Below are 72,089 nucleotides of genomic sequence, written 5' to 3' on the forward strand. Positions count from 1 at the left end.
AAACAGACTGTTCTCAAATTTCCTTGGCTGAATTATCATGATGTGACACAGCACATCTAGCTACACCTGTCAAGCTGTGCAACACTGCTTTCTGTAACATGAAAGCATCATGATCTGAACATCACATGGCTGATGTGATAGGAAATTGAACAGGGCAACACAAAGTTTCCAAACAGGAATTTTACTGTGAAAACATTGTCTTTGCTGAAAACCATTTAAGAAAACACATATTTAATCCCTTGTGCAATTTGCTCCATCTTCAGTTCCAAATGCAAAATGGCTGTACTTAGCTGCAGCCATCTGAAGGTGTTTAATAGACTGTGCTTTTCTTTGCAAATAATTGTGTTCTGGCAAAAATTAACTACATTTATAGCAACCGAATTAGCCAGGAAGTTTTCTGTAACAAGTTGGTTTTAGGCCAAATGCATTTCAGACTGAGAGCTCACTAACACAGAGACAGCTTGAAAAGCCAATCTCTCCACACTATTCTATTTTAATAGTTTAGTTTATTCAGCTTCATAAAGGTTATTTCTCATCCTTATGCTCAGGAAAGCATTGTACCTATAAAGAACTGAATTTATACACATCAAAATAAGTAGCAGAGTCTTGAGTACAGCAGAGGCATCATCAGATAGAGGGGGGTTTATATTTTAACAGCAACTCTTCACAACATTTCTGTCATCACTTCCTATTTCATCCACAGAGCTCATGTGGGTACATGGAGATTGAGCCTGTCTTTAAATCAAAATTAAACAAAGAAGATTTTTTTCTGCTTTATGGACAGATGGCAGCTTATTACAGGTATTCTCAAATGGTTTCTCTGTGCTTATGTGGACATATGTCAATGAAAAGTGAGTTGCAGTCAGGCTGGACTCTTGATTGGAAACTATATACCAGTCTCTTTACTGATACATGAGAAGATTAATAAATTACTTTTCTCATAGTATGGGGAGCTTTCCATTATGATAAAACTACTAGATTAAATTAAGTCATTATATGTCATTAGACTAAATATTGTGAGATCAATTCAATAATGATTAATCTTTGACACATGTAATAGAACCCTTTTGAACTATCTTCTAGCTCTAAGGATCCCAGTACAAAAGTTTTGAAAGAGATGAAAATAATTAAACCTAAATCCTTTCTCAGGTGAATAGTGGTATCCTCATCTGAATCGCCAGGAATTTGAAGCAGACTCTTGGTAAGGAAGCATAGGCTGGTATAAGTTGAATAGCAAATGCTCAGAAAAGTGTTTCTGTTCTTCACCAAGACAGCAATTGCAAGCTCTGAGGAAATGCAATGCTCAGTTGCTCAGCTGCAACTTGGTAGTTTAAAGAGAAGCTCAAGTAAATCTCTTCAACCCTCCTCTGAGAGAGAACAGGGAAATGAAGCAGTAGAAAATAAACACTTAGAAACTAATCTGACCAGCTTTCACTGAAGAATTAATTTATGTGGAATTACCCATTACCATTCAGTCCTACTAATTACTGAGCATTCTTTCTTTTTTCCAGCAAAGCACTTAGGCATATACTTAAACACAACCATTCTTTGGGATTTGCTTGACTGAGCCAAACTACTCACTGCTTCACGGTATCAAACATGACAGCATGGTCTATGAATTTAGCTCCTTGCCATTTTCCCTTAAAACCCTTAAAATTACCTGCTCATTAAGTTTACACTCTGTGAAGCTAAAGTGCAAATATTTATTGGACAAAGTAATCTCTTTGCAGCTTGCTGAAGGATGCCAATAAAATGATACAATTTCTTCTAAGCTATTTAATATCTGACCTAATAAAATCATAGACTATGATAAAAAAAGCCAGCAACACCCCAAATTCCTTTATACACTACATTTTTCTGTGCATATTTTATATTTCCTACTCCAATAGAGAGATGTTGAATACCAGTGACTGTTATGAAATTATTCTGCTCCTAGACAAAACAAATGTAAGGAACAGAGTTTGCATTTTTGATGTTGTGTTAAGTATATCTAAATAAGTGAGGAAGATGACATACATATCCATTTCAGATCAGGATAAATAATTGCTTGTACTTATTTGTACTTACGTGTTGAAGATAGTTACATGTATAAGGAAACTCTCATTTTTATTTTCCAAATAATTCTAGAGGAGTGCTAATCCAAGGAAAAGCAATGAGCTTGGCAGCCAAAATTTATTATTCTTTAAATATTAAGCATTTTTTTTAACTTACAGGCAAATATTCATGCTTCACTCAGTACATTTCAAGATCCAATATGGATCCATATTAGGGTATGCAAAAGCAATGGCTTCAGTATTCTTCAGTATTTAAATATCAACAATTCCATTTACATCTTCCTTGTGAATTTTTTTTCATTACATCTCTTCCCAAGTAGAAGAGCACAATAGCAAATCATATTTGGATGTCAGTACAGATGTCCTGAACTTTATCATCTGGTGATACTCACTGAGAAAAATGTATTTCCTTGATGATTCTCTTTTCTTCTCAAGTATGTCTTGGAAATACTAAACCTTGTTGCGGGCACAGGATTATGCTGAACTCCAAAGATCTTCTGCATCCCAGTCGCTTACTTAAAATTCTGAAATGTTTTATCTGAAGTTCAAATGTTTATTGGGAGTTTGATAAAAGTTTTTGGGTTATAGCATAAGCTATTAAAATGTCTGTGACTGAATACCGTGAGAGGTCAGTGGATTTTCAACATTTTGGCTTTTATACAGACAGACAGATAGAATCTGTTGCTCTTACGGAATGTGTCTTCCCTGGGGCTAGTAAGCACACACACCTGGGAGAATGTCATGGAGACCTGTGATAAAAGTGGCAGTAGGACAGAGACGTAGGAAGTGGGGAATCTGTGGCAAAAGTTACTATGAGACTAAGGACTAGGTATGTAGCCACATCTCACACTGAAGATTCTGCCAGGATTCGGAGGTCATTGTGCAGAGCTTGGACTAACATTAAAAAAAAAAAGTTATGAATATTAATGACCAAAAAATTAAAGTCCTGACAAAGTATTTACTGGCAAATAAGCAGTGAGTTTATCCCCTCCTGGAAGAGACAGCATAAGGAAGGCAGACAGAATTCTTTAGAAGACCTCTGACAGTACTTAAGTTTTCATCTTTTCCAATCAATGTTTTTCAAGCACATTTTCCAGATTGGTAATGTAAACATTTGGCAAGTCAAAATTAAGCAGCAACCTCAACCCATCTCTTTCCAAACGCCATTTTATTGAAGTAGTAGCTCCTCTTCCTTCATTGGCCAGGTTTCTTGAATGTTATCCCTCTTTTTCCATTTTCACTCTCCAGTGCTCTGTGGATGAGATGGACCTGCAGTAGAGAGGGCTTGAGAGTCCTCAAATTCTCCTTCTCATGAAACCTCTGAAAACTGGTGCATAAATGTTCGGGCCTTCCTGCTGTGTAAAAGTTCGCTTGTCTGCTTCTGGCATGAGAAAAGAACTACAGTACACAGAATTCACCTAATTTGATTTTAATTTGAAAATGGAAAATTTCTGCAGAAATTACCACAAAAACTGTAAACAGCAATTGATTTAAAATTTCATCTACAACGAGATCCTTCTTAAAATGTTAGTGCTAGATGGGCAAAAAAATGTCATTGTTATTTTAACAAGGAGTTTCTTGAGCATTAGATGGTCTGTATATATCAGTTTATACTGCAGAAGTGCATACATTTCACAGATTTTGTCTAAAAAAGGTAGAGTGAAATAGGTGATATATTGCTGGAATTTTAATATTGGGGTTGGTAAACGAATGTAAACTTCTCTTTGCACTATCTGGCATTTTTGTGCAGTATATTCATCAAAAACAAAGAGCAGATAAAAGCAGAGTAAGAGTCTACAAATGCCCTTCCTTTACTTGCATTTCTGAGAAGCTCAACAACAGAACACAATAGCTGCTTCCCAAGCCAAATGGAAAAAACACTGTAATTTCCAAAGAGTTATTGAACCCTTACACTGCAAGTAAATTTTAGAGCAAAAATGCAAACCACTGCTTTTCGAAAACCTGTTTTGGTCTCAATAGCTGAATAACCTCTCTTTCAGTGATCAGGGAAAAAGGGTCTGACCGTATTGCTTTGGCATTCTTGGGCGTCAAGAACAGGCAGCATTTTAGATAAAATGACCTCTATTTTATAGGACAAATATTACAACATTCTGAGTTGTCTGATTGTCTGACACCAGCAGTGACATGAGAATAGTGAAATAAGCCATATAAATATTCAAGAAGAGACCATTTGCCTTAATACTTAATTTAGCTTTTTTTCCCTACTAAGTCTACGTACAGACCTGCTATCAGAGAAGCAATTTACTTGAAAGCCATGCTTCCTAATGTTCTCATTTTGATTTTGTGTTTGCAGATCAAAAAGGAAATCTACCCGTACGAAACTTTCTCAATTTATCACCTTGGTGGATTTCACATTTATTAAATTCTTATCCATTTGAGCCTATGCAAAACTCAATGTATAATTACCACCACTATGTGTCATGCATAAGCTATGGCTTGACTTTTTTTGATGTCACAGATGGTGCAACAGGTACAACAGGTCTTAAGAACTCTTCTCATCTTAACTTTCTCACTATAGACTATATATATTTTACTTAATTTAACATTATCATTCAGATGTCAAAGCAAATTAATATACCTATTAAATAAAATCAGAATTGATTCTTTCAACTGGTTGGTAACTTCTTCTATGAAATATTGTCAGCTGGATCATGATGATATTTTCCTAGTGGGAAAAAAATAAAAAGAAACCTGGAGGAAAATGGAAAGGCAGAAGGAAGCACAAGAGAAAAGGGAAAAACACTAAAAATTACTGGATTTGGTTGCCTCCATTTCTAAACAGGAGAAGTAAAGGCTTACTTTTAGAAGCATTTAAAATGCTTAATCTTACCTAAAAACATGGCTCATTCACTTATTTATGCTCTTAGTATTTTGAATCTCTGGCTTTCATTCCATACTTTTTTTTTTCTGGATTCCTCCATAAGATGGAAAGGTTTTTTTCTGTAATAAAAAGAATAAAAAAGTTTTAAACCCCAGATTACTGGAATAAAAGAACGTGTTGTGGGAAGATGGCAAATAGCAGCCATAAATCATTTTCTTCACAGGAAAGGAAAGTGCTTTTTCACATTTTTGAAGATACATTATTACCTGGATTGGCCTGACCTAGTAGGACAATTCCGAGTTTAATTTGTTACTTTATCTGACAGAGCAAAAAAGGAACAGCATTTTCCTCATAGTTTGGATTATTATGTAGTTTCATTTCATATGTTTATTTTTTGCAATAGATAGACAGCTGGACAAAACAAATTCTACAGTGAACATAGGCACATCCTAAATGGTCACGAACTGCAAATTTTAAGCTTGATATAAAGTCTTTCAGAAAATACATTGACAGTTTTCCTTAATCACACTGATTAGGATATGGGCAATATTTATTTTGGAAAGGTCACATACACTACATGAAAAAAACAGGGAGAAGACAATTGTTAGGAAATAACACAAAACTTTTATACGTGAACTGACTTTGTCTTTTAAAGAATGACCTCAAAGCAGCAATGGCCTATCTTATTTGGCAAAATACTTTAAATTAATCTGCACCCAACCACAGAATCATCTTGACCTCAATGATAATATTTCCAGTAAAACACTGTTTTCCTTGCTTCCCTGTCCTACTATGAAATTTGCTCCTGCAAGATGCATTGACCACACTGTCTCAGCTAATGGTGATTGTTTTCACTTTAATGTCTGCAGTAGCTGTGCATCCCCTTGCGGCAAGAGGAACATTAGAGGGACAAAAGTAGTGATATTCCATTCCAGTGAAGTGCAATGCAATGAAAATCTCAAAATACATTAATATTTTAAAGTACTGAAATTACCATTCCAGCAATAATGAACTCTTAACCACTGCAAAGGTATTCTAAGAGGAAAAAAGGTCCCATGGTGGTTTCTACTCCCACTGAAACTAAGAAAGAAGTTAATTACTGAAATTCTAATGAATGACAGTTTTCCACTGGCCAGACTAAAGGAAGGTACATTTATCTTTAGCACTTGCTACTCTCAGGGACTCTCACTGTTTGCTTGCTCTCTATCTGATAAAAGAAAGACAGCCATGAAAAATAATAGTGAAATATTTGGAGTTACTATATTAGTAATGCATGCAACTTCCATAATACTGTAGATAAGAGCTAGAAATATCAAAAAAAGACTAAAGAGGAAAGAAAAACAAATGTGGCTTAAGAATTAAATGATGGCTCTTCCTTATCACCTCAGTACATTTCTATGCAAAATGCATACAATGAGGTTCCTCTGAAAAATACAATATTTAAAATACAAATTTTCAAATTGATCTGTCTGAATTACAAACTAAAATAATAATAACAATTATGACAATAATAATTATAATAAAACATTCAAACAGAATATGATAATTGAATCTGAACTCATATGCTTGCAAACAAAAAGCATGTGTATGTAAAAAAAAAATCCAGAGAGGCTGAGACACCAACTGAGTTTCAATTAGAAAGGAACACAAAAGGCAACATGAAATGGTTCTATAAATACACTGTAAATAAGAGGAAAACAAAGAGAAGAATAATTCCATTACCAAGTGTGAGAGAGACCAAATAATAGATGGCACAGAATAAAAGGCTGAAATATTCAGTTTATTTAATCTTTACCAAAACATTAAATTTTTACTAGCTACTTGACTTTATTTAGAAGATAGGAACACAATGCAAATCAGAATGGACTGAAAAACATGCAGCTAGAAAGTCTGAATTGTTAGGGTCATATACTTTTCTGAAGCAATCTCTAACTCTTTATTGTCATCCCCAATGACTGAAGGAAAACAACTTTAGGAACTATCTTTAGTAGAAAAGGAAAACTCAGAAATTCTCTTCTTTTTCATCTCTGGAAAGAGTCAGGGTGAAATTATTAAATAATCAAATAAATACCTGAAAATACTAAAGTAGAAGAAAATAATTAAACCTGGTTTAACAAGAGCAAATAATGTTTAAATTTTTCCAAGTTCTTTCTTTGACAGAATATAGTGAGTAAGGGAAGAATTCTTATTTGGATATTTACAATGTGCAATGTTTTTGGTATTATTCAAATGGCTTGGCTCCTAAAAAAGCTAAAGAAATATTGCTATAGATGTAACTTACATCAGTGGCATTTTTACAACAAATGGACTGGTTCATGTACAACAGATTGGAGCAGAAAGTCCCAAAAAGAATTATCAATATGTCTGTCAAAATGGGAAAGGATCTCTTGCAGATAGGATTTATTGTAGGCCAAGTTCCACTTAACAGTTTCAGCAATTTGGATGTCAGAGTGACATTTTCGCAGGAAACTGCAAAGAACAGGACTTGCAAGCTCTTGGGAGAATATGATCATAAATCAAAATGATCTTGGCTAATTGGAGAGAAAGCAAGAAATTGACAAGAGCAAATTAAATGAAAGCATGAGCAAAGATCCACAGTTCAAAGAGAGTATTTAAATGCACTCATACAAAATGAGACCTGTACAGGCGTACAGAAAAGAATCTAAGGGTTATAATGTCTTTGAAATTAAATATGAGTCAGCTACATGTTTCCATTATGAAAACATTAAATAGGCAATGCAGGTCAGAGTTTCAGCAACAGCAGTATCCTGTGTAGGACATGGAAAATAAGTATTGCCTCCTATTAGTCCTGATGAAACTGGAGATAACTTGATGTACACTCATTTAGGAAAAAATAGAAAATGTTTTTTAATTGTTTGGATGATGAAACACTGGAGCAGCCTAAATTACACTGTTGTGAAATCTCCCTCATTTTTGCTATTTATTGCATTTGAATTGAAGAAAGAAGAAAATAATGGTTTTATTCTAATGTTTATTTGACCCAGCATGCTGGATCTATTTCTTTCAAACAAGCAGTTGCTCAGTGAACTTGAGGCATAAGCTTTCAGTGGATACAAAAATGTATGGAAAATATAATCTATTTTTTTCCAGTGTAAGATTAACTAGAATGCTTTTCAGTCTTGCATTTTCTTTACGCTACTCAGGCCTTGCATATAAGTACATAGCCTTCATTTTCCACAATGGTTTTCTTAACATCCTTATGCCCCTTTTGATCGTTTTGATTGTAGTAGAATCATACTTGCTTAAGAAATAAATATTAAAATCAAATGCATATCCTTATATAAACCAAAATAACAGTCTCTATGCAGATCTTTGTTTTCATAACTTCACAAAAGCCAAAATTTTATTAACATTTGCAATTAAGTTTAATGATTAAATGAAGAAACCCAAACAGAATAAAAAAATATTTTATTTTTCCCATACAGTAGCTATGTAAAACTTTGAATGGTGTTGTATAATAAAGGTTTGAATCCTCCTAGATGTACACCTTTGACCCAATTCATCAGGGTTAGGTATAACAAAATTAAAGAAGATGAAATGCTGTACAAATGTAATCTTGCATGACAGAAGTATCTTCCTCTTCCAAAGATTTCATCAGTAATTCAGCTATATGGATAATGAGTGGCAGTAAAAAGAGGTTTGGCTTTATTTTTTTCTTTTACCTTTTGAATACCTAGTGAATACTTGCAATATTGAAGTGTTCTGCTAGAAGGGATCCTCAACTAGCACTATAATTACAGTGCAAATTGTGGAATAAACAATTGATATTCAAACATTACATTGTTAACTATGTTACTGTGAGCTCATAGGTGCAGTAATGTTTGTATCTCTTCAGTTATGGTCTGCATTTACAGCGATGAACTCTGAAGGCCAGATAACTATTAATTCCCCTATAAAACAAGTAATGTGACTCATACATTTTATTTGGTTTTTTAGAAATTCCAAAAGTATATTTGGCCATATTAATAAGTCTTATTTTTTTTTTTTTAATTAAGAGGTTTTAAACTTTTAAAAAAGCTCAATTTGGACTTTAATCTTTAAGTACTAAGTTTTACTTCATAGTCAAGTAAGGGGTTTAACGATTTTAAATTAAAAGGAAAGTTAGAGAAAGGTATTAAGTGAACAAGATTTTTTAATACAAAGATACATATTTAATTTAAAAATTGTGTCAATAAAGCACTTTCAGACTTTACTTAAGACCAGTTTATTTATTTTTATACTACATTTTCACAAACCAGAGAAAAATATGCCATGAGTATTACATAGTGAATGTCATGGGCAAATGAGAGGCTGAGGTAACTCATCTTCAGGTGATCAAAGGTGGTATCCAGACAATGAAACCCAGCTGATGACATAGACTTTATTCTATACTCCAGAAGCAATCTCTTCTACAGCCTGCATTTGCAGTCAAAGTAATAGGCCTCGCCACATTACTTTGTGTGGTTAATAGTGTGCTATTAGGAAAGATGTTTTTCATAAAAGTTATATGTTATTAATTAATCATGGAAATATACTTCTATTTTCATCTGCAATATTCCAAGTTATTTAATTATTAGCTAGTTGGGAAATGTCGATGCATCCATTTAAATTCAAACTGTTATTTATCTAGCATACAATCATAGCTGTATCCAATCTAAATTAAAAATGCATTGAAATGCACTGAAGACACTTTATTTAAAGTGTTACCAAATATGTTACAGGAAGTAAAGCTGTGTAATTACTTAAGGGATCATATTTATAGCACTGGAGTACCCCAAGCATTAAATGGCTTTTGTAGTTGATTAAATGTTGAAGTGATGCTGAGGTAGAACTGCCAACACTGCCAATGTGCAACCCATACATTTTTCTCCCAGTCTGTGAAATGCTGTGCTGGCATCCTTTAGGGCTGTCCAATACTATCCCTTGAAACAGCAATGAATGATGGAAATTAGGGTTTACTTGCAATGTGTGGAGGATTCAGAAAGTAGTATGAGAGATTAAAGAGTATATAATGAAAAATTAGAAATCAGGAGGAAATAGCATTATGGAGGTGGAGGAGTGATGTACAATGCTAGAAAGAAATAGCTAAGGATAAAAGAAGGTAGAGGTGAAAAGCACAGGGAGCGGAAAAACAAAGTGGACTTTATTTTATCTTGAAAATATTGTCTAGATACCTGACAAGAGGGTAGGAAAACATAAGAAAAGACATTTAAAAGGAAACTTTATGCGCTCTGTAAAGACTGTAAATCAGCAGAGGTGGTTACATCTTTAAATAGTCATGAGCTAAATAAGGTTTTTTACATGATCACAATGCAGTCTGGGTATCATCCTCAGCAAAAACAGGATTCTGTCTCCCACAGAGTGCAGCTGAATGAAATGCTCTTGGGTAACAGCAATAGGTCTATGTATGGTCAAGAAAAAGACTTATCGGAGAACATATGAAATCTTCAAATAAATTATTATTGGTCAGTAGTGAACACTGATTGGACAACACTACCAGGTTTTCTGTGTTATGTTCCTTGCCTTCCTTACACAACTGTTGTGAGTGAATGGTGTTTTTCTTATTCTTATGCATTAGTTCAATTAGTCCATACACAGTCTGTTTATTCAGATTTTGCACACAGAAAAAAAGGAAAGGAAAGGAATGATGGCTTGAGACAAAATAAAAAAGTGTGGTTTTTTAACCTCTGCTTCATATCCAGAACTCCCTTCTGAGTCTTCTAATACTGTATTTGGAAACAACTGTTCTATGTATAGAATTATGATATTTTCAAATATCCTTTGGGGGAAAAGGCAAATAGACTGCATGAAAATGAAGAATATAAGAATACTATAAAAAAAATTAGAAAGTGGTTCAAAGGTGCTCATTTACAATGGAGGAAATGAAATATGCAAATACATTATTATCACAGAGGTAGTTAACAAAAAATTTAGTAGGAAAAAAACATTGTGCCTTCTAATTCATCATTGTTTAGAAGATACCTGTGAGTTCTATCTGAAAAACAACAATGTGGAGAAATGCAGATGGTTGAATTTTGCCTTCTCTCAGTTACTTCTCTTACACATTAATTACAAGGGGGGAGGAGGCAAGAATGTTGCCTGTAAGAAGACAATATTATTTAAATACATAAAATAAAGATTGCATATAATTTAAATATTTATGTTAAATGGCTAAATAAAAGAATGAAAGACATTTTTGCCTCTCACTCTTCAACATGTTTTGTCTGCTCCTCAAAGCCATAGGAACTGCTAGAAACCCCATCTAAAAGGTTTTCATGGAAAATTTGAGCAGTTATACACTTCTGTTGCACTGCTTCTTTAATACTTCTTGACATGGTGGCTCCTGAGAATCATGACATGTACTCAGAAAAAAATTATTATGTATACATAAATGATTTTCAAAAGAACACTATTTGCTTTTACTTTTTAAGCCAACTGCTGCTGATATAATTTCACAGTTCAGAAAAAATAGTTTCATTGTCCTCTAAGATCTCAACTCAGAGATTAACTTTTTCACACAGCCAACTCTGGGTTAAGAAGAAAATTCCTTGTGTTTTAACTAGTGGACTGAAGTTGTCCATGAAGGGTCTATAAGTATGTTAAGACAGCCAAGATCTACCCACTCTCCCTTAAAACTTAATTTGAAAGTATGATGTTGTTACTACCTGTCTTGTTCTTCGAGAAAATCTTTTAATAAAAAAATGGGTTGCATCTATTGGCCTTTTAACTTCAAGGACCCATTCAAAACTGGAAAGAAAATGGCAGAAAAAAAAACTCTATTAATATTTAAAGACCATTTCATGAACATTTAGCAATAGATAAACATTGGCAATGTAAGGATAGTGTTTTAATCTAAGAATACAAATGACATAAGCAGAAGAAAACATTCTACAAGTACTTGCAGCAAGTACCTATTGTCACTGGTTTTTTGTCAATGTCTTTTAGGGGAAGCTTTCTGCATGAGTACATTAGGTTGGTTTAGCATTTGGCTGTTAAAAATGGACAGAAATTGGGATATTAGTAAAGACAAACTACATGAGAATACTTTAAACAGGAAGGCCATAAACTTTTGAGGACTGAGTGTCTTTTGAGCTCACTGAAGCAAATGGTTACAGGAATGAGGACAGTGTCAAGATAATTATGACTTCAGAAAAAAATTCACCATAGCCAAGTTAAATAGTAAACAGAGGGGTTTCACAACCACAGGTAGGCATGGCAGAGCTTGACATGTTAAACTGGAAGGTACAAAGGAAAAGCTATCTACAACAATGTCTGTATTCTTCAAAAAGGTATAGCTAGACACTTCTCACACTTGTCAGTTCTTTAGATTTTTTCTAACTTCAGAAGACAAGTGCAAAATTCTTTCCAAATATTTGTGAATAACACAAACACATTGGTCTGAGAAGAGTTACCATATACCTTACTATGTCAGAGCTAGGTGATATTTTGTTATTGTAGACATTTTACTCCCTCCATATTTTAAATCAATAAAAAAGACCAAAGACTAAAATTAGAACTGGGCCTCTATGTATTTACATGAGAAAATCTCAATTTTATTTTATATTTAATAAATGTGTCTTTTATATACATCCTTATATTGTCATTAAGCATCATTTGAATATAGGCCTTTGCTGTGATAAAGATACTAATGAGGATGCTGGCAATTCATTTTAAGAGAAGCCATAAGAAGGAATTGACAGACTAGACATTGGGTAAGCAGAGTCCTGGAAAGCCTATATATCTTTCAGAAGCAAATTTTAATGGGATTGGCCAGGTGTGAAGTGATGGATCAGGAAACAAGCAGTGAAACAGGACTGGACCAGAATATTTGAGACAAATTTAAAGAATTTAAATTTCATCACTGTGATTTTCATGAATATGAAGAAGATACGGGAAAGCAAGCTAGGAGGTTTAGCAACTTCTGGAAATATTAACTTCTGATAAAATCTCACAAAGCAAAATGGGTTTGATAGTCTATTTCTTGCTTTGTACTTCAAAAAAATATTGAAGGCCTTGCTTGGGTAGGCAGGATGGAGGGGAGTATCTGCTGAGAACCATAGGTACTAAACTCATCTCAGTGTGATATTTGTAATTTGTGTTCACACGTATTCAATACATCCACAGGTTTAGGGGTTTTGTTTGGTATGTTTTTTGTTTTGGTTTGGGTTGGGTTTTTTTAAGGAAAAGAAAGGAAAGAAAGAGAAACATTTGCAAGAAAAACAGTACCCTATTTCAGAAATAATGTTTGCTGGCAAACAAGTACAGTATGTGCTCTAAAACAGTTTAATCTAATACAATATAAAGTGAATTACTTCTTGAATTGCCACCTTCCAAAAGAAACAAGTAATAGTTCAGAGGATGAAAATTACTGATCGATTCTGCTGATTATATATATTTATTGTAGGCTGTGCTATAAATGTACCAGACATGGAATAAGCCAACTCTTTCATTCTACAAAAAAACCCGAAAACCCTCAACAAAACCAACACGCAACACATCAGTTTTTTCTAGTACACTGGAAACATATTTTTCATAGAAATAAACACATTTGGCAACCTTTTCTTTTTCTCTTTTATTTTGATAAAATAAAAGGTACATAGCAGGGTGTCTTGTAACAAACTGTCTCTTGAAATTGCAACAGGACACTCTATTTGCCTAGTGGCCATTTAATTTAATGGGATTTTTATTAGGGTACACGTACAGGGTTACTTAAACCACAGGGGTCTTTGCAAGTAAAAGCACAATCTGAACATTGAAAAAACCATTCACACTTATTTTATTTTTAAAATAAAATATATTTCATTTTGATTCAACATTTTAAATTGTGTTTTTCCTAACCACTTCTGTTGCTGTATAAAATATAATTCAATTCTTTAATTGTCACTGCATAACAGTACAATTGCTTCGAGAGTACCAAAAGACTTTACAACTAAATAGCATTATCTTTCCACCTGGAGCCTGTAAGTAAAATTTATATCCCAAAAATTCTCTTTATTGTCATACTTGAGGGAACATTTCTATTTACTTCATATTTTCATGTTCTAATATTTACACACATGGAGTCAGGAAAATGGCTGTACATGGATGACCACAAATACCTGAAATATCTATCATGTCTTTAGACTTTTGAATCTCCTTTATTTGACTGTTATTCCATTTAATTAGTTATAGTTACATTTTAGAAAGGCTCTATATTATTAACAAGATTAATTCACATTGTGATGATGTTTTGCATTTAAGTCCATTAATAATTTCATCTCTTTCTTAAACTACTTCATTAAGGTTTTCCAAAGTGAAATATCAAAAACTACAACACAAAATTTTGGGGCTCTCAATAAGGAGATTACAAAGTGAAAAAGCCTCTCACAGGAAAATGAATTTTTTATTGATAAATGCTTCTTATAGCTAGGGATCATTTGAACTTTAAAAAATCTTACCTGAACTGAAGTTTTTGGGCTTTTTACATATTGTAAAGCACAGTTTAAACAAACTGCTCTTTGTAAGAAATAACCAATAAGAAGTAAAAAAAATAGTAATACCAACATGTATACGATGGTTAAAAATATTCCAGCCAAGAACATGGAACAAATGGATGTGGACAGGATGGTAGCAGTACAATTATTTTATTAACTGAAGGGAAAATTGGCTAAGAAGCTACACAGCAACAATGTACATTAAAAAACATTATCAGGGCTTCTAGTCAAGCATTCAAGATTGTTAGAATTTCATGCTTCCATAAATGAAGTGTTACTGTGTTTTGGAAAATCAGTACCAAACACCCAGCCTGCATTAACAAATATGGAAAGCTTCTGGTGCTAATCACTACTCAACCTAGGCCAGTTGTGTTACTTCCACAAACGAATGAACAACAATTCCCTTCATAATGGACTATGAATACATCAAATCCTAGTAGTGACCAAATATGAAAGAAAATTACTATTGAATCACACAGTTCAATGCAAAAAAAAAAAAAAGATGACCATTCTTTTCTGAACTATCTGCATCTATCGATCTGTATATGGTGTTTCTATCATGCATATATATATGTTCTATTCTCTATGATTCTATGATTCTGTATGATTAGTGGATAGATCTGCTTTTCATACTGAACATGTAAATTCAAACACTTGCAAAGGTATTTATGCATAAGCTAAAGTTGCTTTGTCATTTCCCTGTTCCAAAAATAGAAGTAATTTAGCAAAACAAGGACCAGTTGGATCTCTCAGAGGCAGGTTACCACTCCTCATTGCAAACAATGAATAATCAGCTACAAATATTCAAAATGAATGATTTACTAATAATAGATGAATTTCAAACTGTTGGCTGACATTGCAAGAACTCACGAATAGCAATTAATAATTGTATTAAAATTGAACTAGAAATCTTTATTCATTAAAAGATTTATGATGAGAAAAAGGGCTAAATTGACAAAGAGTAGTGGGCATGCCTCTGAGCTCACTTTTTTAGGATTAATTGTACTGATTTTGATTAAGTCAGTAGGCTTGTTTGTTTGTTGTTTCTAATTCACAGCAGTCTAACTGAATAAAGAAGAACAGTAATTTTTATAGGCAAGACAGTAAATTTCTGTTTAAAATATCAAGAAGAATCTATATGTAAAGGCCACATGTCACAGAAAAGAAGCTAAGTAATGAGCACAAGTAAGAATCAAACATTATATTACTAGTTAATGAGATTACTTTAAAATGAAGATATGTCATTCCAAGGTAAATTACATGATTCAAACAGTCTTGTTTCAAGTTCTGTGACTTAGTCTACGGAAGTGAAGAGCTGGTGCACAGCCTTATTTGATTTTAGAAGGTGTGACACTAGAGACTAAATACAATGTTGCTATTAAACCATGAGGGGGAAGACAATGTCCTGCTTCACAATTTGTCTTTTTTATATTGCTTAAAACAAAGAAGACAGGATGTATTCTGCACAGTTTATTCTGTACTGTAAAAACAAAGCGTTTAGAACTTGTTATATGATTGTTACAGCATAGTTTCCTTTTGAAGATATGGGTACAAGAATTATGTGACTCTTTTCTGTTTTGAGAAAAAGCCAGTTCCTTGGCTGATTCCAGAATGTGAAAACTAACAAGGTCACTCAGAGCCACACTGTCCTTTCTTGCTGATCTATGCTTCATTCACTGAAAATGTAATCCAGTATTATGTCATGATGTTCAAATTTCAATTTCTCAAACCAGTGTAAATAACAGGAAGTTATGAATAGGAAACTAAAAACTATAGAGCACACTGAAAAAGGAATCTATAAGAGTGATTGAACATCACAAGACACTGGGAGAAGAGAGGATATGTTATAGTCAGTAAATCTGGGAGGCTTATAATTTGTGTTTAAGTTTATAATTGGGCATTGTAACGAATTTAAAGGGAAAAAAATTGTAATTATATATCTTAATGCAAACAACAGGTATCAAACCACTGGATATTATGGGTAGAGATAGCAGATACTACAGATGAAATTATCTTCTTTTCTACAAGTTACCACTTTTAATATATCAAAAGCCAGTTCTCTGATGCTGCCAATTTTACACAATCAAAAGTCATAGCTTTTCCCTCAAAACCATGAGTTTGATTTTAAAATTGGGAGATTTTATTTTGGTGTATGTTCTCTTCCCTGGCGAGATTTTAACATTTGAACACACATGAAGAAATCCTGTCCTCTCCCAGAAGAAGCAGTAAATTACCTCAGTGAAAGCTTTTCATACACAGAGCAGGAGCTGAGAAAAAACTTGGTATGAGTGAAAATATAATTGTCAAAAGAAAATCTGCTTTTAGCCAGCAATATTCTAGTTTTGTACAAGAGCTACAACTTACAAACTGTAAAATCCTCAGTTGCTTAATTTTTATCATCTGATTTAAAAAAAAAAAAAAGAAAAAAAGACTGTTGCAGTGGCAAAGTCCACTTTACACCCCCACATTGCTTTGAAAAGGGTCTCTCCGTAAACCTCTGTACTAGAAAGTTCTCCCTTTACCAAGATTCTGCTGGTCACTGACTCTCTCCCCCTCCCATCCCTTCTCCTATTGGCTCCTGTTATGTCATTCACCCTTGCCTCTGCCCCCTAGCCCTCAGACCATTGGCTTCTGATGCTTTGCTCACCCCTGGGAGCCTTCGGGATAAAACCACGCACACACTTCATTCTTGGTTCTTTGTCCCTGCTTCCTTCAAGTGTGTTGGTTTCATTAAACGCCTCGGAATTGCATGCAGGGAACCCCTCTTACCTCTTTGTCTCGGGTTCATGCTTAGACTGTGTGTGAGTGGGTGTTTGTGACCACCTGCGAAGGTGAGATTGTGTGCCCGCGTAGGCGCTGGCAGAGCGCCGCCTGAGCATCTCCACGAAGGACCCTATGGAAAAAACACAGCATTGGTTCATCGAAGCCCTCCTTTAGTAAAAGACAATATTCAGTTTTCCATCATTCCTCTTCAAAAGACTTGTCAGACAGAATAACATCAGTTCCAAGAAATCTATACATTTATTCCCATTGTACATCTACAGGAAAGGGATGATATTAAAGAAATCATCATACTATAAGAAATCCAGAGTGCTAGCAGGTAAAAGATATCCGAAGCATTGTGTGACCCCCTCTTCAGGACAGAAAATCCTGCCCAGGACTATTGCACTTAGCTATACTTAATTCAGTGTAAAAAAGTCAGTGAGGTTTAAAAGCTTCATACAGAGTTTCTAATTGAATTTAGGTGAAGCAAAACTAATGTACTGTTTGGCATATCTGAATCACCCTTCCTAAAAGAAGCATTTTACTTCTTCCTATGGTTTATGAGCAAGGATTCTGCTCACAGACTGTAACCTGTGCTAAACAAGTGTGTTGATGGGTATACATGTGAGTTAGAAGCACTGTTCTACTCAAAACCTCTCATTCACCTCTGGCACACACCCATGGCTGGCCCTTAAGTTACAGAGCTGTAACTTGAAGTGATGCCATGTAGAAGGCCACATACTCTAAGCCCTGTACTGATCACTGATCACATCTGATCCTTATCTCTCCATGAGCAATCCTGTTATTTTTGAGCTCCAGAGTACAAACATGAAGCATGTAAAGTGAGAGGAACCATGTGCACAGCCTCCTGTATTCTAAGGAATAAGCAAACCAAAAGGCTTTTTTAAAAGATATGCAATACTGAGAAAATAGTCCCTTTCTCAGAATATAATTAAATGTGTGCTCATACTATGCAACATATTCTCTATTTAAAGGCAGAATACTAAATTTTAGGGCAAAATAAGAATTCTTTATATCCAATTAACTGAAGTAATTTTCTATATTTTGCCAGTAACACATGTAGCGCATCAGTGCACTAAATAGATCTGTAGGTAGGTAAGAAGACAGATGGATAGATAGATAGATAGATAGATAGATAGATAGATAGATAGATAGATAGACAGATAGAAAAGCAGATAGATAGACAGGCAGAGACAACTTTCACTAGACCAGGTTGCTCAAAGAGCCATCCAACCTGGCCTTGAACACTTCCAGGGATGGGGCATCCACTGCTTCTCTGGGCAACATGTTCTATTGTATCAGCACACCCATAATAAAGCATTTCTTCTTAATATCTAATCTAAAAATACCCTCATTGTGTTAGAAGCCTTTATTCCTTGTCCTTACATTATGTGCACTTGTAAAAAGACCCTTGCTGGCTTTCTTGTAAGCCTCTTTTAGGTACTGGAAAGCTACTCTGAGGTCTCCTCAGAGCCTTCTCTCCAGGCTGAACAAGGCAAACCCTCATGCTACCTTTATAGAGGTGTTCCAGCCCTCTGACCATCTTCATGGCTCTCCTCTGGATTCACTCCACCAGGTCCACATACTTTTTATGTTGGGGACCCAGAGCTGGATGCAGTTCTCCAGGTGGGGTCTCAGGGGAGTGGCGTAGAGGGTAAGAATCTTCTCCCTTGACATCCTGCCGACACATCTTCTGATGCAGCCCAGGACGCATTTGGCTTTCTGAGCTGCAGGTGCACATTGGTGGGTCATGTTGAGCTTCCTGTTAACCAGCACTCACAAGTCCTTCTCCTCAAGGCTGCTCTCAATCCACTCTCTACTCAGTCCTGATTTGTGCTTGGGATTTCCTCGAACCAGGTGCAAGACCTTGCACTTGATTTTGCTGAATTCTTTGAGGTTTGAACAGACCCACCTCTCAAGCCTATGAAGGTCCTTCTGGATGGTATTCCTTGCCTCCAGCATATCAGTGGCACCACACAGCTTCGTGTCTTCAGCAAAGCTGCTGAGAGTGCACTCAATCCCACCATCTATATGACCCATGAAGATGTTAAACAGCAACACCCCCAATACCGTTCCCAAAGGAATGCCACTTCTCACTGGTCTCTGCTCAGACATCAAGCCACTGACCAGAACTCTCTGAGTACAGCCATCAAATTCCTTTTCCACCAAGTGGTTCACATCAGATCTATGTCTCTCCATTTTAGAGACAAGGATGTCGTGTGGGATAGTGCCAAATGCTTTGCACAAGTCCAGGCAGATGACATCAGTTGCTCTTATCAACCAATGCTGTAAACTTTTTGAACGTCAAACTGATTAGTGCTTTTTTCAATCTTCACTGTTGCCAAGCACAGATCATTGACAGACACTTGGGTAATACTGTTTTTAGTTTTTCTTGTTTTGTTGCTTGAGTCTCTACAAAAGGTTGCTTGTCTGTGCAAGTGCTATTAGTTGCCATGACAGTATTTGTGATATCAATAAAGCAGCAGTTAGTTTGAAATCTCCTGCTCCCAAAAGGTGCCTGGTGCCCCCTATAAAACATGCAAAGACAGAGCCTGTCTTTCACGGTTCAGATCTCCAGAAAAAAATCAGATATAGGGGCACAAATTATTCTTAACAAGCTCAGCTACTGTCTTTAATTCTGTAATGCAAAGCCTTTCTGTAATTCTTTGATTGTGATACTTCACATAAGCAGTGGTGAGAAACCTGATTTCTTGTTGGGGAAGGAGCACAGGGAAAGACAGAAAGATTGAACTCTTGGACCAGAGGGCCTTACCACATAAGGAGCTGAAGGGGTCTGTTTTTAAGGTCAGTTCTGCTTTGAGGTCAGCATAGACAAGCTCCAGATGTCTCCTCTAACTTAAAATATTCTGCAATTCAATGACTCAGTGGATGGATTCCTTCAAAAATTACTCAGAATCTTCTTTTTACTCAGATTTAGAGGGTGTTGTCAGAGGGTAGATGGCAGGTTGGCATGCTCAGTGTGACCAGATTCAGAGGGCAATCTCTGGTTTTATGTAACACCAGTTTATAACAATAAGGAACAGGAAATTTTAGCTCAAAGGAACACTTTGAAAAGTAGGGTCTCTCATTTTCAATATCATTCAAAAACAACCAGACCAGACTGCTGCAAAAGTATCTCATGGAGAGGCTTCACATTAGTATGAACACAGGTAGAGAAAAGCTTTATTCTTAAGAATGCAAGGGGCAATGACAGGAAAAATTGTCACCTGACGACACAGGTTGTGGTGCAGGTCATAAAATTATTTCGCATTAAGCAGATATAATGCCCATTTAAGAATCTGAAACACTCAAAATTCTTTTAGTGCTTATCTCTATCAGCTGAAATTATTGCACAAAGAGCAATAATAATAATAAAAATAATAATAATAAGGAATAATAATAATCTGTAGGCAGAACTGAAAAAAACAACATAAGGTCAAGCAGATACTTCCATTTTCCTAAATCAGTTATAAATATTATGCCATGGAAGGAGGGTAGCTACGTAACTACTAAAATAAGTGATAAGATAAATAAATAGTATATGAACTATGAAGCTATTATTAATGAAATAATTCAGTTGTGAATAGGTTGCAGTGTTTTCTCTTTGTGCTTTGTTCTGTTTTGTTTTGTTTTAATACGGGGAAAAAAGTATAAATGACTGAACTAGCAATATCTATTTCTATAAAAAGTATACATAATTAGAACACAACTAATTTTGATAAAATGCATTTGCAGGTCTCTTTTTAAATATATGTTTTGTGCTTCTTTGTATAAGCTGTGGGGGACATAGAATTCAATATAATTAAAACTATAAATAGTAAGACTTGCTTCTTAAAAGTACTGAGGATTTGAATTCAAGGGCTATTTTCTTCAATTTTCACTCGTTTGTTGACTAGGCAGAAGAACCTTTTACATTTACCTTGCTTTTAGGTCTTATATAATTTATTGCAAAAATGCCTGTGGAAAGAAAGAACCAAGAACTGCTATGACTAATTCCCTAAAGATATCCTAGTGAGCATCAGTTGTCCCTGATTTTTGGCCTTTTTGCCTGTTGACATTTACTGTTCCTTTTTAGAGCCATTAGGAAACTGCAAAACATAGCTTCTGGTACAGTGGAAGTCCCCTGAGACAGGAGACCAGGACAAATCTGAAAATTCTTCGGTGTAAATGAGCAGATCTTGGAATCCACAGACTGATAAAATATAGGCAATGACAAGAAGGACCTTTTTGGATCATCAGCTTTCCACTTATACCAGAGAAATAGCACATTAACACTCTAAAGATGTTTACTTCTACAAATTAGACAAGATGGAGAAAACTGAATTATCAAATAATGCAAATTAATGCAAAACAAAATCTAAATCAAAAGTAGCTGTTTTTTATTTAACACTTACTAAAATTAATTGGAATTAGATCAGTAAAAACTGCTGTGACCTGAATTAAACTACATAGAACCAAAAATCCCTATGTATATAGATCACCAGCTGATAAGAACTGCACTTCTGAGAACCCAGAGACTTCAGCAGAGACCCTATCCTAGAGTTAGTCTCTAAGACAGGAAAGTTACTGTGATTCTGAATCTCAAGCTCCATCCAAGCTCTGCTTCTCTTTCAGCTCCATAGAAGGTGTCTGAAAAATAAACAATAAAATCTTTCAGAATGAAGAATGGTTTTGTAATGAAGAAAGTATGCTGGGACTAGTTCCCAGACCTGCCACAGCCTCTGTTCTGACCTTAATCTCTCTATTATGCAGTTCCTTATCTGTAAAACAAGACAGTAATACTTCTGTTCTCCCATTCTTTGTCTGACTTAGTCCCCTGAAGTGTCGGATCTTCAGAATAGCAACTGATTTCATTTGAGTATATTTTCTGGTCCTTACATATCTACATTTTAATCCCAGCTGAGGTGACAGAGGTTCTTCTAATACAAGCAATTAAAAAAAAATCACTGAATGTTTTTTTTGGGAATAGAATCATATCTGAAACCTCAAAATGTAATACTGAAAAGCTTTCATGATAAAACTTCTGTGTCTAATATCTGCATTGGAACAAAAAGAAGTGTTGGGGGAAGGGGTAAGTAGTGGATAAAATTGTGGCTAAATATTTTGCTGAAACTCTAGGCTAACAACATAATTACTTGAAATAACTTACATGAAAATACCATATTTTATTGAGTATATGGACCTGTGAAGTCCTGGATCCTTTTAGATAGGAAAGTATCCGGTATCCTGGATGTTTTTCTTACATAGCAAGTTAGGCAGATTACCCCACTTCCACTGACAAACTGTCTTAAACTAATTCAAATTAATTGCAACACTAACATGTATGCAAATTAATTGATGCACAAAAAAAGAGTTATTAAATATATAAAAAGTTAGCCAAGTACTTTGATCAAGACTATCTGAAAAGGAGTATGAAGGGAAACTACACTGAGAATCCGCAAGGCAGCATGAAGACCGACTGAAAGAGAAAAAGATTCCTGGATCATTTCCCAAAATGATACCAAAATGATTCCCAAAACCGTACCTGTCATGGGGGACATTAAATACCAATACAGCTGTTGGATAAAAACAAAAGTAATCAAGCATGCATCATCACAGAGGGCAATTTTATGATCCAGAAAGGAGAGGATTTAACTAGCTTGCTCAAGAAGGAACTAGGAGAAATTTTGAGAAATAGTGACATTCGATACTTTTTGACCACAAGCTACTTCAATTTAACAAACTAAGCAATGTTCTCCCTGAACAAACCAATATAAAAATACTGTATTTTCTAATCATAAAGTGACACAATTGAGGTGGTTAGTAGTAACTCTTTCCAATGTTCAAAGGTCGTAGCAGTAGTAGATTGATCAGGACACTCTTTCAGAAGCTTAAATCCCAAAACTATTTGCTGAAATAAATATATTTGGAAACAAGTTATGTAAGAGGTAAGGCAATGAAAAAAAATATTATAACGTAAGGGTTAAGAGATTAAGGAAGATATCTGCAGGTCTGATAACTGAACAAAGAAAAATAAGTGAAATTTAGTTCATCAATAAATAAGGAGTGGGATTAAATAAATTATACGAACATGTCCTCCTAAGGCTCAATTTACAAGAAAGAAGTGTTAGTGCTGTACAAAATTAACAAAACAGCTTTGGACAATTAGTAGGTAATAATGACTTTGACCACAGATTCTAGGGTATTCAGGGACTCTGCTAACAAACCTACTGAACCACTAACAATGCCATGTATTTAACTCCATTGCTTAGGGAAACATATATAATGTAAGGAATATGGAAAATCATATGAAGAAACCTAGAATTTTATAGTGTTGTTTGAAGAGAGACACAGATAATTACATACCCTCTTCAGCCTCCTCACTCAGGCAGCAGATCTGGTAACAAATTACCACGGACAGTCACAGTTTATCTCTTGAGATGAGCATTCAGTATCCCTCCCCTTTTCTTGCAGATCTGCACACTGCCCTCTGTTCATTCACCTATGTTCTCTGCCTATAGAATAACAAAGGAGAGATGTGGGGATCTGTCTTCCCAAAACTTTCCACTTAGCAGTGTGTAGTCACAATGGAGCACCAGTAAATATCCCATCTTTCCCCAGGCTGAGTAGAGTGATAAGGTAAATATCATTTTACAAGCCTTTCATATTCTTGCTCCCCTGTGGAACTAACACATCTATGACAATTTACCCCTAAGCGAACATTTAGAAGATTGCAGTCATGGCACTTGTGTAACAGGAGGGTCATAAAATGAGTGGATGAAAGAAATGCAACATATTGCCTACATACACGTTAGTTTTAGGTAGCATCAACTAAAAAACAATATGAAATAACATTTTATGAGGGAAAAATCTAGAAACAAACACACCTCGAATCCTGTGTCCAGTTCTGAGCCCCTCACTACAAGAAACACATTGAGGTGTTGGAGGGAGCACGAAGAAGGACAGTGGAGCTTGTGAAGGGTCTAGAGAATAAGTCCTATGAGGAGTGGGCTGAGGGAGCTGTAGGTGTTCAGCCTGGAGGAATAGAGACTTGAGGGAGACCTTATTGTTTTCTACAACTACCTGAAATAAGATTGTAGCCATGTGGGGGCTGGTCTCTTGTCCCAGGAAACCAGCAACAGGAAAATAGGAAAAGACCTCAAGCTGGGCCAAGGGAGGTTCACTTTGGGCAACAGGAAGAATTTCTTCATGGAAAAAGTTCTCAAACATTGAAATGGACTGAGCAGGGTAGTGGTGAGGTCGTCATCCCTGTTCAAGAAATGAGTGGTCATGACACTGAGTGCTGTAGCTTACTTAACAAGGTGGTGGTTTCAAAGGTGCAACTTGATCTTTTCCAACCTTAATAATTTTACGGCTCTATGGTTCTATGATTCTATATCATGACAGAGACAAAAAAAGTCACTCTTTGAGGTCTGAATACCAAATTGCACCTAAAATACTGTAGGCAGATTTCTTAGGAGAGTACAGAAAGTTGAAAGGAATTCAGAAAGGAGCACCAAAAGTCATGCTGCTGCAGTAATTCTCATCTTATTAAAGAGCCAAAATGCTTGTATATAAAAGCAATAGCTTTTAAATTATGAAAGAGTATAACCATCAGACAAGACCAGAGACTACCAGGAGGAATGGCTTTATAGATGGGTCAGGAAGATGAATGTCGATATTTGACTTCTGAACATGATATGTATTTGTTTATGTCCAGAAAAGAGACAGAAGCCCACACAACAGACAACTTGAACTAGACCAGGAGAAAAAAAAAAAAACAAAAGAAATGTGCTTCGAAGCACTTTATGATTGGCAAAAGGAAAATAACATGTATTTTATGTGTCAGTATTCCTTTTTCTTATTTATCAGAAGGGTAATATTAAGGATAATATAAAATACATATGCAACATAGTAATAAAGAAGAATGATGAAGAAGTTTCCCTTGTTTATAAAATATTTTTTCATTAAGTCACTACCAAAAAACTAAACTTCTTTTTTTGCTTTAAACAAAGCTCATAAGGAGCAAAGTTCTGTTCTGTTGTCCCTGACAAATACAAGTATTTAAAAAGCAATCATTTTTTTGCTTTTTGGAATTTATAGTGAAGGCAGCACTTTATAAATTTACAGCACTGACTAGTAACAGCAGGAGCCACTGTGTACTTTGGTAAACATATTAAGAAGAAAGTAGAGAAAACAGAATAAATGTTAAGAATAGTGGAAAGTAAATTTACCTAACATTTCTTGGAATTTAAAAATGGGGGGAAAGTGGAAGCAAATACCTAAGGTTTCAAATGATCTTTAAATAAGTTACAACAGAAACATTCACAAAATTAAAAAAAAAATATTAATATAAGGAAGATAGATAAATATCAACAAACAAATTCAGAAGGAGGATGTTAAACAGGCCAAGTAGAATATAATTTAAAAACTGTATTTAGCAGAGATAGTACAAGATAATGTCAAGAGAATAATGTCAATGAATAATGAAAAGGCAGAGATCACTGGCCAGACAGAATGCAGCTGCAATGTTGCTGCATCATCTGAGCCTGCACTGTATAAAGGAAAAGAGTTTTGAAAAGATGGTATACAAAACTGTCAATTTGAAGCTTGAGCAAAATTATTGAGAACTGATTGATAAATGTCCTCTTTATCTCTACTCTTTGCCCTGAGAAAAGCTAGAAGTTATTTATCACATATACAGCATGATAAGTATATGTGATATATGCCTCACAAACTGTTTTATTTGGTAGACAACATTCCCCCTACAATGATGAGCAAGAACACTTTGGCTCCCTATTTTTTAGACCACCGTCCCTTTACCTTCATCTGCACGGGGGTAAATACTGTCTTGTTGTCAGTCTGCAAAGTCATTTCTGAAAGATTTGTTTAGCGTGGTTCATTACCATGAAATTTAGTGTTGTTAGTATTGCAAAGATTATGTGCAAATGAGAGCATCTGTAATTCTAATGCTCACAATTTAGCTCTGTTTTTTGCTGTTAACCAGACTTATTAGCATTTTTGACTTAGAATATTATTTGTTGAATAGAAAGCATTGCAATCGATGATCACTGTTGGGTATAATAAAAAATTCACAATTTGATAGAATTAGCTGAGTAACTGTGCTCAATTTCCTTGTAGTATTGCTTTGGATACAAAATTGCGAGAGAATGGAATAATACTCTGCTCCAACAGTATATATCCAAAGTTATAGTATCTGAGTATATGTCACCATAACATAGGGTCTTCCAAAACAAATAACTTGAGGAAAAATTTAAGTGCTTGGCTACATAATCACTGGCACTGTTTCAGAGTTCCTGTGTGTAAATACTGACATGAAAAAATGCATAGTACATTTTAGATGAACTTGAAGTTCTAGAATTCACTGTGGGCCAATGGGAAAAAGAGACAACTGAGAGAATAAAAATGTTTGGGTGTATAATCTCCTTTCTTAAAAGTCAGCATGATATTTTATCCTTTTTTTTTTTTTTAATGACCGTTGAATTGAACAAATAGGAGAGAGAGGATTGATAAACGCCAATTTAGAAATACAGATTTGTTAAGAAATGCTGTTTTCAGACTGAGGCACTTACGGTTATTTGGAGAAATAACTCAGCAGTATCTGTTTGTGTGTTTAAAACTGATTCGAGAAAGTCTGAAACCACCCAAACAGGTGAGGGAGCTCCACGATATTGATATCCCTGTAGGCTTTTTAGAGTTTCACCCTGAAATACTGGTTATAGATATTCTTTTACATATGTGCACTGAAGCACAGTAATTGAGTCCTTGTGTGTATAGCAATTAGAAAGCCAGTGCTAATTTTGAGTACAATACAGACCCAATTCTCCCTGTACTACTATATATAGTGGAAAAATTTCAATTCTCCATATTGATGTTCAAAACCAAGTCACTACAATAGATAGCTACAGATCATGCAAGAGTAAATTGCAAGCTAATCCTACACCTTGATAATAATTGCTACTTAGCTCTGTTGCTTGATTTTTTAATATACTTTAGGATAAGGATATTGATTTGGATTCAAATCAATTTACAAAGAGTTTACAAATTTAAAATCCACAATTACTTTTGAACGGTTCCTATGATTTTTCTCATACATCAAAATACATGAATTTTTGATAAATTGTGCAAAAAGGAGACCCAAGGATAGAGATTAATCATCTGAGGAATGTTATCTCTTTTCGTGGACTCTGGAGGCAATGCCAATAACTACCCAACACGAGGTATCACACCTCTGGATGGAAACTGTCAGGCAAAATGGATCCTCTTTAAATTAAATCTTTTCCTTGTGAAAAGCCTGATCTTTTTCACTAAACTTCTCACTAGAACAATTTTTTAAGAACATCAAATTTTATACTGAATTTGCATTGCAGGGAAGGGAACAGAAAAAATTATTTCACTGTAGTTCAGTTTGACCTAAAGCCATGTCTTCTTGAACTTCTACTGATGCACTCTTACTTTCTTCCAGCATGAATTCTTCTGTATGGACTTTTTTAATATATTCCTATGAAAACAAACTTCATCATATACAACCTCTGCTATCACCTATTTTCCTCAGTTTAACCAAGACACTGAAAAATTATCTTAAGTGTACAGCTTAATGTAATTTCATTGTACACAAAACTGAATGAGATCCAGACTCTGTTCTTCCTTCTGCGTCCTCTTTTAATTTGTTAGCTACAAACACAGCTCATTCAGTCATTTTCCTAGCACAGGAATTATTTTTCAAAGTTTCCAGATCAAGAGCCAAGATCTCAAAATCAAGCACTTTTTTTTTCCACTTGTGTTTAAGATATCAACTCTGAGAGAAAAGACTCTTGTGTGGGAATTAATCTGGAAATTCTGCTGATGATAGACAAGATAAAGCAGAACACAGCTCGTCCATCTGCAGCTACATTGATCGGCAGTACTGACAAGATAAATGTGTTTCTGTCACTAAGCTAGACAGGGTGTTCAGAAGACACATAAGAAGCAGACCTCTTCAGGACATAAATACAAGTATATAAAGTTGATTTTCTGTCTACATTCACAGGAAAGGTTTCCTCCTCAAGAGTTATGATTAGCAGGTGAGTATATGCTTTTCCTAAAGTAGGTCGGTGTGTATTTTGTATTCACACTTTGGTAACTATTCTATTGGTTCACCAATAGAATTAGTTTCACAACAGTGAAAACAGAATTTTGCTAAATACAAGAAAGTCTTCAGCACAAACTAGATTTATTTTCAGCCAAAGAAAAATTTTTTAAAAAGCTGCCAAAATATCGGTGATAAAAAGTGAGCAAAATCAGATTAAAAATAAATATTAAAATTGTAAGAATTAAGTCCCTCTCTCGAACATAAAAGATCTAGCTTATTATTTCATACAGTAAGTATTTCCTGATAGAAAAGTATATTTTCAGTAAGTGAAGTAAATTTTCAGATGTGTTGAAAAGACCTCCTTTTTTATTGGAAATATTATAGTGATGACTACTGACTACCTGCTTGGAAAACTTGTGAATTTGTATTTTTACCTACGGGAAGACAGAAAAACTGACAAGAGCATTTACACACCTCTAGGAGAACACGGAAGAGGAGGCAAGATACTCTTTGCCTGTTTCAGCATTCCAGTCAACACGATTTTAACTCTGAGAGGTTCACTTAACTTGATCTACTGCCAATTAATATAAACTTTTAATTCCTGATTGTCTTCAAATTCCTCCTTCAATAGTTAAACAAACTCCTAGGGAACATCTTCCCCACTGCCCCTTCTCCAGACTCAGTCCAAAATCTCTGTCTCCTCCTGGCCTCAGCTTTCCCCACTTTGGCACTGCACAATGAAGGATATCTAGGGTGTTGTCTAATGGTCTCCTTTTGCTAGTCCTTGTTGCTTCCTCTTGTACGGAAAATCACGCTATGAACGTGTGTGTCCAAAAAGGAGACAGAGGAATCCTGCAGCTTTATTCGAATAAAGGGAGAAAGCCCATCGGGGCACATACTCACGTGGTTTTCTCCCTCGATGTTTCGAAGAGCGCAGCCACCTTTTATCCTAAACTCCCAGCCCTTCATCTTTTCCCCATTGGCTGAGGTTCTAGAAAGGTACAGCCTTCCCGAACCGCCTACCACATATTCCCCGGCTTGAGCCTGTCATTTTACCCCAAAGTTCAGAAGTTCAGGCTTGTGCAGACCCACTTGTCTTTTTCAGGAGCCAAACTGGGCTCTGTAACAAACCTGCTGCCCAAAGTTGGTAGAGACATTAAAACCCATTCCAAAGACGTTAACACCCATACCTTCACCCATGGAATTGTTTGTAAAGACATTAGCACACACCTTCCCTATGACTCTTTTCCTCCAGGGCTCCTTGTTTCCTACTGCTCCTCTGTTCCAGCAGGAGCTGTTTGTGTGTGACAGACTTGCGGGGTTGCCTGTGTCTGCCCCAGTCTGGGCAACCCATTCACAGGCCACAGTCCTGAGAGACAAATCTCCTCTGGCAGGGAGCACTTCTCCAGCTGCATCTTCAACCACGTCTCTTTCCACATCTCCTCAGCTTTCTCTTCCACTTTCTCTTGAAATATTCCTGTTTGAATACACACCCTTTTATGACCTAAGCAGAATCACAACTTTAATATACTTTAATTGTAAACTCAAGCTTTCCTCTCAGACGACAGGGATAGATTTTATTGTGTGCACACACACAGAGCACACCTCCACCCCTCATCCCTGGAGATGACACTGTTTGGGTTAAGATTACCGCAGTTTGAGTAAGCATGCCTCACAACCTTCCCCTTCAGCCTCTGTAAAACGCCAAGCCCAGAAGTTTGCAAGACTTGTCGGACACTGGTGGCGATCAGCCCTCAGCTCCTGCCCGCGAGGGGCCGGCTGCCCTGCGGCTGCGGGCGGGGTCCGGGGCGGAGCACACGGTGCGCCCCGGGCCCCCACGGCAGCGCCTCCGCCCCCGGCCCCGCGGGGTCTCGAAGCCCCCGGGCTGGTGCTTCCCAGCTTCGCAATGGGTGCTTCCCATGACGGGCACTGCCCACTGATGCTGCCGCGGGCAAACTTCCTCGGGTCCAGAGCTTTCACCACTTTAATTTACTGCCGAGTTAACATAAACTTTTCATTCCCGACTCTGCTACTGAGAAAAATAAACAGTGGGAAACACCCTTCCTCCCCTTTCCTGAGGCTCCACTTCAATCGTCTGCCCACCCTCCCTCCCTGTCTCCCAGCCCCTCGGCGGGGCGAGGGCGGGAGGTGCCGCAGAAGGGTCGGTGCGCGGTGCGCCTGTGCCCCTCGCTCTGTCCCCGCCTCTGCAGTCCCGCATCTCCCCGCTCCTCTGCCCTGGCTCGGCTCCAGCCGTCCCTGCCCGTGCCTAAGGCACCCTTCTCCCAGCTCCTGGCGTGCTCCCCGCTGTGCACCCACTCCCCTGCCTGATGGAGGCAGCCCGCGACGGGGATAGGGAGCTCCCCGCGGGGCTGGAACCAGCGCAGGGCGGCTCAGAATCTCTCTTGTCACCGGACACCGGACACCGGACACCGGACACCGGCTGTCCTCGGTCCAGCCCGCTGACAGGGAGCCGGTGCAGCCCTGGCGAGCCCGGGGCTGGGCTTCCGTCAGAGGTAGCTTCTTTCAGCTGCATTGGTTAGTTCTGCTTCTTGGGGGAATAAAGTGCCGCCAGGCAGAGATGTGGGCAGTGATGGATGAAAATGAATTCTAGGTCAAACATAATTGCACTTTCCCCGCTCAAGCCCCCTCCAAAAAGAAAGGCAAACCTTTCAGTTTGTAATCATGGTACCTGGTCTTAATTCAGGAAAACACCGTGAGGTTTTAAGCCTGGGTATTATGACATCAGTTTAAAAGCCTGTTAAGGTGAGTAAGGGCTGTGCTTGAGCCTTGGCCCAGGGCCAATTTTGAGCAGGGAAGCTTGGCTGAGACTTTGCAAATAGGTTTTGCAGGGGGCTCCCTCGCTAGGGTGGTCCTCGGTCACCTCCCACCCCCGTCAGAAAGCTGGGAAGATTTTGGCAGAGTAAGGAATTCTAGAACCAGGCCATTAATGCAGCAGGGTTTTTACTGCAGGAAAGATTGAGAGGGATGCAAAAAAAACCCACTCCAAAACAAAAATAAAAATGCCAAAAAAACCTGACCGACAAGGATAATTACAGAATTCAGTATGGAGAAAACAGAAGGGTAAATTCTGAATCGTGTACAAGCAAGAAGCTGAAGACAAAGGAGTCAAAGTGGAGAAACCAGAACACATCTTGATGTTCTCTGCCCCATCAGATAAAGGAAAGGCTATTTGTCACCACCTTTGTTAAGTAGCAATGTTAACTGTAGGGGTAGTTACAGCTCGTGCTGGGGTACCAATGACTGCAGTAAAAATGATTTTTACTTTGAACTAGCTGTAGTTTGTTCCCATGAGAAGTGCCCATTAGCAGGTGGAGAATAGTAACAATAAGCTCTGAGAGCTTCTTCTGGTTCAACTTCTCTATCAGGTTTGTGTACTCTGACACTACTTTGCAATATGAAAGAAGCATACGAATACTTCAGAGGATTAGCTTCGAAAGCATGTCCCTGATCTGCCCTGAAACGTTAATGTGGGTCTTCTCTTTCTAGGCCAAAATTGAAGTATAAAATCAGTCTCTTTTTAAAAAAAAATTATTTAACTAAAGAAAATAAATATTAACTTTCTATTGACTTCAGTGTTCTACCATTAGGACCATGGTAAACACATATTAAATAGCATTGAATATGTTAAGATTTTTGCCAACAAGATATGTATCCAGCTGGCCTGGCCAGGATCACTTCTGTGCTACACAGGAAAAGAGATTTGGCAGTGCAGTCCTCACAGCAGCTCTGGGTCCTCTTGACTGGTAATGACAAACTCTATAACCTTTAGTAGTTATCAGATGTTAGGATTGTAATTTGGATCAAAATCCTGCTTACTTCAGCCTCCTTAGATCTTAGGTCACATTTCTTGCCTGCTGTTCAGGTTTTTTGGTTAGGTTTTTTTCCTTTTGTTTTTTTCTTTGTTATTGCATATGTCTGTAGGAACCCAGAGTGCTTGAAATATATGTTTGAAGTTTGTTCTCCTGAACAGCTAACAGGAAAAGAGCTGGTATACGTGATAAAATGCAGTCTTGCTGCCATCTTCCTTGTACTACAACACAGGATCTTTGCTGAAATCAAAGCTGGGCTTTGATTTTTCCAACTTCAAGACTTTTAGTCTTAACATAATACATTTCTTAATTTTACTGCTGGGAATAGTGTTTTAGAAACAATGTCCTATGTTTTCAACGCAGGGGTTTTAACCTTGTCACCCTTTCAACCCTTGTTTTATATTTTGGTTTTAGTGCCTACATGCACATTTCCAGTCATAATAACTCCAATCTTAGCAATTTTGTTGCAAATTTCTTCACTCTCAAATAGCAGTGCCTGTCTTCCTGCTGTGGAAGTGCATCCTTAAGAGCTGCAGATGACATTAAACCTTAGCCAGCTTAAGCAGTGCTCCAGATTGTTGGCATGACACATCAGCGTTACCAGCTCCTGTGCCTCTTTCCTGTAGTGCCTGATGAAATGGAAGAAGATGGGTCAAATGAAGGGAAATAAGAGTTCATGTTCCTGTAATCTTCTGCCATCAGTTGAACAGCAGTGCTCACCCCATTAACTTCAGCCTTACTTATCCTACTTTAAAATGTTACAGAAAAATCAAGTCTGTGTGGTCACTTTTGAATGGCTTTTATTATTTATAAGTCTAATGCTCACCAATTATAGATCAGATGATCAGCTGGTGAATTCAGCGCAAATTTACTGGCCTAAACCAAATTTCTTTGAAACTAATGAAGATCCAGCTCAGACAAATATCATCTTTTGGCTTTAAACTCCTATGTATCAGCATGTATGTGTGAGATGAGTAAAAGATTCAAGTGCCATTTTAAAAAGAAAACAGTGTTTATGTGCTTTAGGAATTTGATGTCTTGGGCTGAGAGAAAAAATAAGGTCCACTGTGCAGCTTACTGTTGTATTTTAAATTTAAAAAGGGAGATGCAGCAAAATACATATTTTAAGATGAACTTTGGAGCAAATAAATGCTCCAAAATATCAAGGCTAGTGCTAGTGCTGGTTTCCAGTAAATATGATTGAAACACCTGAAGAACTTTAAATAATATAATTTCTACTTATTTTGGAGATACAAATTTCTCCTGTAAAGGCAGCATTTACCTGTCTTCTGTGAACTAACTGGGTCTTTTTCTAAGAATGCCTTAGCCAGACTTCCTGGCATAGCCCATCTACACTGTGAAGCTTTGGCAAGATAGTCCTTTCTGTACTTAAGTATCCAGGTAAACCAGTTATGAACTGTTTGCCTCTGTTGGCAGACAGATCATTAGACAGACATGTATGCCAGGGAACATCAACATATCTCAGAATTAGTTTATGATCTTTTTTCTTTGGAAAAAAATTGTAAGCTTGGCTGCCTGATGTGGGTAGGATCATATGTTGGGATCAAGAGCTTGACTACAATTAAGGTAATTCAAAGAATGCCTGTCTATAAAAGGGATGGTCTTCTCAGTCAGAACTTCCTTCATGTATTAGAAAGATATGTATTAATGTATAAATGAAAGGATGCTGTTTTCTTTCTGGATCTTTCCTCCTAATAAAATACTGCATTTGCACTTTGTCTTTTACTCTCTCTACATGTACACCTACTCCCAGTCCGAATTCCTATTGAATTTAATGTGGGAGTAAGGTATCTCTCTACCTAGTTGTTTCTTTTTCGACAGCAGAATTATTTCTGTAATCTTCTGTTCTGATGAACAAAGCAAAAAACATCTCCTTGTACCTTAAAAAATATAGGATTTTAAATTATGGAATGCTCACCCAAGTACTTAGGTTTCCTCAGAATTTATCACTGAAACAGATTACTTGCCTTATTTTAAACCCCACTAACAGCAGTCTATTTTTATTAATGTCCATTGCTTAATCAATCTGATCTTCCCACTGAATTAAATTATCAAACTGTTGCTGATATCAACGGTATCAGGATCAGATTAGACCTACATATAGTACAATCAGTAGTTTTGTCATTATTAAAAGGCTTTGTTTGGTTTAGAAGTGAAAAGCTATTTTTTCAATGGATGTCCAAGAGCAGTGCAAGAAGAAAAGATGTAAATTTAAGACTCCATTTAAGTGTGCCAGTGTGCACTGAAAAGATTCACCTGTGAACCTGATCTTGGTGTTTAACCAGAAGTGGCATCAGTGTGTTGGTGGTTCCGTCAGCCACTGGGATGAGATGGTTGCTCAGAGCCAGGCTGAAATGCCTCATATGGACAGAAAGAGAGGGCAGCATGATTACTTCCTAACTGCCCCTTGCTTAATAACCATCCTTCTCTCTTACTCGTCAGGGTGCTTGGCCTCATCACGACTTAATTTGCTGTTTCCACAGATGTGTTTTCATTGCATAAAATAAAATAAATCAGTGATCTCCTACACCTCATGGATTTATATATCAAAGTGACCCCTTCAAAGTAGATTTTTCTGTTAATAGAAACTAAAAATCTAGACATTTCCTTGTCAAACTTTCTGTGACCTCAAAAAAGGGATGATTGAAACTTATCATAAATTACAAAAGGGATTATAACACATTGAAAATCAACATAGAAAAAGAATTGAAATGACTGAAACGATCTTAATCAGTGTTTTGCATCTTATTTACTGAAGCACATACAGCATCTGCAGCACTTCAGATCATCTCAAAATCACTTCATATAGGTTCCAAACTTCACAAAAATGAAGCTTCTCTTAAAAAATGACAGCTCTAGAACCAACGTTTTTGATAATGTCTTGGTTTTAGGTAAATTTTACAGAAACATTTCTTGTTAAATTCTGTCCTGAATCTGATTTTCTTTCTGTTAAAGTTAATAAGAAGAGAAAACATATTTAAACTACTAAATGTAAGGTTTTTCCCTTTTGAATACTTATGTATGCAGTTGAAAGAAGAGAAAAACAATAGTGTTTAATTCTTCAAAAGAGTAATCATTTCTCCACATAATTTTCAACCATATTTTGTCATCACATTTGTGTTAGGCTGAACAGAAATAGTTTCCTAGATTAGATAATTTGAACATTATGTATATATACCTATATAGCTGTGCCATGGGAAAAAACATCTACTTGTATTTTGTATGTTTTACAAATTCAAAGTGTGGAATTCAGAAATAAGTAAGACATGGACCCTTTCACATTGTCAGGCAAACAGAACTAATTGTTTCATGTACTTAGTCAAAAATAGCAGGTTACATCTGAGACATGCAGAAACCTTTCTTTGCCAGAAGTGATGTGTTATCTTTATTTTTTGCTCAGATTTGCTGCTAAAAACAAATGAAAGGAAGTACCATAGTACAGAATTTGCACTTAGTATCACAAATCTCAGCCATGAGGTTGAGAGACTTACTCTGTAAACCTTTGCCTCTAATGATAAACTGAACTTGGCTACAACTGAGCATAGGAAATCTAAGATTTTCCAATTCTTTATAGAGAGTGGGTATATTCACCTACTTTCAGAAGATTTGTACCCAGTATTTTGAGCGCCTGCACAGAGTATGAGACCCTGCACCATCTGCTCCAGCGTCAGGTCCACTGAATGGCCTGCTTTCTTTCCTTTCCACCCTGCTGCCTACTCCTCACCTTATCTCTATGGAAGAGCTACTACGGCCCAGATTTGGCTTTCTGGGAATCATCTATCCCCAAAGAATTATCTTTTTCACATCAGTTCAATGGTCATCAAAGGACTCACCCATCAAAGGACTCACTACAAGTTTGCAGTCAATATTTGTACCTTTATCATAATATCTAGAGGTATCCTAACCATCAGGGAAGAATCATAAACTCACTTATATTTACTGATTTGTACTAGTTTGAAAGCAAACCAGTGAGAGACTCCAAGTCAGAATTACAATTTAATAGGAGAATTAAAATAAAAGTAATAGCACAGAAACACTGACAGAGTCAGGATACAACCTGACACCCTGTCAGGCAGGGTGCTGGTAGCAGTCTGATTAAGTGGTGGCTGCAGTCCTCCTGAAGTGATAGATGTGGTTCTGTTGAAGCAGTGATCCTGTAGAAGGGTCTGGTCTTCCTCTGAAGGTCCAGTGGTGGTTATGTAGCTCTTATCCTCTGGGAATCCAGTAGGTAATGGCTACCTGTGGTGTTCCAAACCTCAGATTATACCCAGGTAGGAACACTTGGTTCCTCCCCCTGGGCGGAGCATCTCACAATGGGATGATGCAATTTTATGAGTTATGCAGTGAGGCTGGATGGCTCATTAACAAAGATATCCCTCTGGAGGGAGTTATCAGGGATGTGTCATGGAAGAGGCAAAGAATACTGCCCCACCTGGTTTTAACAGATGGTGATAGAATACATACTTTTGGTTACATCTTACATTGTAACCTAAGGCATGATTTAAGCTGTTACTTGTTGACTACTGCATTTATTCCCTGGAGGGTAAAAGAGTGGGGATTTCACAGTATTTTGTCAAAATGTTAGCAACAAATTAACAAAAACAAACAAACAAACAAAAAAAAACCCTATCACTCAAACCACCGAATTGCACACAGCAGACTTTTTCTAGGTTTTTTCTAGGTCCAGCCCGGAAAAGAGAAGCCTTGCAGTCTTTCAATACTTAAAAAGGGCTTATAAGAAAGATGGAAAAAGACTTTATACCAGGGCTTGTAGTGACAGGCCAAGGGGTAATAGTTTTAAACTGAAAGAGGATAGATTTAGATTGGGTATAAGGAAGAAATTCTGTGCAATAAAGGTGAGAAGACCTTGGAAGAGGCTGTCCAGAGCACTTATGGATGTCCCATGTCCCATCCCTGGAAGCATTCAAGGTGGTTGGATGGGTCTTTGATCAACCTGGTCTAGTGAGAGATGTCTCTGCCTGCAACAAGGGGGTTGGACATCATGATCTTTAGAAAGTCCTTTCCAACTCAAATCATTCTTATTATTGGGTGTATACAGAATTGGATTTTTTTTGTCATGAAGAGATAGACTATTTTCATAACAGTATCCCAATTTGAGGTTATGCAATGTTTAGTCTTCTAATATTTTAGTACAAAATAGTGAGAAAACCTTAAAAAGACAAATGAGAGCATCTTCTACTCATATCCCATGTTAAGAAAAGTGATAGACTGATACTGGCTATCTATGAAGAGATTCTCATCTAAGGTTTTGAGCATTTCCAAACAGTAAAAAAATCACATGCCTGATCAGGACTTCCAGGTCCTCCCATTTATTTCACAGAATCACAGAATCACAGAATTGACTAGGTTGGAAAAGAACATTGAGATCATCAAGTCCAACCTATGACGTAAAATCACATTGTCAACTAGAACATGGCACTAAGTCCCATGTCCAGTCTTTTTTTAAACACCTCCAGGGACGGTGACTCCACCACCTTCCTGGGCAGCCCATTCCAATGCCCAATCACTCTTTCTGTGATCAATGTTTTCCTAATGTCCAGCCTAAACTTCCTCTGCTGCAGCTTAAGACCATGTCCTCTTGTCCTGTCACTGGTTGCCTGGGAGAAAAGACCAACCCCCACCTGGCTGCACCCTCCTTTGGGAGAGTTGTAGAGAGTGATAAGGTCTCCACTGAGCCTCCTTTTTTCCAGGCTAAACAAGCCCAGCCCCCAACCACTCTTTATAGGGCTTCTCTCCCAGACCCTTCACCAGCCTTTTTGCATTTCTCTGGACACATTCAAGAATCTCAACGTCCTTCCTAGATTGAGGGGCCCAGAACTGGACACAGTACTGAAGGTGCAGCCTCACCAGTGCTGAGTACAGGGGAAGAATGTCTAATCTGGTTCTGCTGGCCACACTATTCCTGATACAAGCCAGGGTGCCATTGGCCTTCTTGGCCACCTGGGCACACTGCTGGCTCATGTTCAGTCTGTTGTCAATCAATACCCCCAGGTCCCTTTCTGCCTGGACATTGTCCAGCCACTCTGTCCCCAGCCTGTAGTGCTGAAGGGCGTTGTTGTGACCAAAGTGCAAGAGCCGGCACATGGTTTCACTAAACCTCATAAACCGCCCACCTATCCAGCCTGTCCAGGTCCCTCTGTAGAGCTTGACACTCCAGGACTTGGTGTCATCTGCAAATTTACTGACGGAGGACTCAATCTCCTCATCCAGATCATCAATAAAGATATTAACCAGGACAGGGGCCAACACTGATCACTGGGGGACACCATCAGTGACTGGCCCCCAGCTGGATGCAGCACCACTCATCAACACTCTCTGGGCCCAGCTGTCCAGCCAGTTCTTCACCCAGTGAAGAATGAACATGTCCAAGCCATGGGCAGCCAGTTTTCCTAAGAGTATGCTGTGAGAGACAGTGTCAAAGGCTTTGCTGAAGCCCAGCAGACAACGTCCACAGCCTTCCCCTCAACCACCAGGTGGGTCACCTGGTCATAAAAGGAGATATTTGGACAGTTTGGTCAATGACGTTTTAGGAGTCCTCAATCTTCCCTGGGGAAGTAGTAAATAATAAGGTATGTTGGCAACATTTTGACACTAGAAATTCACAGTGTGATTTTACTGTTATGTAATTTCCATCCAACAGTGAATTATGCATCTGTTTCTTCATATGGTTGTCTAATTAGACTCTGCATTTTGAAAGGGAAAGAATTTTGGTTCCTAAATGCCACAAAATATTTGGTTTGTTTGTTTTAATCAGTATTGAGAGAAACTGCACTGTCCTGGCCTCCTTTTTAATCAATGATTATTTCCTTGTCATTTTCCTGTCAACTTGCTGTAACTTCTATATTAGATTATTACAGAAGCTGAGGTCTCAACCTACTGAGGTTTCAGTCTTGGAATGATCTATGCTTTAGGAAGTCATATCTAAGAGGGGTTATACCGTGGTAAGGGTCAGAATGACTGCTTTTTTTTTCACTACTTGAATGATTCAGTGTACTTGGATAGGAAAAGCTTTTTGGCCTATCAGCTGCTCATTAATAACACTATTCCAAGTCAGACATCTCCTTCTTTTTCATTCCTTACACTCAATTTCCAAATAAGTGCCCAGTTTAAATTTCCAATTTGCGGTTAAAGGTTTGAACGCAGTGCTGGAAGTATGTGATATTGTGGACATTCTGGTACTTAAGAAGCAAGGCATGCTTCCAGGTTTGTATCCACTGTAAAAATGTAGAACTGTTGCAACATAATAAACAAAAAGAATGAAGAACAAACAGTCCTGAACATCTGCTGTGGTTATCAGGGCCATAAGTTTCACTTGAGTATATATTTAAAATCAGTTGTACATCAGACCTCTTCCAGGGGAAGAATAATGGCAATAATTAAGCTGATAATGCAGTTTTATATCCTCCCTCTGATGAATCTCCTCAATTGAATGACAGTGAAACTCCCATAAAAATATAAGAACTTATAGATGTGTTGCAGAAGAAACAGACTTGCCTCAGGGAACTTACATTTAGTTTAATTAATTCCCAGTTAATGTAAGTTTCTAATCGCTGATCTGTATTTGAGGAAAAAAACCCGTAAACAGTTAAACACCTTTTTTCCCCCAATCCCTAGGCTCAGCTTAAGCTCAGCACCTCTCCTGACCCCTTTCTTATATCACCTTCTTTGTTTTCACTGTAAGTTAAACTCAGACCATCCCAACTCCTTTGAATGTGCCATGCAGGAAGTTGGAGTCCTGTGTAAGAGTTTCTTACTGCTGCTACTAGCTCTGTACCGGGCATCCCCCCTCGTCTGTGCTTCTCAGTGTACAGCCTCCAGCACGTGACCTTCACGGGCTGCAATCCCTCGGGAGTGTCCCTGTTTTCCTATGGGTCTTGTGCACGCCGCTGTCCATCGGGGTATTCCTCTTCTGCATGAAGTGCCTCCTCCCAAGATCACATCTCCTGCTATGGGCCTCCAAATGCTTGTCCCCCATGGGTCTTCCCCAAGAGTGGCTCCTTGGTGTCTCCTCACATCTCTGGGCCTCCTTTTCCTCCTGATACCAGTGCAGTGCAGTTCGTGGCCTCCTCCCAAACAAGCCACCCTGCAGCCCCCTGCTATCCCCACCCTGCCAGGTGTTCCCAGTGTAGTATGCCAAGCTAAACATAATCAACTGGGTTTGGAAACAATTGTAAACACATTATTTTACCTGACTGACATGTGGCTTGAGGGTGCAGTTGTGCATTACCAGTGCCTGCTAAAAGGTTTAATACATGTGAATGTAGTGATGAGAACCAGGCTGTCTACTCACAGACATAAGCAGAGAATGATGGGTAAGAACCAGGTTTGCCCTCACACATACCTCAGAGAACTGGATCCCTACCACAAGAATTGTTCTGTAATTTCTGAGGTAATTCTTTAAAGTAGGATTCTTACAATTGTACTTTCAGTTAAATTAATGCCATGATTTCCAGTTCTGGAGTGCACGTTACATAGCTTAGAAATACCCTTTCTCCCTTGATTAGAAATTATTTTATCTTCAGGTTATGGGAGCCATTCCTCCACTCAGCATACCTCAGGTGTAGAATTAGGGGTTCCGTGGACAGGCAAGTCTCTTTCTGCTTTTGAGACCTCTCATCTAGCACACGTTACTGTTAACATAGGGTCTGTTTCAGGAAGGCCTGCTGCAGAAACTCCTCTTTTCAGCATTTTCTTTCTCAACCTCTGAATGGGAGGCTCATTCATGCTTTTGAATACATATATTTAGGTCTTTCCTCTGTTCATCTTACATATAAAAGATTGAAAACATAACTTAAATATGGAGGAACCATGCAGTATTTTTTATGCTGTTTACTAGCATGCGATCTTATCTGCCTAGTCAGGAATCTTTTTCTTATTGTCTTGTAATTAAAAGGATACTTTTTGTAATATAGATAAGTCAAAGTGAATTCCTTTTAGTCATTAGTGATCACACCCCATATTGCTAGTACCATACTCTTCTATTTTTTTGTGATCAGTAATATTTACAATGCTGATTTTCTCTGCTTAGCATTTAATTTCTAGGGAAAAGCACAGTAGCAATTCCGTGGTTTTATAAGTTAACCCACTTCTGGCTTCCAAGTATTTTAAGAAGGGTTTCATTGAAATTCAGCTCAAAAATGAATGTAATTTACTCCTAGTTGGTAATAAGAGATCATCTGGCTTCAGCAAGGCTCGCGTGACTGAGTTTAATAAAACATTTGATGAAATCTTGATTGGATCACACAAAGCTTGGTATTTGGGAAACATCAAGTATGATTTGTGCTTTTGTATCATTCTAACCCTAATGTCCCTTCTTGCTGAATGAAATAATCAGCTTAAATGTATGTACACTAATGATGTGTTTGTCATGAAAACATAGCACACAATTCCTTCATCAGTGTCACAGGAAAGCACAATGGATTTAATTCAGTGCTAGTTGCAAAATATTTTAGTAGTGGGATGGTATTAAAAGGCAAGATAAATTTGAAAAGCTCTTCTGAGTGTAATTTACACAGACAATAGAGTGATAAGCAGGGTCTCATAGTAGATGCCCTTATTCTTCTCATTTTACATTTGTTTTACATTTTGGAGCTGGGAAAAATAATATGCAATTGACTATAATAGGATATGGTCTGAAGTAGGGTTGAAATCACCATCACTCTTCTGTGACTCTGCTCGAAACAAATCTCTTGATGCAGTTGTCATGTGCGTAGCTTGTGAAAAGTCTGGTAGCTTAGTCTCCCCACCTCCTTTCCTTCTGCGCTGGTTTCAGCTGGGGTAGAGTTAATTTTCTTCACAGTGTCTAGTATGGGCTGTGTTTTGGATTTGTGCTGAGTAATATAAAAATGTTTTTGTTGTTGCTGAGCAGGGCTTACACAGAGCCAAAGCCTTTTCTTCTTTTCATACTGCCATGCTGGCAAGGATGTTGGGGGTTTATGGGAGGTTGAGAGGAGACAGAGCTGGGACAGGTGATCCCAACAGACCAAAGGAATATTCCAGAACTGCACTGTATATAGAGCTGTGGGGAAGAAAGAGCAGCTGGGGAATATTTTAAGTGATGCCATTTGTCTTCCCAAGTGACTGTTACATGTGATGGGACCCTGCTCTCCTGGCGATGGCTGAACACCTGCCTGCCCACAGGAAGCAATGAATTAATTCCTTGTTTTGATTTGCTTTTGTGTGTAGCTTTTGCTTTCCCTATTAAACTCTTCTTATCTCAACCTACAAGTTTTACTTCAGTCCTCCTCCCCATTCCACTGGGTTGGAGAGGAGGGAGAAGGGGGTTGAGTGAGAGGCTGTGTGGTGCTCAGTTTCCAGCTGAGCTTAAATCATGACACCTTTCATGGAATCAAAGCTTTATGCCAATATGAAATGCTTTTGTGTCTCCCATTTTAAGTTGTTAATTTCAAATGCACATTTGCATCAGATGTGAAAAGAAAAATTGAAATCTTATAAAAAGTTCTGAGATAATACTGTTTTCATTGAAGAACATCACCTCATTAAAATTAAAGCAGCTAGGTCTCAGTAGCACTTCTTTAAAGAATGCTGAAATAATTTCAATAAAGTCAAAATGTTTTAACTGATCTTTGATGAAACACTGTGACTTTTCATTTCAGAATATTTGTTCAAGAAATTTGCTATGACATTTTATGTTACTCAGTTGCAAGATAAATTAGCAAAGACAAAATTTTGCCTTTCAGTGCCATCAAGCCAAGAGATTAATTTCCTTTTCATTTTTTTTTTTTTTAATTCAAAGTCATAAGAGTTTGGAAGAAGGTTAAGATAAGTTTCGAATAGTACAAATATATTTACACATACTTTTGTGGTGCACACCTCTCTAGAATGGATATTAATCTTGTCATCTGTTAGCTGCAGTGTTAGAAAAGTTTTCATTTTCTTTGTGATCTAAATAAATTAGGCTGGAATATCTATTTTACATTATATTCTCTGTATTTTAAATTTTTTTTTGCATTTTAATTTTGGATAGAGGTGCTTGTTTCCTGGCAGTTCCTGTTTGCTCATTGTATCCTGTAAGAAATATTTTATTACACCAACTTTTATGACTGCAAAAACAGCTAACTACAAAGTAAATCAGAATTGGTAACAGTCTCAAGAAACATTTTTTTAAAAAATTTTAAATCCATATGAATCTAGGGGGGAAATGCCATTCCTCTTAGTTCTTCATTTTCTTAATTTTGTTAACCTTGTTAATTTGTTGCTAGCCTAGTTCAATCATTGCTTACATTTGTTCTTGTTTCTTAATTTACTCTGTGACCTTCAAAATTGTGAATATATTTCTTCCTGGATGGCATGTTGGCAACAGATACTCCTGGCTGGGAGTTGTGTCTTCCCTTGGTTTATGACAATATTTTTCAAACTGAGTCTGAAAAAAGTGAAATCCTGATTTCTCCATAATTTCTTTTGCAGGAAGACTATTAGGAGGGAAGATTAGGCTTAAAACGTCTTCTTTTTTCTTTTTATGGGAGGAGACATTCTGAAGTGGAACACTTAAAGGAAGGGAACAACATTTCATCTTGCATGAACTGTTACCATTTAGTGCTTACAAAGCCTTGTGCAGCTTTTTAAAATTGGAATAATGTTTAGTTGAAAGTTCTGACTTATAATTTCTTTCATGTGTGAGTAGCATCAAAAAACTACTAAGTGGCAGGTTGTAGGTGGGAATGAGGTGAGAGCTTACCTTAGTGAACCACAGAATAACACTCAGAATTTTCTATATTTATAATTTCTGACTTTAAATGTACACAAGATGTAATATTTGGATCCACATTTCATATAACATTTGAATGAACTCTAGATCTAGGGTCTGATCTAGTATTTATAATAGTTTGGATTTCTAAAATCCATTCTTGTATATAATTTGCAGTTACTGTATCTACTGGAACTGCCGTGTAGAAGGTCTAGACAGGGATTGGAATTTTATGGTCCTAAATTTTATACAAGCCAAAAAGGTGTCACATTGGGACAGTAACTTTTCCTGTATAATATTGCTACAGATTTTAGCAACTGAAACTGTTGAAAGCTTTATAAAAAATTAATAACCACTAAAGTTAATGAGAGTCCATCTTATGGAGGAGTGTTTCAGCCTCAGTGTCAACCTCTACATTTCAAGTAAATGTAGTATTAAAATTTGCAATGTCCTTGATCACGTAACTTGATAGTCACTTAGATCCCCATTTGTATGGTTCAGTTAATACAGAAACACAGAGATGAAGGAAATGTCAGCAAAACAGAAAATCTGTCACTAGTAAGATTTATAATGAATATAGTAGCCCCTGGAAACCCTCCAGCATACAACTTGCAATACAAGCATGTATCTCCGTTATTGTTAGGGCTCATGTTTCATACTCTAACTTTCTCTAGTTATGTGACAGTAGCAATGTTTTCCTGCTGTGAAATACCATAAAGTACCAAATGATTTATATTTGCTGTATTCCGAGAGTTAGAAGATTGTTTAGAGAAAGAAGATTTTTAGGGTGCTTTTGTTGCTGTTGTTCAGTGATTGTAGGAATTTAACATTCTTACTTTTGGAAATTAGGTAGAAAAATAACAAATATTTTAACATGAGGAATAAAACCATGTACAAGTTCTGGTAAAAGATGTATGATGGGAAGTGTTAGAAATACAGTGACAAAAAAAATCACCCAATATGCAAAGCATTGCCTGACCTTTGACTATGCTCCAGAAGGTGTGTACCAAAGCATTCGGGTGGTATCTGAGCCTAGCATGAAATGCAACTCAGAATTAAAATCACCAGTGATACGTATTGTGTGTCCACAAAGTAACATTGCAGCTGAAGCACTTCTCTTTTTTCAGTGGCCTTCTCAGGCAGTGGGAATTAAAACCACATTTCCAATTTCTCTGAAAAACTGCTGGAAAGGGGCAAGAGGAAAATCTTTCCTCTTTCGATAAGTGGACTGATATGCAGCTAAGAATGCAAATCTTGTGGCCAGAGGAAAAGGAATTTGAACACTTTGATTGTTTTGCATCATAGTTATGTCACTTCCCTCATAACTGTAAAGAGTTTTGCCAGGAGCAATACATGGAAAATGAAGATTTTTCCCAAGACAAAATTCATATTTTAGTTCATAAAGTTTTACATTTTTAAACTTGTGAACACTAAAAATGCAGCAATTGAAGCTCCTTCCAAAAGTTCACAATCTGTCTTTATCCATGTATATTTTTCCTGCCACTTTACAGTGGCTTCTACAAATAACTGAATATATTTGTACTGTAGTTATTATTAATTTAGCTGTCTGGCTATTAATTAGATTTACATTCAGAGTGTGATGGTTTTGAAATATTTGTCCAGAGAGAATGTTATGGCAAGACCTGAAATATAAATTTAATTTTTACGTTTGTTAAGGAAACCAAAGGACACCACATCTCTCTTTTAACCTCCTCTTGATCCCAGTAATATAACCATTACTAAACTGGATAAGAATATCTGCCAAACACTGTAATGCTTCTTAATAGTGTGTCACAAGCCAGGAAGAGAACAGCACTAACACAACTAGAAAAGCAGTTGGAGGTAACCTACTATGCTTCTGCTGCATGCTTCCCACTTCCTATACTATTTGAAAATCTGCTTATGGAACAGGAAAATCTTTTGTTCATGAAGGTAGTTGCAGTAATTTTAGAAAGTCACTGGGGGTTTTGTGTATGATATGAAGGGTGGGATTAACTTTTCACTAAAAATAAATATTAAGAAATATAAATCTATAATCTAGCCTAGTTTTTTAGGCTGTTTCAACAATGAAAATAATTTTCAGACAGATTTCTGACTGTATTGCCCATTTAAATTTGGCATATCCCATTTATTTTTCAGGCATGACTGTCAGTAATACTGGCTCCCACATTCTTGTCCATACTTAACATCCATATACCAATAGTCTTTCAGTAATAAAGGAGTCAAAAGAGCAGGAAGTGTATGCCAATGTGTATGCCAAACTCTGTGAAATCATTTACTGACAGTAATGACATAACCCAAGCCCTGTGTGTATGCTGATGTAGAAGGTGCTAAGTCTAATAAAATAAAACAGAAAGATAGAGGGGAAAATTAATATGGAAGGAAAATGAGTACCTAGGGATTCCACAGATCTGTGCACAAGTAGCACCACAGTGAAAAGGATAAGATAGCTCAGCCTTTGACAGTGAACTGACAGTTACTTTTCTTATTTTGTAAAAGGTAATATAATTTACTTTCTATTTTTTACCCCTAGCTTTTAAATTCTTTAAAACTGTAGTCATAGAATCATAGAATATGCTGAGTTGGAAGGGATCCAACAGGATCATTAAGGCTAGCTCCTGGACCTGTGCAGGATACCTCAAGAGTCACACCATGTGCCTGAGAGCATTGTCCAAACACTTCTTGAACTCTCTTAGGCTTGGTGCTGTGACCATTTCCCTGGGGATCCTGTTCCAGTGCCCAACCACCCTCTGGGTGAAAAACCTTTTCCTGATATCCAACCTAAGTCTCCCCCAACTCAGCTTCATGACATTTCCTCAAGTCTTGTCACTGGTCATGAGAGTGAAGAGTTCAGTGTCTGTCCCTCTGCTTCCCCTCCAAAGGAAGTTGTAACTGCAATGAGGTCTCCCCTCAGTCTCCTCCAGGCTGAACAGACCAAGTGACCTCAGCCGCTCCTCATACGGCTTCCCCTCCAGATCCTTGTGGCCCTCCCTTGGACACTCTCTCATAGTTTAATGTCTTTTTTATATTGTGGCTCCTAAAACTGCCCCCAGCCCTTGAGGTGAGGCCACCCCAGTGCAGAGCAGAGCGGGACAATCCCCTCCCTTACCCAGCTGGTGATGCTGTGCCTGATGCCCCCCAGGACACGGTTGGCTCTCCTGGCTGCCAGGGCACTGCTGTCATGCTTAACCTGATATTGACCAGGACCCCCAGGTCCCTTTCTGCAGCACTTCTCTCCAGCATCTCATCCCCCAGTCTATAGACACAATCAGAGTTTCCCTGTCCCAAGTTCAGAATCCAGCACTTGCCCTTGTTACATTTATTATGTTTGGTGATTGCCAACCATACTGTAAAGAATTTTATTTTAGTCAGAATGAATGATGTGAATAATGCCACAGTCTGAATATTCCTATGACTCTTTACTCTCACTCTCCCTCAATTATGAGATTAATTTTGTTCATCTGTATCTTGACTTTAAAGATACACATTTCTAAAAGTTCCCTTTAAAATTATCAAATTTAACTTATTTCTTCTTAGGCTATACAGAGAGAGATGGATACAAAGATAAAATATCTGATCTTTAGGCTGTAAAACATCATTATGAGCTGTATAATGTATGGTGTAAAAATAAATCCATCTTGCTACATTCAGACACTAAGGTTATTTTAAATGTATTTCAAGTGGTTTTCTTTTTATCTTAGCCTTTCTGCTTTAGCTTCTTCACATCTATTGCTGATTTTATACCTACAAAATGGATTAGAAGGAATGATAAAAAAATGCAAACATATGCAAAATACTCCTCTGGAAAATACCAAATACTGCAAGATAACCTCTAGCCCTATACATGAATCTGAAAACATGAACAATAGCTAAAAGCTAAGAGCTTTCTCAAATGACAGGTATCTCACCAAAGCCAGAGTATTCCCTAGTCAATAGGGAGTCTGGAGAACAAACTGAAATTTTATTATCTGGACAGCAGTAATCATTTAGCAAATAGCAGCATTTGATTTCTAAAGTAACCTGGGATTCAGAGACATTTTCTATATGTTTGGCACTGTCCAAGTACATATTCCTAACCTTACTCTTTCCACTATTTTAAGCTTTCCCCAGTGATTTCACAGGTGCATCAAACTGTAAGTGTCATTTAGGATTTGATGTAAAAAAAGGCATGACTGTGCCTGAGCTTTTATTTTGTTAAGCACCAGAATGGTTAAATTATGATCTGGTTTCACCATCTTTAAAATGGTTTTTATCATAAATTCTAGAGCTAAGAAATCAAAAATTGGGCTAGAGAAAACAGGAACATTAGGGAGGAGCAAGTAGTACAAAGAAACAGCTGTGCAGAAATAGAGTCAAATAAAAGCCAAACTTGGAATGCAGTAACAATAATTGATTTTACAGCTGAAATTTACTGCATCCTTGCTTAAAATATTTTCCTCAGTTTATTCCAGGATTTATTTCCCAATGACTTAATAGGCATTCCCACTGCATTGTATTTCTGCCAGCAAAAGTATTGTACAATACGTCTTATATGTCTCTGTAAGTGTATTGCTGAATACAGAGTTGCGGATATGTAAAGATTTAGGGTAAGAGTAGTACCAACACACGTGCTATTATTCTTATGTACTCACCTGTAGTAAGCAAAAGCCATTGGCTATCATAAGGAAAACCTAACATTTACAGGGAAGAACAAAAGGCACTGCTGTGCACATCCATATTGAGAAAGTAAAACTGGATGAAGAAGTCAAAATTTGTTGGTGTTATGAAAAAAAAAAACACTATGGGGCTGTTTAAATGTGATATGACTGTGTTGTTCAACTGGTAAGCCAGGAATCACATCTCCAAAACACAGTAAATAGAATATAATGTAGCCTAGGTAAAATACAAATATTCCTTAACTGAACAAGAGTTACAGTAATACTAAAAATTAATTCTGTTAAGGCAGGTAGGTACTGCAAAAAATTAAAAAAGGTGTCTGTCAAAACACAGGAAAGAAATAAAGAACATAAAAGTAGGACAAGGCTTAGTTGTAGGTGCCAGCCCACACTGAATGATAACAATTACTGGGAAAAAAAAGAGAGGATTTCCTCTGAACGAAAGATACAATGATTTTTGTTCAGAGCAAGCAAAAAATCAGCAATGTAAAAAAGAATCACATACTCTACTTGATATAAATATAATATGTATCTATTCAACAATTCTCTTAGTAGCCTCAAAATAATAATCATTAAGGCAGGGGTGAGGCTGACTGGCATAGCATCAGGGATAGCCCAGATGGGAAAGATGTGGAGGGGGAGCAGTGTTGTTGCAGTGCCACGCTCCCCTTGGCACACCTTTTGCATCCCCAGGGTCCCTGGAGCTGTAGGCTTTGTGGCTCCCTGAACCCTAAGCCGCACTCTAGTCCTCACTTTTCTGACTGTTAATTGTTATCCTTATCCAGTTTTCCATTATGTATTTCCGAAATAATGAAATTAATAATTTAATTTTTAGATCAGTGCCTGGCTTTTTTTATGATTTGGGGAGTTTATATTTCCCTCATCTTTGCTTTTATTATTTGTATGTAAAAAATGAGGAAAGAGCTGTGAGCAAAATTAATTAAGAGCAGACTCTTAATCCATATAACTCTTTGGAGAGATCAAAAACACTGGTAAGGCAGACACTGGTACTTGTTCAGCTGTATCTGCTGTAAATAAACATGAAACAATTTCCCATCTTTTGTTTCCATGTCACACGTTCTTCTGGGGAATTTTGAGGTATTTGAGTGGAGTTTCATATCTTTCCATCAAAATTCAGAAGAAATAAGGGTGCACAGAGTTAGAGGAAAAGTAAATTTCATGACTGGGTTCAAGAGATTATGAGAATTAATAAGAGAAAATCAGAAACCCCCCAACAAAACACTGAAAAATCCTAAAAATTCTTCTGTCAAGGGAGATATTTGTTTTTTCCCTGAAGCCTTTATATCTTTGGTTTTTTAATTCTTAGCATTCCAGGTAGCAAGGTGATTTTTTTAAGAAAATATAGCAAGATTTTGGCACTTGCTTAAAGATTTGATGCTATACCACACCCTAATGAAGATTAATGTGGACAAAGTGCCAAAGGGCAGCTGAAATTGCAAGAAGAATATAATTTGTTCTATCAATCATCAGTTTATGTCAGTAAATATGTGTGACGTGGTATATAGATCTTGAAATTTGTCACATGCTTTAATACTGTTGTTCGTTCTTTGGGCTAATCAGTATATTTCACATACTTCTTGTTGATGCCAGCAACTACTTTTAAAAATGACTTCCAGGTAATGATACTAGCCTCTAGTCTGGAAGTTACTTTAAACTCCAATGGTTTGATTCAGATACTTGTTACAGCTTTGTATCACTGACTTCACCTGTCAGTTGGTCTTGCAAACATCTCTTGAATATCCTGTTTCTATATGCTCTGAAAGTGAGAAACTGTTGGGAATCAACTCTGTAAAATAATTTAAAAGTAGTAGTGTATTGTAACCGCTGGACTCTGCCTAGCAGGCTGCTGCAGCCTGAAAGCTCAGTGAGGATTTCCTAGGGCCATGCGATTAATCGCATCCCAGAGTCCATTTCGGACAGCCCCACGATCTGGCTCCAGCAGCCAGCAGCGTTACAACACAGTGGATGGTAAAGAAGGTAGAGAAGGGTCTCTCATGAGGGTTTGAGATGGCTTTAATCACAGTTTGTCCCTGCGATGTTCAGAGGTGGAGAGACCTCGTGGTCTGAGTGCGGGCTGGTTTTGTCAGGGTCCCAGGGGCGGTCCCTGGGCGGGGTTGGGGTACAGGAACCAATAGGGAGAAACCAAGGGAGTGGCCAAGGCTAGAGAGGGAACCAGGGGAACATGTGAAATAACAAAAACCAATGGATTAACAGATCCCCACAGTAGTGAGTGTTTTTATAGACTCAAAAGTATGAGCTTTAGGAGGAAACATAGAAAGTAATTCTTTTTATTTCATGCATCTTTTCCGTTAGCATTTTAAATGTCAGTGTTTGAATGGAAATGGGGTATAGTACTTCTATGTTGTCAGCAGTCCCTCACTACAATTATATAGTCAGAGAACGAGAAAAAAGGCTGTTGAAAAACAGGCTTTATAAGCAATCCAGAAAGTCAGGGATATACCCTTTTTTTGAATCTATATATCCTCCTAGGATTTCCTTCCAACTCTCTGGGTCGTCACTGGATGATATTAATTATTGTATTATTTCACCAGTAATATAGTAGTTTGTTTCTCAGAATAAACACTACATTTGTGAAATATATAAAGCAACCTGAAGGAAGATCAAAAGCTCTTTTTCTCTAATCCTGCAAATTGTTCTTTGGCCACTAAATGAGAATGGTGGCATTTAAATTCCAATATTTAATTTCTAAGCATCTACTTTTTTTTTTTTTTTTTTTTTTTTTTTTTTGCTTTAGGGTCAAATTATATCTGTGCATGTGAATCCTAAGATCCTAAGGCTGTCCACAGAGTAATGAGCTGCCTGTACAGGGTGGTTGGGAAAGCTCCAACTTTTGGTGAAACAGCAGGTGAATCAAGTCATTACAGAAAATCCTGGGGTACTTTGCCTGGTGGCTGCTGTGCTTAATTTAGACTATCCAGAGGGGATAACTGTAAAGCAAATAATTTTAAAATTCTTACCCTTATTCCTTTGTGTGCTCTTTTCCAGGTTCATAGCATGTTAACTGAACTTGGAATTCAGCTTCTTTTGACTAACCTCTTTAAAAAGCTGCAAATTGTCAAGTCATTTCAAAATATTTATTGATATAGGCATAGCAGCAGTACAATAAAACTGTAAAAGAAAGCTATTGAAATGAATGACTGTGCAGATTTGTACTTTCTAAATGTCTTGGATGAAAGCTACAGTCTGGCTGAGAGGAGTTCAGAGCCAATATTCAGAGACACAGTCTCCTTGAATCACCACAACACTTGGAGCACTATAGCCTCCTCCTGAGTTTGAACTGATAACCATAAATATTATGAATTCATCAATTTAAAAAAATATACAAAAAAAGTTTCTAATTGAAATAAAAAGATAAAAAATTAGCAAAAGGTCATTACATTTGTTTTCCAAAAGCATTCTAAAAGCACAATCCTTCAGTGTACTGCTTTTCAAAATTATTTGAATTATTATTTCAAAGGAAGATTGAAGAGTTTGATGTGACTCTGTTGCAGACATGAATTACAGCTGTACCAGGTTTTGAGTGAGCACTCTCCTGTTACTGTGTTTGCATTTGTCTGTGTATGGCCAACAATGTGTCTAGATATGGCAAGGATATTGTTTTGTATTTTGTTTTCTCAACTGTGGAAGAAACAGTGAGGAGTTACAGGAAGAATAGTGCAAATATATGAATTTTCAAGTGATAATTTCACCTCCATCCTTATTAAAAGATAAAGCACAGTTCAGCATTTGACCATATCCCCAGATGTACAAGTAACCCTTGATTTCAAGTACACATAATTGCCTATTTGAGGAAAAGTCCTTTCAGTGTGAGAGGCTGAGAAGTGAAAAATGCAGTGACCCTGATGCCCTCTGTATAAAGGCTACATTTCAAGCAAGATACTTCCTACCATCCAGTCATCTCAAGTCTCCTCCTTTTTTACTTCTCACATGTCTGTTTTCTCCTGTACACTTCATGGCCTTACACATGCCAGGCAAGTCACTCTTTTATTCCAACTCTAATTTGACAGATCATCCAGCCATGTTTTGGAAAAACCAGAGTTCCACATCCCTGCTTTTTCTGATTTTCTATAATATGTAATTCACTTGCATCACATTTCTGTGTCCTAAACAGTTTTTAATTTAAATATTTTCTTCCATATTTCTATCAGCCTCTTCTTCCATATCCTGCTAGATGTCTGTCCGTATACCTAAGTCTCAAATGTTTAAGGTACATCCATTTCACTTTTTCATCATCAGAGTTATAAAAAATAGAAATAAAATATTTCAGAATCATATACCTTTTATAGTAATAATTATTAATAATAATAATATATTATTAAGGCTAATATTTAGCCTTCTTATTTCTTTTTCCTCAAGTATTTATGTTCTAAAGATATGTTCTGCATTTCCACTTTTAATAATTTCTTTCACTAGAACTGTAGTCTTTTTGTTGGTCACATCACAACCATTACCCATTAGTCTGTCTTCCCACCCTCCAGCTTTATCTTTGCTAGTAGATTAAAGGGTACTGGGAGGCAGACCTAGGCATAGGGACATTCTTGAGCACTGAGACTCTCTTTTGTTTATACTTACATTTTTATAATAATTCTTGCCCAGATTCCATCCAGCCCAAATAGGACTGTATTAGGAAATTTCAGGGCACTGAAATTAAGTTAAGATGATCCATGAACATAATATTAAATCCACTGGTTAATTTGGATAAGACTACCCTCTTGTAGAAAGTATTTGACTCAGGAAGATCCTAATCCACAAAACAAAAATCAACACTTATTCGTATGACACGGTTTGTTGGTCTCATTGCAAAAGCTTAATCCTAGACACATTTAATTTATAGGCATATATAGTCTCACATCTCTTCTCACTGCTATTCATTCTGAAAACTGCCTATATAGGTCCTACCCATATAGTTCATCCTATCAAACCTACCAATTCTTCTGTGTAGTTGTCGCCCAGTACTTACTTACTTACTTTTTCCTCATTAGACACATAAATCTCTCCTTACATAGATCTAACTTTCCTTCTTTTTATATTGCTTCACACATTGAGAGATTATCTTCCCAGCTGCTCTACTTTACCCTGTTCGCTGCTGTGAATAACCACTTCCCCTGAGTGGAGCTTGGAAGACACTTTGTTGTCAAAATGCGTTCATCACTTCACACATTGCTTCCTTATTGCCTATAATACCATTTGATGGTATTATGGTGATTAATACTGATTTGAATTTCCTGTCCTATTTGACTTTCCTTTTTCCTTGCCATGAACCTGTCACAAGTGACGTAGAATACTTCAACAGGGGCAACTCTGTGCTACAGAGGTACTTCTAGTGTTTACAGAGTCTCTATACTTGAAGTGATACACCACAGATTTGAGTGTAATGCTGACATGCCTGAAGTTTGTTTTTCTTTCATGATGGAATAGATATGGTATAAACCAGGGCATCCTATGAGCACCCTTCCTGCAGGGAGGACACAAGATCCTCACACAACCAGTGCTCTGTGCACACATGCATGGTGTGTGTGCCTCGGACAGGCAACTTTAGCCAGGCAAATTCATTGCTGGTAAAGATATCCTGAGTATAGTTCTGAACTGTAAGTCATCACAACAAATCAAACCTTGGTCCTTTCTTCTGTGCATGGCATCTGTTTCTTATATAGTCAGCTCATAGGTATCGGCTCAATAGCAGGAATCAGCTCATATGATTTTGCATTCCAGGTAGAAAATGTAAATATAATAAGAACTATAAGTTAATTAAAATTTATATAAACCTATGCATGCACAGCTTTTCTTCATTATCCATGACAAAACATGAGAAATAAAGAACTGAATTTTGGGATCAAGTCAAGGTCCATTCTTACCTTGTTTCCAGCAACAGAAGGTGAGGCAAGATTATGTGAACACCATAAATATCTCTTGGTTCTAAGATCTCCTAGTTTCCGAAGTTTTTTGAATTAGGGTCTTCCTGAATCAAGGACCATGTCCGGTACTAAGCAGTCTCCAATAGATTTTTCTCTCATAAATGCTTTCAGAGTCTTTTCAACTTGTGCTTCCACAGTATTCTGTGGACAAAGCCTTTGTTAACTATCCAAAGGTGACCAGGGATTCTTCTTTAGACCTCCAGCCAAAGACAAGTCACTGTGACTTTGAAAGAAACACTAATGAAATCACAGGATTTAGAAGCTGTAGTTTAGTTTTATTAAGTAGTATACCAAAACCCCATCTTCTGGTGCAGACACAGTACAGAAGTACATTGTACCCACTACATTGCAGGCTGAAGTTTAAAGCAAAAAGTGTCTGTCCTCACAGATTTCCGGGAGAGTAAGGGAGCAAAGACAGAGAAATAATTTGTTGACATAAGGTAGAGAAGGGGAGAAAAACTAGAAGGATGGGTGTGCAAGACTAGATTATGAATATTTTGATGATTTTACATATATTCATAGATGATTTACTGTGTCAGTGGGCCTTTTTTGATTTAAACAAAGATAAGACATCATCAAATGGAGAAAGCTTTTTGATTTTATTAGTCCATAGAAGTCTAGGGCAGGTAATTATGCTTAAAAGCATAGCACATAACTCATAGTATTGACATGAAAAAATTCCAGCCTAGAAAGTAAAAATAAGAGTAGAAAATAAGAGTTTAAAAGTCTCCTGTTAGCTGTAAAGTGAAACCAGAAAGTAACCTGTGTAAGAATGTGGTGCACTGCCACAATTTATTGATCTTCAGTGATATCCAGGCCTTGGAGCCAAAATAAGGGAAAATGCCAGTTAATGCAGTGGTTGGCCAGAGTGCCTCCTGAGAGAGGCTGTGGCTCAAGCAGTGGAAAAGGTATCTGATGGTAATGACTAGCAGGAGCATCTAATGAAATGAGGTATATAACAAAGAGTAGCTTGAAGAATAAGGATCCATAGAGAGAAGTGAGTGACAGCTCCAGAGCAGAGCAAGGAGCAGTCAGAAGAATGAGAAGCTATTAGAGAGGAAGCAAGTCACACCACAGGAAGACCTGACAGTCCTGAACTGTGAGTAGAATAGAAAGCAACTAGCCATCCTAGCCATGTGATGCACTTAATAGCAACACTGAAAAAATAATGTAAAAACTGAAACTTTCTATTATTCTCTACTGCTTTTTTTTCTTTTCCTCATTTAAATTCATTCACCACTTCCCATGGGCAGGCAGATGTTCAGCCATCCCCAGATGTTCAGCCATCCCCAGGAGAGTAGGAGTTCATCACATGTAACCTTTATTTGGGCAGACAAATGCCATGACTCTGAATGTTCCAGTTTCCTTCTTCCCCCAGCTTTATACACTGAACATGATGTCATATGCTGTGGGATATCCCTGCGGTCATTTGGGATCACCTGTCCAGAATGATGTGCCTCCTCTCAGCTTCTTGTGTCCTATCCCCCCCCCTCCCCCCCCCATCCTGCTCACTGGTGGAACAGTATGAAAAGCAGAAAAGACCTTTTACTCTCCCCAACAATAGCTAAAATATCCCTGAATTTTCAGCACTGTTTCCAGCACAAATACAAAACGTAGCTCCATATTAGCTACTCTGAAGAAAATTAACTCTCTCTCATGCAAAACCAGCACAGGATAACAGCTCCAGCCACTGTTTTCGTAATGGCCTCTTAATGTTTCAACCTAACCCTTATCACAACCAGTGTCTTCTTCACAGAAAAGTTACGGCAGACCTACAACTACCACAGATGTCTTTCTGGGGTGTAACATCCCCTAGGCACATCATTGTGATTGCACCATAGAGGTCTTCCCTTTGAAAATCATTCATTTCTTAACTCTAACTGTAATAAGCTTGAAGGATTCGCTATCATCTCTCCATTAGAAAGAATGCATGTCGAAGCATTCATGCACATAGTGGATCATTACCCGGTGATAAAAACAGTCTCTGTTAACACTCAGGACTCATACATCATACAAATTGAATTATTTCTAAGGGTTAAAAAGAACAAAGCTATGAAGCTTTGACCTGTGGATCGATAAGGAACTTACATCTCCAGCAATGTGTGGCTCTTAATCAAAACCATAGCTGTTCATTTATACCAAAATAAAAGGTCATTGATGCACTTTCAGAGAAAAGATTGACAACTTCCCAAAACACCTTCATTCTCTGATCCTTAAAATCTTTTAATGAGCAAGAAATGTACAAGAGGAAGTCCTGACTGAAAAATACAATAAGAACTTAAATAAAAGACAGCAGATATGAAACTGCAAATAAACCTTTCAGTCCTTTGGCTGACAAAGCTGACATGAGCAGAAACCTTTGTATCCATGTTCTCTTTAAGAGCAGTGACAGTCTGAACTCATCTGGTGACTCTACTAGGAGCTAAATTTTAGTACAACTGACATCTCATCAATCTTTAGATAAAAACAATTAAAAAACACTTAACGTTTAAAGTAATGCATTTCTGAACAAATGTTGTTGTTCTACACAGCATTAATCTGGTTCTGTGTGAAACCAGATTTTATTTTTCATTCTATCAGTAAATGTCAGAATAATAACCACAATATTTGTACGGCCTTGACATAATTGCAATATCTGTAACATAAGTTTTTATGAAAGTTATGCAGCAATGTTAGTAATGAGTTTCAGATTTATTCTGTTAAGAAATTTATAAAAAATAACCTGCCTTCATGTAAACAAATTAGTGTAGTTAGCCAGTTTTACTGTGACAACTTTGTCAAACTAAGAGTTAAATAAAACTTCATTAATTGTGGAGTAAAATTTGAAAAGTGATAAAAGGCATTCAATTTCCATAAGAACTAAACATACAAAATATCAGTGGTAAAAGTAGTGTATCATATTTTGGTCATGCTCTATTGTACAACAGTCAGCATCAACAGGGAATTTTAAAAGTGGTAAAAAGTTCTGGCCATAAGCATATCATTTCTAATACATGCAGAGGTTTTTTTTAATAACAATGAAACATGCATGAATATATTAACATAATACACCTTTCAACATGTAAAATTTAATCCTCAGATTTTTTGTCTTATGAGAAATAAGAACATAGATTTTAAATGAGCACAGGTTTCAGTGACTCTGAAGGGGAAGGATTAAATAACAATAGCAACAAATGAAATTTTAAAAAAAAGATGATGAAAAGGGAAACTATGAAATACAAAAAAAAAGGACTAGAAAAAGATTAGAGAAAGTAGGAGAAGAAGGATTGAAAGGAGAGTAATACAAATGCCATACACTGATATATGTAACATGAGGAACAGACAGGAGGACTTGAGACTCTGTGAAGACAGAGGACTACGACCTCATGAGGATGAAAAGTGAGTGTTGGAATATGTCACAGGACTGAAGTGGTGCAGTGGATGGATATGTGCTCTTTGGGAAAGACAGAGTGAGAAGGCAAGGAGAGGGTGTTGTTAGAGAGCAGCTGGAATGTGTGGAGCTCTGCCTGGGTGTTCTAGTTTAATGCTGATGGGCTGGTCAGCCCCATAGAGCCACTCCCTCACTCTTCCCTCATGGGATGAGGAAGAGAACTGGAAGGACAAAACTGTGAACACTTGTGTGTTCCTATAAGGACAGTTTAATAGGTAAAGCAACTGCCACATGCACAAGCAAAGCAAAACAAGGAATTAATTCACCACTTCCCATTAGCAGGCAGGTGAACAGCCATCTCCAGGAAAGCAAGCAATCTCACATTCACAGGCCTAGGCCCATGTTCTGGAAGGATAACACAGACGGAAAGAAACATTTCTGAAAGAAAGATTTTTGGAAGTATCAGTAAAAGGCTATCAGCAAGGAATCCATTTCTGATGAATATTCTATCATGGCAGACAGTACATCAAGTGGGCAACAGGGAAATACTATGGCATGGGGGATTCAAAGAGAGCAAGAGGAAAAGCTTCTTCTGTAGGTGAGTAGTAGAGCAGTGAAGCAGGTTGCATAGCTGTGTGAAAGTGGAAGTTTCTGGAGGTTTTCAAACTGAGCTAGACACAGCCATGAATATACCTGAACTGGTATAGTGTCAGTCCATCTTACAGTGGAAAATAAGACTAGAGGATTTACAAACATCCCTTCTAACATGTGTTTCTATAATTCTATGTATCCTCCATGATGAGGACAAGCATTTTCAAACCCATAGGTCTGTAAACCTCCTTTTCTACCTGCTGCTATTTTGAAATACCAAATCCAATCCCTTATGTGATATTCATGAGTCAGATAGCAATGCCTAGACATGACATGTCATTTCATCTTTAGAGAATACAAAATAAATTCTTTTGCTAAGCTGATAAGAAATAAATTACAAGGAACATTACAGCTCAGGAAAACATTGGCCTGTTTTTTCTTAAGAAAAACCAACCAAATACACAAAAAACTTACCAAGTTCCACCACAACCAAATAAACCAAGGCTTAGAGCAACATTCAAAAAAATTATGTAGATTTTGTAAAGTTTTTCAGTGACATATAGCATTTCTAAGGAATTAAAAATACCTTTGATATATTCAAGCCACATCTTTTGATTTTCTATTTTCCTTCTTAATATATATTGCTTGTAAAAATTGCATTCTGCTTCCTGGTAAAGAATATGTTACATTATTTTGATGGATTAAAATGCAAATTATGTTTAAGTGAACATTGTATTTCATTGTATTTCATATTAGAGAAAAAGTTTTGCTCAACCTGATACTCTATCTTTTAAAATATTTTTTCCAGAAGTTTAAAGAAATACGTTGGTTTCCTTTTCATTATTTCCTTAGAAACTTTATGTAATTTCTTTTCAAGAGGAATACTTTCTCTCTTGACATGCTACGAAGGAAATAAATTAAAATCACTATGTTTAGACACTTGTGAGGGTGACAAAGACCACACTGGCATCATTAGATTAACCCTGTTTTATACATGTGTATATCAGTTTTCTACATAGCAGGATGAAAGTTTTATTTTAATCAAGAATTTTATTGTTTCATACTCTAGAAGAAATATTGAAGAAGCATCATGCAAGACATGCCAGAAGACTCACATCTTAAAAGAATTATCAAAAATACTGAATTTTGGCCTGACAAGATATACTTTATCCAGAAAAAATATGCCTCAAGTAAATAGTTTGGCTATTATTGAATTTCAGTGGAAGATGAATACAGCATCTTCCAGAAAATTTGGAATGTAGCTCCATGAATTCACAGTATGTATTCCTGTGGTAGAAATGTAGTTTATTCTCTTGGGACCAGTATTTTCAATGACAGGTACTTTGAATTTGTTGTGGATAATTATTAGAATTGTGTTTCTGGTTTGAGCTTTACAATAAGACATTTCATGCAACTTATTAAAAATTCACTGCTTTGTCCGGTTTTTTTTAATTGATCAGATCACAAGAGCTTTCACAAAAAGAGCCTAACAATAAGTCAGAAATGTATGAAACTAAACCAATTTTTTACTTTCCTGAAGGCTCCAACTTTCCACATACAAAACAAGATGTACAGTTAAAAGAGGGTGAAATATTTGCTTGTGTAAAATAAAAAGAAAATTAAGCCCAAGGATTATTGCACTGAAATCAGTCATAGAATCCCATGTAGCAAGACTGGTAGACTGTGTTCTGAGTTTTGGCCCCCTTGTCGCTACTTTAGTACTTCTTTTCCCTCACTGAGCCAACAAAATAGCTGGTTGTATTTGTAGGCATTTTCTTCATCATTTATTTTTGTTTTCTACTTTCGGATTTACCTCATGACATTTAAAACTGAACAGTTATAGGGATGCAAAATCCATCTCATAGGGCCACTACATTTTTTGTGAGTTATATAAATTCCAGATAGTTCAGACATTAATAAATAAATAAATTATTGGTTGCTAATTTTGAACCATTTCTGCAAAACACATGTAGCACTCAGTTTGATTCCCTGCATGCAGTTCAGTCAGTGCTGTGTAATACTTCATATTCCTCTAATGCTCATATAAAATGGGAATATAAACACAAAGGAAGACTTGATGCACAATTAATTAGCAGAGTAAGGTGTTTTGCTTTCAATTTGTCCTTCTTAGTAAATTGTGATATGGCATCAATTTTTTTTTTTTACCTTATCAATAGTCAGCACACCTGTTTTTTCCTGAAAAGAAAATTTTCTCCCAAAGTCATTTTAGGAATGGCACCAGTACAGGAAGAAAAAATATCCTACAGTAAAGATCAAGGGCTTAAAATTTGTGTTCATATTCAAAGATGTGTTCTGAGAAGTATGTTCATTGTAAGTTTGTGCTCCATGGCTTCCTCATTGAAGAAAACAGGGACACCACATAAAATGTTGCCCTGTCATAGCCTGTATTTAAACCTGCAAAATTAATTCATCTCACAGCTTCCTCTTGTCTACTTGTTGGGGAGTAATTCCAGCTCTCTCCAGAAGAGAAGGAAGGAAATTTTCAGGACATATTCCAGCTGTATTTATGTAAAAACAGAAGAACAGAAAAATATACTCTTTTCTTATTAGGATGGCAAATTAGAAGGCAGTAAAACAGGGTGGAAATTTTCTGTCATGCCTGATCCTTGAGCAGTGCAGGTATGTACCAGGGTCACAAAACCTCATTTTTAGCATAAAAAGTAGCTGTTAATATGATCTAATTCAGTAGAGTAACCAAATCACTGAAATAAGAACCATGTGCACAATTATTTATCCATTTTAATTTGTCCTTTTTAACTCCTAAATTTACTTTTAATAACAAAAGGTGAAAACAGAGGCTTTTGATGTAGTCAGTAAAGCTGAGTTCTTTGGCCACAACAATTCACGCAAAACCAAAGTCTGAGCTGCTGTATGTAAAGAGTGTTGTGGCTTTCTTTTGGAAAGGAACAGCCTATAGATACATCTGACATGGAAAACCCTCTCACATATCTCATATCTGACAGTCCTGTATGGTCGATGCTGAGACAGTAGCATGACACAGACTACCATTAAGCTCTAATCCTGACATAAATCTGAGTTCACTGTATTACAGCCAAACACTCACAGACCAGAAAAAAAATGAAGTTCCTTTAAAATTCTTACTTTCTTTTATCAGACCACCTCCTAGTTTTCTATCACTGACTATTTTAGCCTCAGTAAGACAGACCTTATGTGACAATAAAAAGTCTGACAGTGTCTTATAGGACAATCTTTATACATCCATCAGTCTCTCTGTTCATTGGTAATATTCTGAGCATGTCTGCCACCCTCCAAGAAATCCAGGTCTCTTAGACTTATTTCATGTACTAATTTTCTGTAATACTTCACTATGTGGTACAACTCTCTGTGGCAAAGCAGCAGTAAGTATTCACATTAATCCCTTCTGATTATTCTCTGGGTATGTATTTATGATTGCTTCTTTCAGCTGACAGAAAAGAAAGGGATTTCATTAACATAGTTTAAATTACAGCTCCATCATGTCACGAAAACCCACTATCAAACAGATAGTTTACATTGCAATATCATTCTTTTCTGTACAAAGTTTGTTAAAGGCAGTTAATCAAGCCAAAATAAGTAAAATATTAGCAGAATGGAGAAGGCTAAAATCCTTTATTTGTTCTTAAACATGTATGAAGAGGTCATAAAACAAAGCAAGACTATCAATGTCTCATACAGTCATTTGGCAGGAAATTCTGTGAGCTGCTTAAAATATTGTCCTTGTGAATTACTTGTGGCATTTTTCAAAATGGTCCTTTTCTGTTCTCATTTTCTACACCTATCAATTGACCGCTTCAAGGAAAGGCATTTTTTATTGCTATACTCATCCAAGAAAAAGGGGAAAAGAAATTAGTGACAGACCTTGAGAGAAATAGAAAGCAGCAATAACTTGTGTCAGTATATTTGAGAGCAGATGAATAAAAAGACAGTAAAACCAAGCTGGTAATATTGCCCAGCTAATACAGTATGCCAACCACAACTTTATACAGTATTACTTAATGTAGCTTTCACACAACTTTTGGGAGTTTTCATGTACCCATTTTCCTTTCTGCCTTAGAAGATGAATCAGCAAAATCTCTCTTAAGCTCTCAATATCAGTACGGTAAATTTTGGTGCAGATTTTGCCTTTAGCTGTTAATCTAAGTTCCAGACTAATCACATTTTTAGGCTGTTATATTTTCTGCATAATATTGCTGACTGAATAGATCCAGAATATCGGGGCTCCTCTTTTACCCACATTTTTCAATACTTCTTTAAAATACTGGCACATGTTTTCCCAGAGTGGCCACTAGTTTGGCTGATGGACTGTAAGTTGTGAGCACGATAGTTTTCTGTTGGAATCAGCTGGTGTCCCACACAGGACAGCCCCTGGCCTCTTAACCACAAGGCCACCCCTTAAGCCAGACACCCCTGCCCCAAATCCCTTGCCACCTCTACCTGATACACCAATATGGGAAGAAAATTCCTTATTATTCTATCTGTGAGATCTGGACTCAACACAAGATTACTTTCTTTGGGACATTTAAAATAATGTTAAAGAGGAGTTTAAATACAAATTAAAACAACCCTTACAACAAAGAGGTGAAAAAGACAGTCAGAGGAAAGTAAAATTAATCTTGTTGCCCCAAGGCACATCCATTTCTTAATGAAAAAAATCCCACATATGTTGTTGCCTACATGAAGTTAGGTTTGGCTGATTTTTAAAAGTTTGGAAAGTGATAATTATTTTGCTGTCAAGGAGGATTTCTGACTCATCAGACTTGATGAACTTGCACAGAGGACTTACCTAGCTCCAGTATGTTAGACTTATTGCTCATTTCAGATCAGCGAGGTAGTACGTGAGTAGGAAGTCTGATATCCTTGCGTGTTTAGTCTACTGTGCTCTGACAGCTTGTGGCCAGGTTGTAAATCAAGTTAAATAAGAATAAACTAATCAAGCATCAAGGAAAGCATTGATTAACTTGGTAAGTAAGTGTAGTCCTTCTGTCCTCTTTTGCTTACTGAGTTTGGATAAAACCTGAGTCAGAACTTGGGCTAACTTCATCTAGATAATACGCCATAAATCTTTAATTTAATGTGTTTGTAGGATTATGTAATGGATGGAAGTGCGTAGAAAAAGTATTGATTAATGGCTGTGACAACGAGACCTATAATGGACATTGACAATGCTCTGGAAGTACTTAATTTTGCACACAGTGACAAAGTACAACTGTGTTGATAAAGTAGTTGTTGTCAGCAGAAAGAGGGGAGGTCAGACAGGAACATAATGTATTAATTACCTCTAAGTCAAAGACAGGCATGTTAAAAATCTCTCTAAAAGCAATATTTATTATTTAATAAGATAAATTTATGTCCAAGCTTTATTTTTGTGGCTTTTTAAACAATGGCCTGAGTGCTTTGGTTCTGTACAAGCTGTATCATCCTTCAAAAGTTGTAGAATAATGTTTTCCACTGGGATCTAAATGTGATTTTTTGTCAGGTGTGGTCATGCTTTAACTTAATTCATAGCACCATAACATCAGCAAGCTTATACTTAAAAAGGAATTATTTTAAGGGCAAAAATCTTCTAGAAGCACTTTTGTCACATTAATACATACAGTACAATGCTAAAGAATATAAAGAATGGAAATTTAAAGTGAAACACATTGCTTTATCCTGAAAATAAATATTTCTTCTTAAATATGAAAACCAGTATCTTTGTTCCTTCAAGTGGAAACTTTGTACTGAAAAGGAGAGCAGAATACAAGACCTTCTTTTATTCCCTTATACCTATACAAATTCCCTTTAGCATCAATGGGCATACAGCGAATAAAGTATAATGAATAGAGTGAATTATAATGAATAAAGAATAAATCCTATCATGAACAATTTAAAAATATTATTTTGAGCTAATATACTCTGGAAAATCTTCCTGAGAGCCAATCAAAAGTCCAGGAATCCGTAGTTATACCACTCCTGCTATGTTTCTATTGCCTGACGTACCTTTTTACCATGCTTAATAGACTCTAATGTTCATAGGGAAAGTGGCAGAAACTCTGCTATGTTGAAATTCACATCTCCAAGGCAGAAAGAACATCAACACTGTCAGTGCCAGTGCTACTTTCTTTGTCAGTTTGATGTGAAATCTGGGTAGACCACATCTCCTTAGAAGGCAGAAGGTAACTCTGACAATGTGAACAGCACTAGGAAGCAGATGAGTACTGTAATTTCATTTACAGGCAAAGGAGACATCACTCACTGCCAATGAATGTGATAAGGACCCACTTCTGCTCTGCCTGTTTGGCGCACAGTCGGAGGGCTGTGATTAGTGTAGGTACCACAAATATATAAGTGTCAGATGCCCCATCTCTAGTTTTCACAGACCTGTCCCCTTCCCAGCAGCCTCAGGGGCCATTTTCCCTGGAAGTCATTCCCAGGATGAGACACTCTCTACCAGTTTACCAGGAAGAACACCAGCACCAAAGTCCCTTCCCTTCTCTACACAGCAGACTGTCATATGTTTCAGCCACCATTTCAGGTCAAGGTGTCTTGTCTCCATTTTAGGATAGGTAGCTGTTCCTTTGTTAAATGTCATCCTGCTCTATGACTGGCTGATTACCATTTCCTGGCCGATTACCATTTCTTGGCATCATCATACCCACATGTTCTCTGAGATTGACTTCCCACTTCCTTTGGACCAGGAAGTGTTCAAATATAAGTATGTGTACTTCTGTGTAAAATAATAAATTTTTTAAAAGTATATGTATAAATCATATCGTATTTAATTACACATAGATACACTATTTACAAAATATACACATCTATATATAAATATATGTGCTATATATATAAATTTATGGAACTATAGAAATTAACTAGATATAACCATAAAATCTTAGGCACAAAATGGCTAAAGCAGGTTTAATAAAAGCAAAAGGAATGGATAATTAAAGTTTAAATACAAATAGCAAGTCATTAAACAAAAGTAGAGGGAAAGTTGCCCCCACTTTACCAGGCTGCAGAATAAGACATGACATATCTGAAGTGTGGAAACTTCAAAAGAGTGGATGGGTGATGAATGGGATAGGGGACAGGGCACAGACAAGCTGGAACAGGACTGCAGACCTCTTTTATGAGGCCAACCAGATCCCTCTTTTGCAAACTTGGAAAGAGCCCAATCCAGTGAGCTGGAGTTAGAGATCTCTGCATCCTGCTGCAGCCCAACAGGATGAACATGCAGTTTTCATGGGGCAGACTTGGTCCTTTGCATGGTGCTGCAAGGCACATGCAAAGCTGTCTGAAGATGGAAAACCCAGAACAAATGCTAACTTCAGAAAAACTTGTATGTACAGACAATAAGAGAAAGGCACAAAGGGATTCTCCCAAAAGACTGTTTTCTTTTGCTTTCTTTCGGTGTTTGCACTGACATGTACTTCAGGCTTAAAAGTATCGTGTAGGTGGACTGGATGGGACAGTGAAGAGATTTAAAGTTAAGCTGGCCTTCAGTGCCCTACAACTAAGTAAATTGTGCACTTGGTGGTTACAGTCCACTGCATAATCTTTTGTTTCCAAAAATTCTGGCTATGCAAGTACAAATCTGTGTAAATAATCAAATATACATTGCCATTAGATCAAAACTGTCTGAACAGAACTTAACTTTGCAGGTTTTTCTGGTGGAGATAAAATTTATCCAGAATGACTAGATTTATGAGCTGTTGGAGTGCTCTAAACTAGCTAATATATCTCTAAGTGCAGAGCCACTCAAGAATCCATATGCCAAGATGACAACATCAATACCAAGACCATCAGTACAATACCAATAGGTTCCTTCATTTCCCAGTGTAACATCCTAGAACTGAGTGCGATCTTTCTTGGTTAGAGTTATGCTACCTAGAGTCCACCAGTGAAGATTCTTCCTTTTCATGATTGGAGAAGCCTTTTGTAAACTGAGACTTCTACTCCTACTTGATTTGCAGTGGAGAGCATCTGGCTTGTATCTGAAATAATAATTATCTTCTTCTGACACATTTATGAGTTTTCCCTTCATTAATTTTTATCTGGGAAATATTCACTGCTATGGTAGGGTAGTTTTAGAACAAACACCTGGTTTTTACAACTCTTATCAGAAATTTGCAAGGTTTCAGGCAGGGAACAGCTTAAAATTAATGAAGTGAAAAGCTTAACCCTTTGGGCTTCCTTTTGAAGTGTCTCAGCAATACCCTTTCCAGTAGCTTTGAAGGGTAATTTTTCCCTTTACTCCATATATGTTATTCTCCCTCAGTGACTCACAGCTCACAAGGTGCCACTAGTTTCTGCAAACCAAAAGTAGCAGAAAGTGAAATATAGAACAGAAGTCATTTCACCTGAAAGATCTGAAACCTTTCCCAGGATTCAAAATTTATTCCCAATTCATTGTGTTTCTGAATACAAATAAAGAATGAATTTAGTATCTTTGAATCCCCCTGTGGTCAAGCCTCTATACATTTCCCTGTATTCCTGTTAATAACCTCTAACAAAGAAACCTTGGTATTTTTTTTTAAGATGGTTCACAACATCTGGCAACAACCATTAAAGGTATTTAGGCTACCTCCCTTAAGTCAGTAAAAAGTACTGTGTGAAAAATGTAAAATAGTTACTCTGAGAGGGGAACAGAATTTGCCAAAATAATTTATCAGCTCATAAAATAGCAAACAAATTTATTTGGAAAGTGTACCAGGAACAATCTGAACCTGATTGGATAAGTATTTTTTTTTTACTTCAATCACCATGTGAAATATACAAAGACTGCAATCTCTCCTAAAGAGAGAATCCTTGACAAATAGAAGTACAGAACATATTAAATTGATATAAGTTCTAATGCATACAGTCTCATAACACAGCCAAATTATGGTAGTGTTCAGCATTCAACTTACTTTCCATATTTATTACACATATATATATATATTGTTTCATTAAAAAAAAAAAACCAACAGAAAAAATCCTTCTGATTTAAGTCAAACACTTGTTTTCAGAGTTAAGGTATAAACCATTACAAAACCTGATATTTGAGGAAGGACTGAAAACTCACTGTCTTGGAGACAAAGCAGGCTTTCATTATCTGAGTCATGGTGCAGAGATCTTTCTAAGAGCTGGGAGAGATATTGTGTATTCTGCTTTGAACAACTCAACTTTTTTTTTATTGCTTTTTGTTTGAAAAATATTTCTCAATGTATGTAGCTAAAAGTTTTTGTTTTGACATTTTCAAACGACAAGTTTTGACTCCAAAATATCTCTTTCCAAAATTTATCTATGAAAGTCTCATGAAAAAGTAATGACTGTCTTAGCACACGTGCACACTGCTATTAGATTGCGCAAGGAGCTACAGTTCCAGCACTTGCTAATCTTTCTATACCTAATTTTGATATTAGCTGATCGTTTTAACTTTCAGAATACAGTTTTCTATGCTTCCTATAAAAGAACAAGAAAGAAAAAATTATAAGAAAATAAGAAGAAAAGAATAACCTCTTTAATCAGTTGACACATCTCATGCACTACCAGCACAATAAAAAAACCCGAAACAACCAACATTCTGTTATTCATAAAGGATTCTTGTAGTCCCATGCAAAGGTGCTTTGTATCTGCCACTAAAGAAATTCATTTGAGCCCTTAAATGAAATTTGCGTCTTTCTCTTCCACGGATATGTTGTTTTAAATTACAAGGTCAGAAGAAATTCTCATTATTGTTAAATGAATGAAATTCCACCCATGTGCAAGAAGTCTGCATTTATATACCAAGTCTATATATCAAGTCAAATTACTTGAAAAATCTTTTAGCATTAAAAACATCTGCTGTTCCCTACTGTGCCATACTTGACTCTGTTTGCAAAAGAAAAAGACACACATTTTGCCTATTATGTAGGAAACATAAATGCAAACACACCACTTTTAAGAATTAAAAAGAAAAATAAAAAATCCTAGTGTTGCATTATTTCTTTAATTTAATACAGAGGGCATGTAAAATTGTATATTTTTAAAAGCCTACTATAATGAGAGCAAAGATTTGAACAGTTTGATGTCATAAATGTAAGTCCCTAGTTTCAACTGTGAACAGAAGAATTTACCCTTAATAGATCAGAACTTTACACCAAAAACTGTAGGCTGCATACTTAAAAATCCTAACTTTTAAATTTTTCAGTTCCTGCTACTGGACTTGCTTTTAATTGTCTTCTTGCTTCACTGAAGTAGGGACTCTAAACAGAAACATAAAATCCTGAACAGGCTTAAGATCAGATAGCACCTATTAAGTTGCTTTTCTTAGGGAACAAGAGGGTTTATCCCTAGCTAATGTTTTTCAAACATTCTATAGAATTTAGCCAAATTTGGCAGAGATCTTGAATATTTCAGGAACTGTATAGGATCTTATGGAAATTTGACTGTGCAGTTCTATTTTATTTATGCAAATTATATTAAATGTTTGAACTAATAACTCGGCCTCTTTGAACTGAAACGTAAGTTGATGATTTCATGCTACAATTCCACCTGCTTATTTTATACCAGGAATTTACAAACAAAATTCCATTTGTTTGGACTCATTGTGAACTGGCTATTTTATATATTTGTCCTTAATTTGAAAAGATACAAAATAAATTTTTAAAGAATTTCTACATACAGGCCATATATATGATCATATATGTTAATGTTGTGTGAAATGCTTATGAATAGTTATGGAAATAACCATAGTTATATTTAATTAAAAATTATTGTCTCATCTGCAGAAAAAAAAGACAAAAATACATTTGTGACAATCAAAAAATCTAAAGATCAGAGAACACTTATTTCTACCTGAACTAGCAGTGTTCATGGCTTGATTAACTGAATGACCCAGTATAATTCCATCACTTCATTTCTCTTTGCAAACCTTTGTTTACACATAAAACAATATGCTTCTAAAGTTAAGATTGTCAAGTTCCATAAATTAGTTTTAAAAAAAATCAAACCATAAATGTTCAATTACTTATCTTGTTCTCTTTTATCTTTCTCTTTTCATGATAATAGATTGGAGACATTTGTGTGCATATCTTTTCTGCTATATCAGGTGAAAAGATGGTAGAAGATAGTGCAGTTCCCAGTTAATCATGCCCTGTAACACAATACTGTTATGGAGGTTCAGGTACCACCCTCAGTACCTGGTCTTATACAAAGTGGGAGCAAGAGTAAGTAGTAAGTCAACACTGAGACAGTTCTCAATCAAAGAACCTGTTTCAAGGATGCAGGTTAGACTTACAAAGAGCTCATCAAAGCTCATCATGCTCGGGCTATAGTAGTTGACCTAACCATATAAATTCTAGGTTTTGAAAAAGCCATGTTGCAGACTGCACCGTCGTATATGGAGACGCAAACCACTCATTAAAAATAGCGTTGCAAGACTTGCTTTTCTTACATATTAATGTGTGTAGCACAGTAGGTCACAACCAAACACACAGACAGTAGACCTCTATATGGAGAGAAGGGGTGCCATCCAGAGTGACCTTGGCAGGCCTGAGAGGTGGACCTGTGTAAAACTCATGAAGTTCAACAAGGTCGAATGCAAGGTCCTGCACTGGAATAATCCCAAACATAAATACAGGCTTGTCAGAGAATAGATTGAAAGCAGCCATGTGGAGAAGATCTAGAGGGGTTGGTAGATGACAAGCTGGATGTGATCTGGCACTGCACACCTGCAGCCCAGAAAGCCAGCTGTATCAAAAGGTCAAGGAAGGTGATTCTACCCGCCTACCCTGCTCTGGTGAGACCGCACCTGGCATAATGTGCCCAGCTCTGGGGCCTGCAACATAAGGGCATCACTCAAGCGCAAGTTGCAAGCAAGTCCAGAGCAGGCCACAAAGATAACTGGAGGGCTGGAGCACCTCTCCTGAGAGAAAAGGCTGAGAGAGCTGGGGTGGGTCAGACTGGAATAATGAAGGCTCTGGGGAGACCTCATGGCAGTCTTCCAGTGCCTGAAAGGGGCCCGTAGAAAGCAGGAGAGGGACTTTTTGCAAGGACATGTATCTGTTGGCTTTAAACTGAAAGAGGGTGCATTTAGATTAAATATTAGGGCAGAAATTCTTTGCTCTGAGGGTGATGAGACACTGGAACAGGTTGCCCAGAGAAGCTGTGGACCCCCCCTCCTTGGAAGTATTCAAGGCCAGGTTGGATGCAACCTTTGAGCAACCTGGTCTAGTGACAAGGCCCCTTCCAACCTGAACCATTCGATGAATCTATGACTCTATATCCTTTGCTTACAGAGTGATAAGAGGAGAATGCAAAAAAGTAAATATGTGGAAGCTAACCACACTTACCAAGAAGAACTACTCTAGCAAGTGCAAAGAGAGAAGAAGAGGCTAGAGGGTACAGGATGCAAGTTCCAGAGATTTTTCCTGCTCAGGGGTCTTGGTAAACTCTATTTATATTAAATTTTTTACAGACTACCAAGAACAGACAGGCCACTAGAACACATTTTTACAGGGCTCTGTTTCCAATTTAGTTACTGCATTTGAAAACTTCAGGGGTTCTCCTGTTGGAGTTTTATAGGAAGGATGGATAACAAAAACCTAACGTGCTTTGTATCAGGTGCTGCCTTACCATCCTCTCAGCATAAGTCAGCACAGTGACTCTCAGCTACATATAGCTGAACGCACATATCAACAGAAACAAAAGCATGTTCCAGAGCACAATTACTGAAATTATAAACTTTGTTTTAAACAGATCCACTCAGTTTTGTTTATGAAATGCCTTTTATTTTTATTAGATTTCTTTTGTCTTCTTTTCCTTCTTTTTTTTTTGTGATTCACTACTTAAAGGTTTGGAAACAAAATTCTCCTTTGTTCACACACCATTGGAAAAGTGAGATTTTTAAAAAGCACTGAGTGTTGATCTAACTGTGTCTATTCATGCCAATATGACCCTTACCTCTGACTCTGGTGGAATGGATTTTTTTTATATTTATTGTTTGCCTTTCCTTCTAATTGAAGTTCTTTCAAAAAAAAAAAAAGGCAAAAACTTCCTGTGAGAGAAACGAGGTTGGAAAGAATGAATTCAACAAAAACTGGGCAATGCAGCACTAGAAAAGTAAAGAATGAGCAGCTAGGAGGAGTGGTAGTTCACATTCTCTGGGCCAAGAAACAGCTTTAAGTGTAGTCTATTGAATACTATGCATTTCCTGACCTGGTTTCTCTACCCTTTGGTGCCAGAGATTCTGCGGGTGATTAGCAAGTCGTCTCTGTCTACTTTCCTGGCCATCTTTTGCTGTTGCCATATAAATAGTAACTTTCAAAACCCAGTATGTTTTTGTACAGCAGTAAAATGTCCAACACAATGCAAACCCAGTTTTACTTTGAAACACGTAGACACCACTATATTACAAACTAATAATATTAGGTGACAAAAAATACATACATGTTCAAAGTTCAGCAGATGAAGCAATGGAAAAAAATAACTTGAGAAATTATAACAATTCTGTTGTCAATAATTTTCTTATTGATCTCAATGAAAAAAATACTTTAGTAGCTAATTTAAGGCTCATGAGGAAAACACCACACAATAAATTTCTTAGAGAAAATGTAATTTTCTCAAAATTTAAATTTTCTATAAAGCTTTGTTTTGAGGAAAAAGTTAATTTACATCTGAAAATGGAATTAAGAATTAAATTTTCAGTATATCCAACCTATAATTTTAGTATTTTTCATTGCTGTAATGACC

This window comes from Corvus cornix, chromosome 2, assembly GCF_000738735.6.
Source record: "Corvus cornix cornix isolate S_Up_H32 chromosome 2, ASM73873v5, whole genome shotgun sequence".
Classification (NCBI taxonomy): domain Eukaryota; kingdom Metazoa; phylum Chordata; class Aves; order Passeriformes; family Corvidae; genus Corvus; species Corvus cornix.